The following is a 72,089-nucleotide window of genomic DNA, read 5'->3' on the forward strand; positions in this document are numbered from 1 at the left end:
TTATTAATCGTCCTTTAACATGCATGAAATATTTGCCACTGGACATTAAGCAACCAACATTCATACACCAATGAGACAGTTATTCGATGAGTTTATACCCTATAAAAGGTTCATACACCAATGAAACAGTTATTCAGTAGGTATATATACCCTATAAAAACATTTACATACCAATGAGACAGTTATTCGATGAATATAAGCCTATAGATCGTTCATATATCAATGAGACAGTTAATTGTTGTCCTGAACATGCCTGAAATATTTGCCACAGGACATTATGCAACCAACCAGTTATGGGATGGGTAAAAACCCTATATACTAATTAAGGAATGAAACAGTACTGTAGTTGAAGAGTTGGCACTGTCAATTGTAGATTTGACGGTCGAAAATGCAGTTTTACTGGCAACACTTAGCGTAGACCGTCAAATCAAAATTGATGGTGGCAACTCTTCAACTACAGTCCTGTTATTCCGATTCTAATGCATTTCAAAAAGAAATAATACGATAAAACTTGGAATAATGTCTAGATTTGACAAATAAAAAAACATCCACGAGAAACTTAATGAATGATTTTGGCCCAAAGACGTCATACAAATGAAAACTTACAAATTGGAGGTTATTACATTACCTGTACGCTTCAAATTCTGATAAAATAACTTTAATATGACGAATTCGAGGTAGGTGTTGTTTATTTTGGATTATATAGTAGTAATCGAACAGTTGTTGATTCTATCATTTCCAAATGGTTGTCCCTCCTTAGTTACGCCTGGTCAACTGCGGAAAAAATTGCTACATACAAATTGTATTAGAATGAAACACAGGTATTCGAAGGGTATAAACCCTATAAAACTTTCATATAATAATGAGACAGTTATTCATCTTTCTGAAGATGCATGAAATATTTGCCACTGGACATTAAGCAACCAACAATGACTGCAAACATCCATGTTTAAACTCAAAATTAAATGCACATATACCATGAATTTCTCTTGTAACAGTAGTTATACAAGTTCATATATTAGCCATAGTCCAATGTGTAGTTGACATTTTGCACCTGGTACAATGAAGTTTCATTTGATATAATTTTTTATAATTTTTTTAATGCCCCACTTACCTTTTTCAGTCTGTGCGTCCTTTCTTTTTTTTTTTGTACTGCTTCAAGTTAAAGTTTTTGGTCAAGGTAATTTTTGATCAAGGTAATTTTTGATCAAGTTGGAGTAATCTGCCTGTTTGTAATTTAAACAGCATATTCTTGATAAACTTTGTTTTGAATGAACAGATGAAAAAGATATCTGAAAATGATGTTGCCCTTTTTATAACTTTTTTTGTAAAGTTACCTTCTTTACATTTGCATCACAAAAAATAAACAAATAAATCTAAAATATATTTATTCATAATTATAATTAATTTTTTTATACATACTAACTGTAGAAATTTATTAAACAAACTCTGACACAGTAACTGCGCTACAGAAGCATCAATTATACATTATAATGATAGATGACAAAACAAGTAAAAACAAGTGAAACTGCGAGCTACTGCTCACTGATGATACCCCGCCGCAAGTGGATAATATTAATAGTGTAAAAATATGCAAGTGTTCGGTAAACAGGAAGTTGTCGAGTGATGAATCTGAGAACGCATCACACGGTATAGCTGACTTAGATAAACCCTGAAACCAAATTTCAGAAATCCTTGTATTGTAGTTCCTGAGAAAAATGTGACGAAAACTTTCAACTTGGCTATCATGTGTAAAACCATACAAGTGTTCGGTAAACAGGTAGTTGTCACGTGATCAATCTGAAAACGCATCACACGGTATAGCTGACTTAGATAAACCCTGAAACCAAATTTAAGAAATCCTTGTATTGTAGTTCCTGAGAAAAATGTGACGAAAGTTTCATGGGACGGACTGACTGACGGACGGACTGACAGGGGTAAAACAGTATACCCCCTTTTTTAAAGCAGGGGAATAAAAATTTCAGAAATCCTTGTATTGTAGTTCCTGAGAAAAATGTGACAAAAGTTTCATGGGACGGGCTGACTGACGGACGGACTGACGGACAGACAGAGGTAAAACAGTATACCCCCCCTTTTTTTAAGCGGGGGTATAATTATCTTATATATTGAACTATAAGTTTTCAAATTATTATATATTATAGACAAAATTTTTGAAATTTTCAATTGCTTTAACAATTTCATCCTCTGTTTTTTCAGAGTTAAGATTACAATTAACTAACAGTCCTGAACTTGAAATTCAATACAGAAATTACTCAAAAATATAATTAATTAGATATAATTGATCAGGTTTGACAGAAATAATTGGTTAAAACATTTCCAACAAATTTTCTTTTGTTATTGTAGTAGATGGATTCCTATAAAGAATATCTAAGGTTGTGATGTTTACCAATAGTAATAAAACATAGTCAAGAGTTTTTTTTAAACAATTATATTTTCAATTATAATGTAATGAAATATATCTATAATGAATAATAAAAATTAGTAACACATATGTAATCAATTATTGGGTTCCCAAAAAATTTGTGTGATAAATTTAAGTGACATTTACAGCTAAGGAATAATATTTTTGAATAAAAAAAGTTCATATAAGGGATTAAAAATCATAAAACAAATTCAAATATATGGATTGTCACTTTAAATATAGGTTCTGTCAATATGTTTTGCTACAAATATCTACAGAGAAAACATGAAATGATACAGTGGTCAACATGAAATGATATACAATGGTCAACATGAAATGATAAACAGTGGTCAACACAAAATGATATAGAGTGGTCAACATGAAATGATATACAAAGGTCAACATAAAATAAGTGATATACAGTGGTCAACATGAAATGATATACAGTGGTCAACATGAAATGATATACAGAAGTCAGCATGAAATGATATACAGTGGTCAACATGAAATGATATACAGTAGTCAGCATGAAATGATATACAGTGGTCAACATGAAATGATATACAGTAGTCAGCATGAAATGATATACAACAGTGGTCAACATGAAATGATATACAGTAGTCAGTATGATATATGTCTCAGAAGAACCAGTTTAGTCAGCCACAAGCCTGTTTACTTCTTCTTATTCTCAAAGAACTTATCAAAACCTAAAAAAACAACAAGCATAAAATGCTAAATGAAACATGTATAAAATTAAGCCAAAAGAAAATAATATCAACACAATCAATTGCAATTTTAACAGGGAGAGAACTCTAGATTGCATGATGTCAAACTATATTTGCTTAGTAATTTCCCAAACACAAGGCCAATGACTTAAAAAACTGACCAATCGACTCAATGAACTTCAATGTATTGTGTGGTTACTACAAGTTATAACACATGGAAATAGCGGAAAAACTGTCAACTAATATAGTGTCTATCATAAGAAGTCATCATGAAAATATTACTTGGAATTCTACAGTTAATATCTCATAATGGATAACCGATCTTTCTAAAAGATGCTTGAATACAAAAATAAGGCGATGTGGTATGATTGCCAGTGTCTACTTATTAATAAGTTCAAATGAAGTTGATGTAAGTAATGATAGGCAACTTTAATGCCTTCAACAATGAGCAGAACCCATACCTATAATCGGCTATAAATTTGATAATCATACCTTGTTGTTTCTTAAAGACTATAAAAAAATACTACTTTTCCTCGATCAAAATTACTTTTTAATCATAGAAAAAGGTACAATATTATAAAAATAATATTTTTAAACTGTGAAGTTTTAGTGACCCAAACAGGCTCTGCAAGGACATAAGTATTCTTACTCATGCATATCCATATAAGGTAGTGTTTTTACATTTTACATCTCTAAACTAGAGAATTTTTGTGGGATTGTAAGAAAATTTACTTATACAAGTTAAATTTTTTGAAATTAAGGGGAGATTATTCAAACATTATAATTAATTTATATGTGTATATTTTTGTTTACTTCTTCAAGGAAATAAAAAATACTTGTACAAGTAGTACTCCTGACTGACATATAAACAAGCAAAAGAGATGAATATAATTAAGGCATACTTTTCTTATGTAAAACAAATGCTTATTACCTCAGGCATATATATATATATCCAGTATAAGATGGTGCTTTTCTACTCCAACTTATGTGATTAAACTAGTATTCATAATGTCAACATAAAGAAAATGTTATATACAACGATCAGATTTTGTATTTACCTTCCAATTTTTTCTTCTTCTCATATTTCAAAAACATTTAATTACAATCATTATAAAAATGATTTATTAAATCTTTCATTGCTGTCAGAGGTAAAGGCATTGTTAAACTAAAAGCTCTAAAGAGCCTGTGTCGCTCACCTTGGTCTATGTGAATATTAAACAAAGGACACATGACAAAATTGTGTTTTGGTGATGGTGATGTGTTTGTAGATCTTATTTTACTAAACATTCTTGCTGCTTACAATTATCTCTTTTTATAATGAACTTGGCCCAGTAGTTTCAGTGGGAAATCTTAGTGAAAATTTACAAATTTTATGAAAATTGTTAAAAATTGACTATATATCTCCTAAGGGGGTCAATTAACCATTTTAGTCATGTTGACTTATTTTAAGGTCTTACTTTGCTGTACATTATTACTGTTTACAGTATATCTCTATCTATAATAATATTCAAAATAATAACAAATAAACAGCAAAATTTCCTTAAAATTACCAATTCAGGGGCAGCAACCTAACAACCGGTTATTCGATTCATCTGAAAATTCTAGGGCAGATAAATCTTGACCTGAAAAAAAATTTCACCTCCTGTCAGATTTGCTTGAAATGCTTTGGTTTTTGAGTTATAAGCCAAAAACTGCATTTTACCCCTATGTTCTATTCATAGCCATGGTGGCCATCTTGGTTGGTTGGCTGGGTCACCAGACACACTTTTTAAACTAGATACCCCAATGATGATTGTGGCCAAGTTTGGTTAAATTTGGCCAGGGACATATATAGAGTAATAGGTAACTTCTTGACAATCCTTGTTGCGATAAAAAATATGTAGAGAATCATTGGAGAAACCACACTGTACACCTTAAAACTTTAAAAGTTGTTGGTGGATTTTAATGAAATAAAGATTTTCTTAAATTTAAATGATTCTACATTGATAGAGTTAATTTGGTTAATAATGTTCATGTCCTTCATGTAATTTGAATTATTTAAGAAAGGAGGGTAATTATTTTTGGGGCATTATTCTACATTTTGGGTGAAAAACACAATAAAACGTAGTTCAACTGTTCAGCTAAAAACTTAAAAAGTTCTTGATTGATTTTGATGAAATTTATTTTGTCTGAAGTCTTAATGTTTTTTACATGTACAGAAGAATTTTCATGGTTATCAATAAGGTATAAGATTAAATATAAGCAATTTAAAAATGTATAGAAGATATGTTCAAATCCACATTCTCTACATATTTTCTAAAAAATTATGAGATTCGAATCCTTCTATATAAGTTCTTGATTTGGCCCAGTAGTTTCAGAGGAAAAGATTTTTGTAAAAGTTAACGACGCTGGACGCAAAGTGATGGGAAAAGCTCACATTGCCCTTCGGGCCAGGTGAGCTAAAAATGGCATGGTTATGAAGATAAAACGAACTTCAACTTTTTCATACAATTTGATACATATTGCAATAACATGTTATTATCAAAACTTACAAACTCTTTTGTAAAAGAACCAAAACCACCACTTCTAAGAGCCCATTTGCATTTCCAATTAGCTTCCCATGAAAACGCCTCTTTTCTCAGGCTATGCTTTTGTTCCACTTTGTCGACTATCATCTAAAAGAATCAATTTAAAAACTTCATTCAAAATCAGTACCCTGTAGACCTTACAAATGGTCTTCTAAGGTGGTACATCACACAATAGGGAGATAACTCTGTTAAATCGGATGAATGTTTAAATAATTTTTTATTGTTAGTCATATAAACCGAGTGACTGATGAAAAATAATGTTTATCCAATTCTTGAACCAACCAGTCTTCTGTGCATGATTTTATCATTTTTTAAGCAAACATATCGATAATCATCTTTTTTTTCTCTAATTATTTTTCATTTTTTGAAGCCGTAGTTTACCAATTGTCGTCTTATAGTAATCAATCAAGAAAAAAGCAAAAATATTGATAATATGTATAACATGTACAATCAGATAATAGTACATTTCATTTACAGATCCATGGGTTTAGCAATCAGGCCAAAATAAATAAATAGTGTGGTTCCGATTTCCTGACCTCCTCAAAATCATTGATAGCAATGACCAATATGGACTAGTAAAGCATTTCAAGAACCAAGATTTCAAATAAACAACCTTGGCTTTTCGACAACTGTGCAGCGTATAAGCTGTCAAATATGTGAAATGTGATGACATGGTTGTAAAATATAATGACATTAATTCTGGAAAATTAGGATATGATAATCTTTTTGAGGAACACCATGATGGACCTATAGACAAAAAAAATACGAAGTTGACGCAAGAGTATTACCCCTCAAAAAATCATAATAAATTGCTGCTTAGCATCAATTTGCAGTGTTTTTACTATTAAAAAAAAAAGGGTAGGAATTGGTTCCCACATGTATACATTATGTGTCATTTACATTGTTAGGTCCAACAAAGCCAATCATAATAATACCATGCTAGATTTTTCACTGCCAATTTTTGCTTTAAGATAATTAATCGGCAAGAACATATTCCTATTACGACCCACAAAATGAATAACATTTGCATTAAAGTCTATTTTCATATTTTTTACACAGAACTAAAGCAGAAAATTAAAACAGCTGTAGATTTAAGTACTATTCTTAATATTAAAAAACAAAAGATTTCTGCTGTCATGGAGAGAAAAAAAGGAAAAAAGTTTTCACAAAATAAAATGTTTTACCTTCCTACCCTAACTATTTATTTTCAGGGTGAAATAGGATACACACTATTTATTTATTTTGGCCTCACCAGAAGGGTCAGTCACCCTAACATCACTTGCATACAAATTTGGAAGCAAGCAATTACAAAAAAATAAACCTCTTCTAAATATGGACAAATCAGCGAATTTTTTCCCAAAAAAAATTTATAATGAAAACTATCCATTAATTTATAAAAAAACATATATATGCATAATTTTTTTTAAATTTGAGGTTTTATATCACTTTATGGAAATATTAAGCTTTTGAATATAAAGCTGTATACCTGTAGAACCGTAGCACAAAAAGAATGACATACTGTTCGACTAAAAAATCATATTTTTGAAGCTGGAACCACATGATTGATAGTTGCAGAACTGTCTGAAGAAAATAATTGGAAATAAAATTATACAAGTATAACTAAGTTCAAAAGTAAAAAACAATTATGCATCTAGGTGTCTATAAATATATTACATTTTTCTTCAAAATGATTTGTGATGTAGTATACTTCAATGTAATTAGGTTGAAGTCAGATAAATTTTTAAAACTTCTTCAGATTATTTGCTGAACTCCTTATAATATAAAATATTTTAAGGCACTCTTAAGGAACACAAAAATCACTCTTTACAGCATCTTAAATGAAGTTATAAGCCTTAGTTTTAACCTTAGCAATATATTGCCATTACATACACTATACATGTATGTGTAAACGATGTGAATGATGCTTGTAAAAAACTTTACAAATGTAATACACAAAATTGTTAAGATGATATATTTTGAGTGAATATCTTTGAAATAAGCATGATAAATACCATGTATGTACATTTATACAACAGATAAATAACAAAGATATAGATAATATACATAGGTAGCAAAATTAAAAACAGAATACTTGGTCTACTATTACATACATTGATTTGGTGCTTGTCCCAAGTCAGGAGCCTCTGGCCTTTGTTAGTCTTGTATGATGTTAAATTTTATTTTCTTGTGTATTATTTGGAGTTTAGTATGACGTTCATTATCACTGTACTATTATGCATATTTTTAGGGGCCAGCTGAAGGACACCTACAGGTGCGGGAATTCTCGCTACATTGAAGACCCATTGGTTGCCTCGGCTATTGTCTGCTCTGTGGTTGGGTGGTTGTCGCTTTGACATATTCACCATTTCCTTTCTCAATTTTATCAGACCAGTAATGATATACAGAACAGTACTTTAAATATCTGTGCTAAATGAATATGTGCATTTTTCAGTCATTAATAAGAAACATGAATCAGGCTGTTAGTTTTTTTGTTTGAATGGTTTCAGATTCGTCATTTTGAAGAGCTTTTTATAGTCGATTATTTGACCTGTAATTGTTAATTTCTGTGTAATTTGGTCTCTTGTGGAGAGTTGTCTCATTGGAATTCATACATCATTTCCTCATTTTTATATCAATATATACACACTAAATGATAAAAATTATTTTGAAAAACATTATACTTACTTCCGTCCCTCTATGACTAGTCGAGACCAGCTCTTTACGGCATCCATACACTCTTCTTCCTCTGCTGTTCTACATTCACTTTCTGCAGGGTAGATTTAACCCACAGGTAAGTTTTATCTTTCAATTCTTCTTCAATCTGAGAAATTTTTTACAATAATATCATTAGAATAACTATTACTTTCCTTCAGGCAATTCTGTCAGTGCTTAAATAAAAAAAAAAAAGAATTAACATTGCCAAGCATAGATAACCCCTTTAATAATGGTAACCTGTGATTTACATAATTTCTTAAATTATGTCCATTTCTTCTACATTTGTATACTTATGTGCTACTCTTTTATCATACTGCATTATAGTGATATTGATTGAAACACCAGATTGTGATCATATAAATGGTTTGAGAATTCCAAATAAAAATCTTTTCAAATAAACAGGTGTTATAGTTGAAATTTATACTTGATTTATAATATAGAACAGTTTAGCAAACAAGCATTTCCATTAGGGAACCTCATTAGGTTGGATTTATTTAGGAGCAAAAAACAATTCTATATTCTTTCCGTAATAGAATGGTATAAAATGATGATAAAACACATAAATGAATTTATTATATACTTAGTGGTAAATACAGATAAATTGTATGTGTAATACTATCAATGCCAAACGTGCTGTATCAGCCACCCGTGATGATATCGAAATCAGCACGGTTGCAAAAGCTTTATCACACCTCTAATCTGTATGATGTCACGTCATCGATTGCAGTCACTGTTGCAAAGGCTTTATCAAAACCCTAATCTGTATGACGTCATGTTACATAAAAAACATCTACTTGAGGTATATGTATATAATAAAGTGTATATGATATGGGTTGTTCACTATCACACACCGTATCAACCCTCAGAGCTCTTGGGATTATATTGGTGTCTCGGGTTGATACGGATGCGATATTGAAAACGCCATATGATATTCTCAATATATTGTATTCTTACATATTTCGACAAAGGTACTATATCATCCACCATTTTCAACACTGAAACCACAGCCATATTTACATTTATATAGAGGTTAATGGACACTGCATGATAAATGCAATTTCTACTGGTAAGCTGTTCATTCCCATATGGAAAGTGGTATAAAGTCTTTATACCTGAAAAAAGGACACCTATAATATTACCCGATTTCCAAAGGATACTTACTATGAACAAAGCAAGATAAACAAGGATGTACTTCTAAACTTGATGTATGATTTAATTTTGGCATTAAAAATTATTTTAAAACCTGCATTTACATGTATGTTATCAACTCAAATTATATGCATACTAAGGTTACTTTTTAAAGTATGTTAAAAGAAATATGTAAATAACAAAAAAATAAGCAAATGCATTACATAGGAAAAGAAATGGGTCATTATGCTGAGGTTTTTTAAGCAAAAGGCTTTCAATATCAAAATACACAAATAATCACTGAACATTAATAACAAAAAAAATCAGTGTTCTCCCCATGCCGTTTTAGCGTCACGGTACAGTGACGCTATAATTATTTCCGCGACGCTATAATTATTTTCAGGATGTTATTTTTCTCGTTTCTTTTGGCAAAGCCATGTCCTAAACTTTGAACTTTCATGTTATTGCCGCTAGTAATCATAAAAAAAAATGTTTCACCTTTAATTGAAATCCCTTCAAGTCAGACAATAGGTGAAATTTAGAGTGATTAAATCTGAGTCTGCTATCGACAAGGAGAAAATGTAATAAGAAAATCATAAAAAAAATCTAAAAAGATGTTTTCAAAATGAAAATTCAAAGAAACCAACATTTTTTCTCTTTTGAAAAGAGGTTGAGTCATATCTCTTTATGACTTTCAAATTATTAGTATTGCTTTCTTTCTATTCATATTACCTGGGAACAGTATATCTATATTTTAATATATATGTTCTTGGTATAACTTTTTGTAAATTGAGAATAATTTTTTTTTATTTTGAGCTAAATAAGTTTTGTACTTTGTTTAGAAAGTGATCATAGTTGGCATTAGTTTATGTGTCAGTTACTCTGACAACCCCTTTTTGAAGAGAGGGGATGCTTCCACATTATCTAAATATATCAATAATGTTATGATATAAATGTGGTGAACCTAAACTATGATTCATGCTTTTTTATACAAAATGTAAGCGGTATTATAAATACTTGCACTAAAACGGCTAAAAAACATAGATTTATTAATCTTCTCTGTTCTTCTTGGTGTGATTCCATTCTGGTGTTGATCTGCTTTATAGATTTTTTGCCTAAAAATCATAGAATGTACTGTAGCCAAGTGCAAAAAATAAAATATTTTTTTTCATTTACTCAGTTCTGATTTGTTGATTTGGATATTTCATCTGTTATTTATTTTTATTCATCTTGAATAACATACGTATATATAGGATTTCAATGAGTACTTGATTACAGAAGCGATAGAAAATGTTCAATGTATACGAAAAGTGATATCGGAGACGAATACCACTTTATTTTTGTTTGCTCCGCTTTACAAGATGAAAGAAGAAGATTTATCCCAAATGAACTAGTACCAAGACATAACATTATTGCCTTCAACAAACTGTTTAATTAAAAAAAAACCAAAGAGACTTAGAAACCTCTGCAAGTTTATAAGATGTATTAAAAGTAAGCTCACTCCTTCTTAACAACCATAATTTATTTACCATACATGTACTTATAGGAAGTATTTCTTTATACAACTTTAACATTTCAATTGACTATAAAAGTCTATATTTATATTCTTTAATATGTTATCTCATCCGAAATTTTTGAAGTTTATGCATTTTTAATGCATATTTTGTTTTTTATGTATATTATTTTTCAACTTCTCTGTAACTTTTGTACTTGCATGATTTTATGTGAATAAACTATCTATTATATATTACTAAAGTATCCCTCGGTAGTACTGAGTATTGAATACCAAAATGATACTCCACTAATTGGTTTCCTGTTAAATGTTGTTACTTTCTTCAGTTTAAACAAACATATTTTTATTTAAAGATCACATCCCGGAAAATTGTATATTCATCAAAATAATTAAAAAAATTAAAATATGATTTCAATGTTTGCATTTAACTGTCATTTAAATTTTCTTTGAACAGAGGTACATGTAGGATATATGATCAAGAGCATTTTTCCATGACTTACATTTTTAGCTAATCTTAGTCACTCCCCAACTTCTGTCCTGTCATAGCTCATATTTTCATCAGCAAGTCTGTTAGTTACCTAAGTAGTTGTCTCATGATCATTTTGATGAATATGGACTTCATTTGTACTGAACCTGAATAAAATACAAGAACATATATAAATATATTTACATTTGCTGTTAAAATCTAAGTTATTACTTGAAAAGCAAAGAAACTTTTTAATATTAAACATCTAAAATTTAAAAAAGAAAGTTGAATTTATAATTAGAACAGGCTTTCTGAAAATATCATAAATGTGATATTTTCAGAAGGCCTCGATATTTATATGTCTATTTCATCTATTATATTTTAACTTTAAAATAAATAAGCAATTATCTTTCTAACTAGTGGATGTTTGTCCGTCTTTAATAAAGATGTTGCAAATAATCAATAATCTATAAATATTTTTCAGGCTTAATTACTTTTACATGACTATGGTTAATAAATCCATTTAATATAATAATACATACATGTAATAATATTTGTTTAAGTCATGGCATGATAAGAGTTTATCAAAGAAAACCAGATGCTCCGCAAGTTGCAGCTTTATACGACCTCAGATTCAATTCTGAACAGTTGGGGCAAGTAGGGACAAAACATTTAAGCTTGATACAGCTCTGAATTTGGATTGTGATTAAATAGTTGACACAACATAGGTTTGCGACACAGAATGAATGTGGTTTAAGAACTTAAACTTAAAAAATTTAAAAGTTGCACATTTACCTATTATGGTCCAATATCCAAAATCTAAATACATGGTTAGATTCAGCATATCAAAGAACACCAAGAATTCAATTTTTGATAAAATCAAATAATGTTCAATTCAAGACCCGTTAGACCTCAATGTGGACCAATTTGATAACCGGGCCCAAATATTAAAAATCTAAATACATCATTGTACATGGTTATATTCAGCATATATCAAAGAACCCCAATAAATCATTATTTGATGAAATCAAACAAAGTTTAATTTTGGACCCTTTTGGCCCCTATTCCCTAAACTATCGGGACCAAAACTCTCAAAATCAATCCCAAACTTCCTGTTGTGGTCATAAACCTTGTGTTAAAATTTCATAGAAATCTTTTTACTTATACATGTTATACTAAAGTTATTGTGCAAAAAAAAAAGAAAAATGCTTATTTGTGACCTTTTTTTGGACCAAAACTCCAAAAATCAATCCCAACCTATCCCAACCTTCCTTTCATGGTCATAAACCTTATGTTAAAATCTCATAAATTTCTATTTACTTATACTAAAGTTATAGTGGGAAAACCAAATGTCTTCAGACGACGACAACAACGCCAACGTCATACCAATATATGACCAAAAAATTTCTCAATTAAAAAAGTCTCAAATATATGATTACAGATACATACCAGCGGATACATTGACATTATGAACAACAGCCATACAAATAGTAGCAGATCCTGGATGTTTATCAATGAAATTCTCCACCTAAAAGTATAATACTTATAAGTGTGATACCAAGGAAAAATATATATATAATATTCGAAAAAAATATCATAACACTTTTTACATTTATAAAAAAATATGTCAGATACTTAAAGTATAGGTGTTTTATATCAGTAACTGGAAGCAAAACTTGTATCCTGCAGTCGACCTTTTCATTATAGTGAAAGAGTTCACGATTCGTTGAAAACAGATACATAGGTCTATAGTTATGATATCCACATGTATAATCTGTATAACATATACCACTTCTTGTTACGGTTATTGTTATTGGTCCATGGTCTTCTATTTCATTGTGGAATATGTATAAAAGAGACCATGGTATGTTTCTGACAGTCTAATTGATGTCCATAGTTTCCTATTTCATTGTGGTATAAGAGTCCATGATGTGTAAATACATTGTGTTATTTATAGAGTCTATGAAGTGTTACTTACAGATTATCCATGGTCTCATGTGTAATATGTATTAATGAGACCATTGCTTTTTATTCAGTCTATTTGGCTCATGAATGGTTTAATGTTTCTTTGTGGTTTAAAAATCCATGATATGCTTAGGTCCATGGTCTCATGTGTAATAAGTATAAATGAGACAATGGCATGTCGTTTAGTCTTTTTAGTCCATAATCTTATGTTTCTTTGTGGTTTAAAAGTCAATGATGTGCTTCTGACAGATATATAGGTCCATGGTATCATGTGTAACAGGTATAAAAGAGACCATGGCATGTTTAAAAGTCTAATTGGTCCATGGTCTTATGTTTTCATTGTGGTATACAGTTCCACGATGTTAATAACAAATGTTAAGGTCTATGGTCTCATGTGTAACAGGTATAAAAGAGACCATGGCATGTTTCTGACAGGGTAATTAAGGAATAACAGTACTGTAGTTGAAGAGTTGCCACCGTCAATTGTAGATTTGACGGTCGCAAATGCAGTTTTACTGGCGACGCGTAGCGGAGACAGTAAAACGGAGATTTGAGACCGTCAAATCAAAATTGATGGTGGCAACTCTTCAACTACAGTACTGTTATTCCGATTCTAATGCATTACAAAAATAAAAATTACGATAAAACTTGAACAAATGTCTAAATTTGTCAAATAAAAAAAAATCCGCGAAACTTCATGAATGATTTTGGCACAAAGACGTCATGGCTAAATGTGACGTCATACAATGAAAACTCACAAACCAGATGTTATTACGTTACCTGTACGCTTCAAATTCGGTTAAAAGTACATTAAAACGGCGAATTCGAGGTAGGTGTTGTTTTATTATCGATTATATAGTAGTAATCGAACATTTGTTGATTCTTTAATTCAAAATGGCGAGTCCCTCCTTAGTTACGCCTGGTCAACTGTGGATTTGACGGCAACTTTTAGCCAATGAAAAAAATTGTTACATTCAAATTGCATTAGAATTGGCTATTGTCTTCAGTTTCATTGTGGTAAAAGAGTTCACGATGCTTTAAAAACAGATACATACAGTCATGATAGTCACATGTATAATGTGTATAAAATAGACCACGTCTTGGTAACTCTTGTTACGGTTATTTTTATTAGTCCATGGTCCTCTCTTCGATTTCATTATAGTGAAAGAGTTCACGGTGCGTTGAAAACAGATACATACATGTAGGTCTATAGTCATGATATTCACATGTATAATCTGTATAAAATATACCACTTCTTGTTATGGTTATTGTTATTGGTCCATGGTCTTCTGTTTCATTGTGGAATATGTATAAAAGAGACCATGGTATGTTTCTATAAGTCTAATTGATGTCCATAGTTTTCTATTTCATTGTGGTATAAGGGTCCATGCTGTGTTAATACATGGAGCATATGTATATAGGTCAATGGTCTCATGTGTAATATTTATAAAAGAGATCATAGTATGCTACTGTAAGTCTTAATTGGTCCCTCGCTTCGGTTAAATACAGGTATAAAAGTACATGATGTAATGTCAGAGATACATAGGTCCATGGTGCAATGTGTAATTTCATAAAATAAACAATGGCAGTCTTATTGGTCCATTGTCTTCTGTTTCATTGTGTTATAAAATTCCATAATGTGTTACTAACAGATCTATAAGTTCATGGTATCACTTGAGATATGTAAAAAAGAGACCATGACATCTTCTTTTTTTTATGATCCATGTTTCTGGGTGATTTAAAAGTCCATAATGTGTTATAAAAAAAGATATATAATATATACCTATGGTCTGATGTTTAATTAATATGCATAAAAGAGACCATGGCATGCTACTACAATGTAGCTGTCTCATTGGCATTCATACCACATCTTGTCTATATAAGAGTCTAATTTGTGGTAAAAATAGTCCTCTATGTGTTTCTAACAGAGATAAAGATCCATGGTCTCATGTGTGTAATTCGCATAAAAAAGACCATGGCATGTTAATGACAGTCCAATAGGTCCATGGCACCCATGGTGTTGCTTATGTTAACTTCGAAACACTCAATTATGTATGATTTCCCAACTAAAAGACATTTCAGAATATTCACCCAACTAAGAACTGGCTATACAGAACTCAACTACTACAAGAACCGAGTAGGCCAAACCAACGCCATAGAGTCATGCAACTGTGAAGCTTCTAAAACGCCTCATCATTTCCTCTGGTGTGTCCCTGCTATGAGAACAAACATGAATATATGTTACACCAAATATTCAAAGAGGTCAGGGTAAGAAACCTCAATCTTCTATTTCTAACGAGACTGAACAGCGAGAACACAGAAAGGACAAAAGCCAAACTAAAAAAAGTGGCACATTACATTCACAGAACAGGCAGATTTAATTCTGCTGTTATACTGCTGTTCCTCAATCAGGACAATCTTAACCAGCGCATACTAATTTAAACCACAGAGAACATGGAGAGAAAAAATGTTGAGAAAAACTGCACATTGAGACATTTCATGCTAACAGGCCTTAAGATTGAGGAACTGAAATAAAGGTTTTATCAGATCTGTCTGAACTCGAGACTCAAGTAAATTTTGAGGTGAAAAATACGGCAATTTCAGACAAAGGGTCCACAGTACATGAACCTTAATTTATTGAAAATTAACCTTTATCGGGGGGGGGGGGGGGAATCGCCGCGATATAGCCTTTTTGTGCTAATGCGGCGTAAAGCAAATAACAATCAATCAATCAATGGGGGAAAAAACTAATATATTTTTTCAAACTCAAATGAACATTTGTGTGCTGTAGAGGTGATCAAATAGCAAGAGATTCATCTTATTTTGAAAAAAAAATCTTGGGGGAGCATGCCCCAAACCCCCCAATCGGGCCGATACTGGTAGAGATGGCCTACCAGGAATACCCCCATTTTTTTCTCTCGTTAGTCTTGTGGACTAAATATTCTCTAAAGTAAGGATCTAACAACTGCATGTAAGCTTTGCCTTTGCCACAAAATACCTAGTATCTGATGCAGGACAGTCGCCATCTTGCTTACAGCTTCACCATTATGCATAAGTATCTGCATATCTGATTGGCTCCCTAAAAGTGACGTATTAGATATCCTTATTTGGCATTTGCAGAATATTTCCCAACTACCTAGTGCTTAAGTGTTTAAAAAGTGGTCAAAATCTTTCGTCAGATGAAACTGAAATTTGAGGCCAAAATGAGTCCTTACCGGACCTACTCCTTTTGAATTAAAAGGAGAAAACATTTATAGATTATAAAGTCAAAAGTACTATGTTGTTTGAATACATTTGTTACTTTATCCCTTCTTGTGCAGGAATTTGTAAAGTTAAGATTTTATAAAGCTTTAATTATTCATCGACCCTGTGAGATCATAGGAAAAAGTAATATCACAAAAATACTGAACTCAGAGGAAAATCAATTTGGAAAGTCCATAATCACATGGCAAAATCAAAAAACAAAACGCACCAAAAACGAATGGACAAGAACTGTCATATTCCTGACTTGGTACAGGCATTTTCAAATGTAGAAAATGGTGGATTAGAAATTTACTAATTATTAAACTTGAATTTTCATTTTATTGCATAAAGGCAGATATTTGATTTATTCTTGTACTTTTTTTTAGACTGACACAACTAAGCAACCTGTTGAATCCTAACAAGTAAAGCAATCAAAGAAAACAGCTGTGACCAAGAAAGACAAAAAAGTAATCTTGTTACATAGTTTCTATTCTGTAATCTGTTCAAATATTTAGTTTTTACACCAAAGAAATTTTCACAGAATGAAAAAAAGTGAACAAGTTGGTAGTAAACTAGCTTATGATATATAAACCACAAAATGTAATTACTTATTCGTATTGTATTAGATAAGATTTTTCAAACATTTCTTTTCTATTACATGTTCTATTCAAACTTTAAGTTTCAACATGCACACATTTCTAATTCATTTTCTGTTTGATTATGACCTATGCTAACAGTCGTGAAGTGTTATAGAAAAACTTTCAACCAGTTTAAACGTCTGTTTGATTCATTGTTGGATGCGTAATGTCCAGTGGCAAATATTTCATGTGAACTCAGAACGAAACTTTTGTTTGATGATGTGGAATGGATTTTTCCATGAAAATACCTTTATCGATCACACAACATTTGAATTACAAGAATTTGATAAAACTTTCTGACCGCTACAAAAAGTTATCAAATTTGTGGCGAGAGTTGTGACAATGGACCAGAGCAACCTATACAAGCTTGATAACGGTATTTTAAATTTTCAATAAATTGATTAGAAAAGGCAGATACAATAGTGTTTTAGTTGGTTTTTGTGTTTATCAACAAGAGAAAGGTTTTATTAATTCATGTTTACCTACAGACATTGCAATTTTCGAATCTTATCAGATAGATAGCTGTATTTTATATATCAAAGGTTGTTCATTTAAAGTTCAATATTCAATATCTTTTCAGAGCACATATAATTGTCCTGTTTGTCTAGTAACATGCTACAGAGAAGATTTTCTGATAGACCATGTTATTTGCTGTCATGATAAAAAGGTTAGGTATATCAAATTCTTAGAATTTAGATATTGTGATTTTCGGAATTGATATTTTGGTATATAGAAGAAGGAAATAGGAAACCTGATTTACAATAGGCATTTTAATATTAGGTTAATATTAGGATAAATATAGGATTGAATGAGACTTCTCTGTTTTAATTTAACATAATTAGAACAACAATTATAATATATTGATAAAGTTCATTTTGATGATCCAAAAGAATAAGCAATTTGTCAAAAGCACTTTCCAAGTTATTATTAAAAATTTAGATTCCCTGTACTTATTTTTTTTTTAAATGATTGATATTTACAGTAAAATAGGATTGCTGAATGCAAATAGATATGTATATATGTTAAAACTTGTCTTTTTTATTCCAGGTTAAAACTCACTTAGTCAAAGAAATTTCTCTTAAGGTTTGTAATGTTTTGAATTTATTCTGTCTAGTGATAATCATTTGAAAATGTGGTGAATCAGTTTTTTTAATTATTTTGTGCTGACTATAAAAAATGTTTAAATTATAGGTAGTTTATATATACAGAAGGGAAAAAAAGAAATACATGTACCAATCTGACAATTTTTTACAAATTTATATATGTTTTTGATAAACTTACTCTTTTAACTTGATAGGTACCAAAAACAGAAGAACCTGTGGAGGTGAGGAGTTAAAACCCAGACTCAATTAAAATGAAAAAAGATAGGAACCTAAGAAGTACGTGCTGGATAATTGTTTTTCTAAAACATAAATGTTGTGCAAACCTTTAAAATACTATTATCACATATCTTATACTGATATGTACGTTTTTGCATGGCAAATAATAGCCGGAAGTCAAGGTTGGTTATCAGCCCTCGGGGCCGATATCGATATCAGCCCTCGAAATCCATACCAAGCCCCCGAGTTTAACTTCCGGTAACCTGTCAATCAAAATTTATTTCTCTTGCTTGAAATATGTGATAAATAGATTATTACATGTCATTTTGCATATGGTCCGTGGCATCAGCCCACGACCCATATCAAGCCCTCGGGCTAAAGCCCTCTGGCTTGATATGGGAGTCTAGGGCTGATACCAGGGCCATATGGAAAATGCCATGTAATAATCTATAATTATTGCACATAAAACAAGAGGCTCTCAAGAGCCTGAATCGCTCACCTTAATTTTTTTGGTTAAATCTCTCAATGATTATTTTGGCTTTTCAATTTATTTAAATGTTCTTTGAATCGTCCTATTTTCTGAAAAAGCAAAAACAAATCATTTTCTCCTATATTCTATTTTAGCCATAGGAGCTATGTTTCTTGACCTACAAGGAAATAAAATATAAAATTTATACTAGAAACTCTGAAACTCATTTAGCCTAAGTTTGGCTGAAATTGATACAGCAGTTTCAAAGGAGAAGATTTTTTAAAGTCAACATGATGAACAAATTGTGAGAAAAAGTCTTTAAGGGCAATGTCCTTAAGGGGTCAATTGACAATTTTGGTCAAAATTGACTTATTTGTAGATCTTACTTTGCTTAAAATTTTTGCTATTAACAGTTTATTTGTATCTATAATAATATTCAAGATAATAACCAAAAACTGCAAAATTTCTTTAAAATCATCAATTCAGGGGCATTATACCTGAAAAACCAGTTACCCAATTCGGCTGAAAATTTCAGGACAGGTAGACCTTGACCTAATTAACACTTTAACTTCTTGTCTAATTTGCTCTAAATGCTGGAGTTTTTGAGATATAAGCCAAAAACTGCATTTACCCTTTGTTCTATTTTTAGCCATGACGGCCATGTTTTTTGACGAAATAGAAAATAAAACACAAACTTTAATTTATACATTCAGTTGAAGTTTGGTTGAATTTGGTTGGTTTGCAATGTGATTATGGACTTTCCAAATTGAATTTCCTCTGAGTTCAGTATTTTTGTGATTTTACTTTTTAGTACGCCAGACGCGCGTTTCGTCTACATAAGACTCTTCAGTGACGCTCAAATCAAAAATATTTATAAACCCAAATAAGTACAAAGTTGAAGAGCATTGAGGATCCAAAATTCAAAACGTTGTGCCAAATACGGCTAAGGTTATCTATGCCTGGGATAAGAAAATCCTTAGTTTTTCAAAAGGTTCAACGTTTTGTACTATTTTTGTTATTTTTAACACCTTTGTTGTTGTTATCAATTCAATATTTGAAGTTGTATACTAGTGAAAAAGGTGTGTTATAATGTAGCATATTCTGAAATGTTGGTGCATTAGTTTGTTTGTTGAAGTAGGCCGTTATCATGGAGTAAATAGTGTAGTACCTCAGGGTCATTGGTGGTGCTCCACATTGGAGGCAGATCCGGAAGACGAGAGAGCCTCGTTTCGGATCTGCCGGCAGTCGATAACTAGAGCCAGAATAACCTACAAGTGCTGATCTAGCCGACCCAGAGAATATCAGAGATAACCGTCGTAGTTGTACTTGCAAGTAACCACGGTAAGTTTAGAGAAACTTACATTGGCGCTGCGAGCATTCGTTTTCGAACAAATTCACTCGGGGAGTCGAATTCTACAGCGAAATTGAGAATTTCAAGGGGCCAAAACAGCACCTCCATTTTATTTTTAGGGATCCCTGACAGGTCACCTATTATTAGTTTTCGCTAACCATAGCTTTGCTAGGTTAGTTTTATTGGGAGGGAAAAGTTAAAGCACCGGGAAGGGAACCTTGTGTGGTTAAGTTTCAGTCACCGTTTGTTATTTTTGAGGGATTTTTTCATACTTGGCCGTTTGCGGAGCCCTTGTAGGAACAAGTGTGAACCCCTTACTCGTTCTGCAAAACCCTTGTAGGGAATTTTGTAAACCCCAATCCATTTCCGCCGCGTATTGCACTCAGTTGACCTACGCAGTTCAACTTCCATTTGCAACCCAAATTTGCAAATCTTCCAGTTGTCAAAACAGAAAGAAGAAATTGTAAGTGTCAATTTAAACAACCCACACACATACACTTGCCCTTTACATACATACCTCTGGGGTCAACTTATAAGCTTGATCCCCAGTTAAAAAGTTGTTGTTGTAAAACCATACAAAACAGTTTGATAGTATAAACACCCCTTTTCAGTAGATACCCTTGCCTAAGCCCTAATTTAATCCTAAATTGTTTATTGTTTATTTATTGTGTTTCCATTAAAGTGTAACCATGGCTAGAGTCCACATAAACTCTGCCACTTTTGAGGAATTGTTATCAATTCCAGGGGTAGGGGCAAAAATTGCGGCAAAAATTTGGGAATTGAGGGAGGATAAAGGAATTCTGGAGTTGGAGGACCTACGGGAGGTTCCTTATATGAGAATAACTGAGGCAGCTCTGGAATCTATGGATTTTAGTACCTCTCAGCCACCCAACAGGGGGTCTAATAAATTTTGCAAAGAGGAGATGGGGCATCAGGAGAAGGTGCAAAGGATCGATAGCCTCATACAGGCAAGGGGTAGGGGGCAAACTGAGTATCCCAGTCAATCAGGAGAAACACCCAGAGCCAGGGAGTCAGTGTCCACATCTCCATCCCAGCATCTCAACTTCCAAGATGGTGGGGAACTTAACCGGGGGTTCAGGGAAGACATGGGAACCCACCAGGACCAATGGGACAGGCCCATGGGTGCTTATGGGGGTCCAAGAGGGAAACACCTCGGTCTAGATATAACAATGCCGGGGATACAGGAAGGGGAAGAGGGGGTTTTCAAAACCAGTATATTGATAATGAGGGTCCAAGGCTCAGAGATGCCCAGCCGGAGAGTGAGGCTCCGGCATCAAGGCACACCAGTAGCATGGGGTACCCCACAGGGTCAGGGGAACCGAGACGGGGATATGGGGACCAGAGAAGCTCTCGTCGGGATGCATATGACCACCAGGGGAACATTGGAGGGTCAGATAACCAAAGACAGAGGGGGTCTATGGGGGTTAGACCTCCCATCCTACAAAAGAGCTTAAAGTATGATGGGAAAACTAATTGGCAGGCTTTCTATGCCAAATTTTCCCGATTATGCCAGGTTAGTGGGTGGTCTTCAGGGGAGTGCAAGGATCAATTGTGCTGGTCCCTTGATGGGAAACCCAGTGAGTTTTATGCCTTGCTCGTGGAAAGAAGGCATGACTTGTCTTATGAAGACTTGGTGAGTAAGTTGGCCAAACGATTTGGGTTCAATGAGTTGCCAGAAACAGCCCAAGTCCAATTTAACATTGCCAGGCAGGGTGGGGATGAAACCTTAGAGGACTGGGCCGACAGGGTCCAATCACTCGCCACAAAAGCCTTCCGTCACCTTCCTGAAGATCACATGTACCAGCAAGCCATCATGAGATTGTGTCAGGGGGGCCTCAGATAAGGAGGGGGGAATGTTGGCCTCCAATGCCAAACCAAAGAGTATTGAGGAGGCAGTGGATAAAATTCGTTGGCACCAACATAACCACCAAGCCATATATGGCCGTAGTGCCCGAAAAGAAGTAAAAAGTGTAAGTCCTGAGATCAGAGGCAGGGGTGGGGATCACTATACTGTATGTTCCACATCAGGACCAGTCTCCAATAATGCCCCTTCCAAAATTATCCCCAAAGAACATTCTCCTAAAGATGTCCAGGATTTGAAGGACCAATTTCATGCCTTCAAGGGGGAGGTAAGTGGGACTCTGGGCAATATCATGTCTGAAATACAAAAGCTATCTTTTGCTGTCCGCAATAATGCTAGGCCCCCATCCAGAAGCCCCTCTCCTCGTGCCGGTAATGGTGGTTGTTTCCATTGTGGGGAGGCAGGCCACTTTAAAAGGGAATGCCCAAAGTTTCAAAGGTCTAATTCTCCTCGACCTGGGGGAAAAAGGTAACCTTCCAGGACAACAAGGGTCCGTTAAACTCCAACGGGTCGACTCAAGAGGTCTGAGTCTGGCCCCTAAACCACGGAGTATAAAGGACCTCGTGATAAGCCATAACCCACCTTACTTAACTAAGGAGGGTACTATCAGTCAAATAGAAATGATACCGGAGGAAATAATTTCCCCACTTGTGCAGGAATGCCTAGAGGAACCGTCCCATCCCGAGGAACTAGGGGTCATTAAATCACTACCTCCCGTCCCACCAGACCCCACGTCCACCAAGGAGAAAGACATAGCTCAAACAGCAAAACCAATAGAGGGGCCTAAGAGGGAACCCATCAGTCTCATAGTCCCGGACATGTCTGAATCGGGGTCACAAGACGAAGAGTCGGGGGAGGAAGGGGAACAAACACTGTGTGATAGCTCAACCAGTGATGGGGAGGGGGACTTGGTGACAGAGGGGGAAAGAGAAACGATAACCATAAGTCAGTTAACGGGGGGTACTATGTATCGGGTGCCTGTGGTAGTCCAGGGTCACAGGGTCGCTGCTGTTGTAGACACAGCAGCTCAGGTTACCCTAATATCCGAGGAAATGTACAAAGGTTTAAAGGAGCCACCTCCTATTCTTAAGGAAGTGGTAATGAACACTGCAGGAAAGGGCCTACAAATGAATGGGTTTGTTGCTGGGCCTTTTTATATTAAGTTGGGGAACCAAGAGTTCACATGGGACATATATGTAGCACCAATTGGAGATCAGATGCTTTTGGGAATAGACTTCTTAAGGAAGCAGGGCATATCGCTTGACTTGCATAGGAATCAATTGTCCATTCACGGGGAGGTCATCCAAATGTCATGGGGTCAGGCCAGTTCATTGGCCAAAACAACTGAGGTACGGGCGGGAAAGAATCATACAGTCCCAGCCAATTCAGTTCAAAGAGTCATGGGAGTGTTGGCCAAACCCATGGGTCGAGAATACATCATTGAGGCAAAGGCTGAGGGCTGTTTGCTCATACCCAGAACCTTACATGATGTAGGTCAAGATCCGGTGTTGTGTCTGATAAACCTCACCGATAGTCCCCTGGTGATCGCAAAAGGGGATCTACTAGCCCAAGCTCAGGAAGTCGACATGGGGGAACCCCCGGGCCCTAAAGTGTGCAAGATGGGGGTTGCTGGAGATGTTAAGGAAAAATTGTTGCCCCAACACTTACAAGAGATGTTCACTAGGTCCTGTGAGGATTTGTCTAAGGGGGAGGAGGAGACCTTGTGTTCCCTGTTACAGGAATTTCAGGATGTCTTTGCTAGCAGTGACTTAGACCTGGGCCATTTCACGGCCTTGGAACATGGCATTGACACCGGGAATCACCCCCCATTAAACAGCGAATGCGGCGCACACCCTTAGGTTTTGCCCAAGAAGAGGAGGCTCATTTGGAAAAAATGTTACAATCTGGGGTAATTCAGCCATCCGTATCGGAGTGGGCTTCTGCCCCAGTCCTCATAAGGAAAAGGGATGGTAGCGTTAGGTGGTGCGTGGACTATAGGAGGGTCAATGGGGCCTGTTCCCGCCAAATCTTTGCACTCCCCTTAGTAGAAGAGTGCCTAGACACCCTAGCAGGAAATGTGTGGTACTCCAAGTTGGATGCTAATTCGGCGTATTGGCAAGTCAAAATAAAAGAGGAGGACCGGCCAAAAACGGCTTTTATCACCAAATATGGGCTGTTTGAGTTTGCACGCATGGCTTTCGGGCTATGCAATGCCCCAGCCACATACGTCCGGGTCATAAGCCTTGTACTCCGGGGGTTAACATGGCGGGTAGTGTTAGCTTTTTTGGATGACATATTAGTCTTGGGAAGGGATTTTGGGGACCACTTGGCAAACCTGAGGGTGGTATTTGAAAGGTTTAGGACGTACGGGCTCAAACTAAAACCCAGGAAGTGCGATTTATTTAGGAAAAAGGTAGAATTTTTAGGGAGGGTGGTAGGTCCCGAAGGGATGGAAACTGGGCCGGGATATGTAAAAGATGTAAAAAACTGGCCAAAACCCCGGAACTCAAAGGAAGTTGAACGGTTTTTGGGATTCGCAAACTATCACAGGGCCTTTATAAAAGACTATACTAATATAGCCTTACCCCTTCAAGCCTTAACCGGAAAACGCCCCTATTTCTGGGGAAACGAGCAACAACAGTCTTTCGATAGACTCAGGGAAGCCATGGTGTCAGCCCCTGTTCTGTCATTACCCAATGCCACTGATCCTTTTATCTTAGACACGGATGCTTCCGACAAGGCTATTGGGGCAGAATTATTGCAGGTCCAGGGGGGACAGGAACGGGCCACGTCCTATGCTAGCTTTACCCTAACCCCAGAACAGCAGAAATATTGTACGACCCGAAAGGAGCTGTTAGCCATTGTCAGGTTCACCAGGCTATTCAGACATTACTTGCTGGGGCGGAGGTTTACGGTTCGACCAGATCATAGTAGCCTCACTTGGTTAACGAATTTCAAGGAACCCCAGGGACAATTAGCCCGGTGGCTGGAAGAAATCAGTCAGTTTGATATGGAAATCAAACACCGGCCAGGGGCTAAACATCCTAATGCAGACGCTTTGTCTCGATTGCCTCAATACGGACCGTGTCCTGAGTTTCAAGTAGACAAGGTTGTAGCAAATTTGCCCTGTGGGGGATGTACCTACTGTGCCCGAGCTCAACAAAATTGGGGACAGTTCACAAAAAATGTTGATGATACCATACCCTTGGCAAAGAGACCCTATGGTAGTACACAACCCAAAGACACACGAGAACCAGTGGTGCAAATATCCCGGGTGTCTGTGTCAAAGAGGGGGGACGAATTAGCCATATGGTCAGAGGGGGAGGGTGACATCTGGGTGCAGGAAGTAGGAGGGGACCTAGGGGTTAACTTGGGATACAGTCAGGAAGAGTTAAAAGAAAACCAAAGTAAGGACCCAGACTTAAAATGGGTGGTTCAATGGAGGAAAACAAAAGGGGAACCCTCTGAGGAGGAAATCTTCCTTAGCGGTCCCGCCCCCAAGTACTACTGGTTAAATCGGGAATTATTTGTCCTCAGTGGGGATAATATACTGTACAGGAAGGGGGTGAAAGGAGAGGCAGATAGGGTGGTCATTCCCCAAGTATCAAGGAAGGAACTCATGGAGTTGTGTCACGATATTCCTGCAGCAGGCCACCAAGGGGGGGACCGAACCTACCAAAGGATCAAGCCAAGGTATTATTGGAGAGGGATGAAGAAAGAGATTGAACAGTATGTAGCAAGTTGTGCTTTGTGTAGCCAAAACAAAAAGGCTACTCGCCCAAACCGTCACCCTATGGTGAAACATCACGCCGGGGCACCAATGGAAAGGGTTCATCTAGATTTTGTGGGGCCCCTCCCAAAAACAGAACGAGGAAATGAACATATCCTCATGATGATCGATCAGTTTACCAAATGGGTAGAATGTGTCCCTCTCCCCGCCCAGGGCGCAGAACTAACCGCCCGTACGGCAGTGAATGAGTTCTTCTCCCGTTTCGGGAGTCCCTTTCAGGTATTCACTGATCAGGGGAGGAACTTTGAATCCCATCTGTTTAAAGCCATGTGTGACCTGCTTCAAATACACAAAAGTAGAACCACCCCATACCGCCCCTCCTCCAATGGTCAAGTAGAGCGTTGCAATCGAACGCTGATGGCCTCAGTGCGGTGCTTTGTGGGAAAAAATCAAAAGTCCTGGGATCTATTCCTTCCGCAATTAGCTGGTGCGTTCCGTGCTTCAGTCAGTAGAAGCACCGGGTTTACTCCTAATCATCTCATGTTGGGCAGAGAAGTCAATCAACCTGCTGAGTTGATGTTCAGGGGGCCACAGGGGGAGGAAATTCAGGATAGAGAAAAATATGTTTCAGACTTAGAGGAGGCCATCCAAGGGGCACACGAGCTGGCCAGGGCCAATCTAAAAACGGCACAAGAACGCCTCAAAAGGGATTACGATCTCAAGGTGGTAGTCAAAAGGTTTAAGGTGGGGGATCTAGTGTATCAATTGGACACGGCCACCATCAAGGGAAAATGTCGGAAACTGACACCATCTTGGAAGGGCCCTGGGGTGGTGGTGGAAAGTCTCACTCCATATCTTTACAGGGTCAAAATGAAAACAGCAATGGTGGTGGCCCATCATGACCGGATTAAGTTGTGTAAAGATAGGGAGGTCCCAAATTGGTGTAAAAAACTACAAGCTAAAGTTTTAAGTAGAAATTGGAAGGAAATAGAGGAGTTGGAACCCAAGGGAAAAAGGGGTAAAAACATTTATTGCTCATGCCGGGGACCAGATGATGGGGGTCTCATGATTAGATGTGACGAGTGCAGGGAATGGTTCCATGGACGATGCGTGGACATCACTCCTGAGGAGGCGGACAGAATGGACGCCTATCAGTGTCCTGGATGTTCGGTCTCCACAGAGGTGCACGTGTCCAGGATCTCCCTGCACTCTAAGGTAAATCTATTTCAGATGAATAACCAGAACAGTATTGACAAAACAGGGGATGGAAGCCAGCCACCTTCTCCAGAGCAGGCCTCCGTCACAGAGGTGACGGAGGAACTGGTAGTGTGTGTGTCGGAGGAGGAGCTGAGGCAGCTGGACCCTGAGGTCCAGGGGAGCCCAGGGGCTGCCTTAGAGGTATGTGGGGGGTCCGAAGGGGGGTCTGAAGGGGTTGAGGGGAAGGGGAGGTGAAGAAGACCAAGAAGAAGAGGAAGTCGAGGAGCAACAAGAAGAGCAGAGCTGCCAAGAAGAAGGCCACGGCAGCAACCTCACCTCTCCTGACAACCTCACCTCAGGGGGTGGCTCAGGGTCAGGAGGTGTGTCGGGGCCAGTCTGGCTCCCCAGCTTCCGGTGAGGTGGCAACACCTCACTATGGAGTTCAGGGTGAAGCAGTTGGTACTGGACTGTCTTGTCCAGTTTCTGGCTGTGAAACCCGGGGACCAGGCCTTGAAGGGCACATTCTCGCGGAGCACGTGGCCGAGGTGTTCCGTGACCTGGTAGTCTCCGACCCAGGGTTAGCCCGGGTGCGCCTCACATCGCTGAGCACACTCTTCAGGGCCCTGGGGGGGGGGGGGGGGCTGCTGTTGGGGACCCCATCCATTGGGTGATAAGCCAGCTGGAGACTGTGGGGCTGACTCCAGAGGACTTGACCGCTGAGTGGGGAGCCATGGCAGCAGTGTGCCAATTGGCGCAGTGGGAGGTTCCGCGAACCTTCACACTGTCGCCAATAAACTCACCTGCAGTCCTTATGCATTGGAGGGCGCAGGTGGAGTTGATGGCTCTACTACAGGGAAATCAGCGTCGGGCCTTTCTGGGGAAGGTTAACCTAAGCTCCAGTGAGTCGTCCCCGGCGAGCTCCTCTAGTGAGCAGGGGAGTCCACCAGCCAAGGCAGGAGTTTTTAGCAGGCTGGGGGCTCCGGTTTGCACACAGGGGACTTCCAGGCCCATGGGGCAGGTTGGGGCGTTCATTTCCACGGGGCCCTCTCCCAGGTCCATTCCCTCCCTCATGTCCCTCCCCACCCGGCCTGTACCCTCCCTCATGTCTCTCCCACGTCCTGGTCCCAGCAGGTCACTTCCGAGTCTAGGGTCAAGAGGCTCATCCTCATCTGTGGGGGCACAGGGATCAAAGTACCCTGGGAGTCCCTCAGGGAGTAGGGGAGTGGAGTCCCAATTGTGCAGGGATCTTCCGGAGGCATTTGACAGTCATATGCATCTGGATAGGTCCCTGACCAAGATGGGGCTGCCTTCTCGGACATCTCTGGGTGATTTCCTAAGGGTGCGGTTGGACCCTGTCCCTGTGGATCCAGTCAAGCTGGCTGGAGGGGTTGCAGTTTTCAGTGTGCCTTTGAGGCTGGAGCCAGGGTGGGTTGGAGCAGTGGGAATCCACCCAAAGAGTGCTGGGCAGTTTGAGGACGCCACTCAGCACCGGTTCCACCAACTGGTGTCTCACTCCAGTGTGTCCGCCCTTGGAGAGGTGGGAGTGGATTTTACTGTGGAGGAAAAACTACACGCCCGGCAGATATCGACCTTGCGATGGGCACTCCAGTCCTGCCGCTTTGACCAGCCTGTGGTCTTGCACATTCGGGGTGGCAGACTGGATAGGGTTCACGCCCGAGCCCATCGCGAGGTCTTAGAGGTTCTGAAGAGCGTGGTAGTTAATCCGCTACAGCTGATTCATCTCCACTGTTTCCAGGGGGGGATTGCTCAGGTGCGGGAGTGGCAGGACTCATACCGCAATGCTTACTTCGGGTTTGGGATGGGTGTCAGGTCCTTTAACTCTGAGCAGAAGGAGGCCTTGAGGTCGGTGCCCCCATACAGGATTCTCTTGGAGAGTGATGCCCCTTACTTCCCCCCACCGAATGCACGGCATGGCCACCCTCATTACCTTTATGAGGTGGCAAAGGTGGTGGGGACAGTGAGGGCAGACTCACCGAGGGAAATTGTACGGGTGGCCCACCTCAATGGTAGCCGTCTGTACGGAGTTAACCCGTAGGTGGGCAACTCCCAATATATGTACATAGCAACAGAAAGGCCCGTTGGCCAGTTACAATTGTTAGATAAATTAGTTATAGCCAGTTGGCTTCCAGTAAATGAATTTACAGCCCGTTGGCTCCTAAATTAACCATAGTTATAGCCAGTTGGCTCTTAGTAATGAATTTGAGGGCCCGTTGGCCAAAAGGGAAGGATGTGTATATGCGTAATCCTGGGGTGTGTGTCATGGGGATCCCGAGGGTGAGGGGAATGGGGGGTGACCAACTGTAGTTCAGTCTCCATAGGGCATGGGTGGGGGCGGGTCTACTGTGTTTCTGATCCCGTTTTTAGTATATTCCCTACTGATTTCCTTAGCATGATCTTTTGTTTTTACCCGGGGGTTACTCCTTTTGTACAAAGTTGGGGGGAGTGTAGTACCTCAGGGTCATTGGTGGTGCTCCACATTGGAGGCAGATCCGGAAGACGAGAGAGCCTCGTTTCGGATCTGCCGGCAGTCGATAACTAGAGCCAGAATAACCTACAAGTGCTGATCTAGCCGACCCAGAGAATATCAGAGATAACCGTCGTAGTTGTACTTGCAAGTAACCACGGTAAGTTTAGAGAAACTTACAATAGGTTAGATAGAAAGTGTACTCTTTGTACTTTGAATATCAATGAAGATGAATTCCATTTTGTTTTACAATGTGAATGTTAGAGATTTAAGGAGACAGTTTATTAAACATTATTATTATAGACGTCCATCGTCGTTAAAATTAGTGCAACTTCTCAGCACTGAAAATGTAAAAGATTTGCGTAATTTGTGTAAATTCTTATTTAATGCATTTAATCATAGTACCAAACTGTTATTGGTCAATACTTGATATGTATTTGCTTCCCTTATGTATTATGTCATGTTTTGTTATAGAAATGTATTTGTATTTATTGCACTTATAAGCATAATGTGCTTAAAGTAATAAAGAATTGAAGTCAATACAGCTAAAACAAAATAATAACATTTCAGTTGACGAGTAAACTATATAAAAAAAAAAAAATTACTTATAAAAAGAAAATATGTATAAATATTTACAAACTGGTACTTTGATAACTATTTACACCACTGGGTCGATGCCACTGCTGGTGGACGTTTCGTCCCCGAGGGTATTACCAGCCCAGTATTCAACACTTCGGTGTTGACATGAATATCAATATTGTGGTCATTTTTATAAATTTCCCGTTTACAAAACTGAATTTTTCGAAAAACTAAGGATTTTCTTATCCCAGGAATAGATTACCTTAGCCGTATTTGGCACAACTTTTTGGAATTTTGGATCCTAAATGCTCTTCAACTTCGTACTTGTTTGGCTTTATAAATATTTTGATATGAGCGTCACTGATGAGTCTTATGTAGACGAAACGCGCGTCTGGCGTACAAAATTATAATCCTGGTACTTTGATAACTATTTACACCACTGGGTCGATGCCACTGCTGGTGGACGTTTCGTCCCCGAGGGTATTACCAGCCCAGTAGTCAACACTTCGGTGTTGACATGAATATCAATATTGTGGTCATTTTTATAAATTTCCCGTTTACAAAACTGAATTTTTCGAAAAACTAAGGATTTTCTTATCCCAGGAATAGATTACCTTAGCCGTATTTGGCACAACTTTTTGGAATTTTGGATCCTAAATGCTCTTCAACTTCGTACTTGTTTGGCTTTATAAATATTTTGATATGAGCGTCACTGATGAGTCTTATGTAGACGAAACGCGCGTCTGGCGTACAAAATTATAATCCTGGTACTTTGATAACTATTGGGTATGTAACAGTACACCGATACTAATTATAATTTTTTTATTTTTTATTTTAGAGAGTTAGCCAAAGCAACTGGTGGTAGTGTAAGACAATTGCAATGGAATAAAGCCAGAGAGGCAGTGAAACCACCTAAACAACCCAGGGCATCCGTCAACAAAAGAAATATTTCTATCATGAGTTCTTTAACAACATCATCCGTATCTTATCCTGCAGCGTCTCCGATATCTACTCCTGCACATACTCCAGAAACTTCACCCACTCAATCTCCGATGATGTATCCTCCTTTTTCAGTCACTTCTCCTACACCAGTATTGACAGAACAGCATCCACAGACAAACAGTATAGGAGTTCATTTCAAAATTGGAGACAATGTCTGCATTGCAAGTGACGGCAAGACTTATGACTTTTTTACAGTGGAAAGGAAATTAAAATCAAAAATAGGCTAAGCTATCAACATGGAAGTTAGGTAGTGGTAAACCTTACAAAGACAGTATCCATAAGAACAGTGTCTTTCATTGCTTGGGCAATATATATCAAGTAGAGGGTCAGCTAATGCAGACAATAAAGAAAAAACGAAGTAGCCTTTTTTAGTATACAATTTGGTAAAAACATGTAAAGTTTGATATTTGCAGGATCTGCTTACCTTTCCGGAGCACCTGAGATCACCCCTAGTTTGTGTTGTTTATTCTTTAGTTTTCTTTGTTGTGTCATGTGTACTATTGTTTTTCTGTTCCTCTTTTTCATTTTTAGCCATGGCGTTGTCAGTTTTGTTTTAGATTTATTTATCATCATCATCAGACAATGCACCAAATACAACTACTTCTGATGCAAGGGCTAATTTGAACACAAACACAATTGCCAACTCTAATCAAGCTCCTCTAGTCCAGAGAGATTTAAATTTGGACAGCGAAACTAATTCGGCTAGAAGTAGCGCTGTGACAGAACCGCGGAGGAATTTTCAAAGTGGAATGATCAGAACTACATCATCAAAAATGTCAACAATGAAGAAATCACAGGGATGTTGATTTAATGGTCCATGCAAGGAACGATGCTTGGTTTACAGCAGACAGTTATCAAATTGATTGATGTCAATGACAGACCAGTAATCGTTGGCGTTGATGATATCAACATTAGCACTGCATACGCAGCCATGTGAAACAACGATTTTGGTCCAAGGCCAAGCACCAGTTCAGAAGCTGAATCTACATGTGTACAGCAGAGAAATAAAGCAGAGGTTGTCTACTACCTCTGTCGCGGGAAGGGACACTTCCAAATATTGTGTCCGCAACGAAATCGTCAGGGAAACTAAAGCGCTCTCTTCATAATGAAGCCAATGAAGGGGGAATTAGTAAAAATAAACGTTTAAACATAAAAGTAAACCCTATGGTAATAAAACAAAAATATTTATGTTAAATAAAGCATAAAGCTTTTGAAATAAATTAAAAAAATTCACCAATTCGTGTTTAATTAAAATTGAAAAAAAATAGAGCTCCAATTGATTCTGGGCCAAGTTGCTCTTGTAAGGCTTCACAATATGTTGATATTGATTGCACGTGATTATAAATTGTATATAAATAGTATTAGGATATTTTGTTTTGTATATATTAAACGTTACAACGATCAATTGTCGACTTTTGATCTTTTTGTGCTTTAAAAAACAGTGCTGTTTATAGTCAACATAACGTGATCTTTGATAAAATAGGGAAAATTACAACGACGCGTTCAAAATGGCTCGTCACTTTAGTTATCGATCTGGAAATATATCAGACATTTTTAAGGGATCTTTCGTTTGATATTAAATCGGCAAATTGTACGTGTAAATGCACCTACACGTTGGGTCAAGTTTTTTACCAACTTCAAACAAGAGTTGGTTAAGTTAAATGTTACCGACATGCTTCAAGAATGCCGATCGTTAATGAGAAAGTCGAAACGATCAATCATTCCGGTAGTAGGAAAAAATTTAGGTTTTCTCTTCGGAACCGTATCCGAACAAGATTTGGATTCTACACGCCGTTATGTGAGTAGAGGGATATGTGTGTGTATATAACACATTTCATCAGCTCTTTACATAAGATATGCCCTTAATTCAGAACAAACATTTATGATTATAACACTTAATTTACGCTCCTATTTAGGATTTAGATTTATAGATTATCGTTGATAATCTCAACGAGATTGATTTTCTCGCTTGAGCTGGGACAACGAAAGTGAGAAAAGCAATCGAGTTGAGATGACCAATGATAATCTGTTTATAAGCTATTTTACCTATGACGTCGTTGTCAATTTCAAAAGTCAATTTCGTTAGCAACGCCACGTGGCCTCCTTAGTTTCTAGCGATAATTTTTCCATATCAAGCGAGAAGCATGATATGAAAATTATCACAAAAAAAGATCAAAGGAAAAATGCACAAAATAGCGATAAACATACGTTACAGCACATGTCTAAGTTGTCTGGTCTCTTATAACATACCCTCAATTCAGAACAAACGTTATCACCACATGTCGAAGATGTCTGGTCTCATATAACATACCCTCAATTCAGAACAAACCACATGTCTAAGTTGTCTTGTCTCTTATATCATACCCTCAATTCAGAACAAACGTTATCATCACATGTCTAGTTTGTTTGGTTTTCAAACCATTTTATTATTTGACAAAGCGGTTTAAATTTATAAGAAGATATAATATTATTTCGTTTTCATTAATCATATATTTAATAACATTATTTCGTTTTCATTAATCATATATTTACAAAACGTGTCTACGCTGTGATCATATGCGTTATAAGTATAACATTATAGATTTGAATTTAAGACGATTAAAAATAGATCCATAGGAGCGAAAATATATTGGTCCGAATTGATGTATTTTTCAATTGCAGATGCTAAATTAATGAGCGGTATCCGTAAAATACTTTCACTTTCGAATGTCATTTTGATTGAATAAATATAAATAATTACATTAGATGTATGTTTCATTAGAATACGTTATTCTGATTGGCTAACTTCACATCACATGTTATTCCGTAAGCAATTGCATCAGACAATAACATTTATCATTCATGATGTCACGAGGTCCCAAAATAAAGTACACAGGTGAATTTGATAAAACTTAATTAAAATCGTGTTTTCATGAATCGATGATGATCCTAGCTAAAAAAAGTAATTATAAGTATTGAATGCTTCTTTTGTTTATTTTATAGGGTTGTAAAAGCGTTGACCGTGCGTATATTTTTAGAATGTACTTCGGTCAACGCTTTTACACCCCAATAAATTTACAAAAAGAAGCATTCAATTCTTGAATATAAAAATATTAATTCAATTCAGGAACAAAATGAAAAAAATATAATTGATTGATTGATGGTTGCTTAACGTCCAGTGGCAAATATTTCATGCATATTCAGGACGAGAACAAGTTCACAATAAATACAATAGGTAGGTTGATACAATAGAGGCCATTCAGGAATTATGGTCGGAGAAATTTGGACTGTCACCGGAAAAGGAGGGTATATGGATAGGGACAGAAATTTTGCCTTGCAAATAATAAAAAAATATAAGAATATATTCCAAATACATAAGTGTGGTTTAATAATTCGTTTTCTTAATGGATTTTTTGCTATCAAAAATTCCAAATTTAAATAATAATTAACTGTGATTCGAAATAGGCGTTGACATAGTTCATATATCTGTCATTGGCAGATAAAACTAACCACACCCTTGCATTACAAGTATAAGTTGTCTTGCAGAGGCAGATGGAAAATATCTTTGACGTTGCTAGTTCTTTAATAATTTAAGTTTCATTATTTAAATATTTATGAAATTATTAATGGAGTTGAAAATAGGTAAAACTACGTATATATTTTTACATATCATAATCCTCCCATTTTACAATGCACTGAGAATTGATTTTGTCATACAATTGTAAATTAAATGTTGATACTAGCAGCAAGAAATTCATTTCGTATATAAGTTTGATATGTATGATGAGGTCCAATAAGGGGTATCTTCATCATAAGTTATGGATTTATCAATCAAAACTGAACTGATATATATGAGTTTCGAAGCATCTGAAAAATCCCCAAAAGTGTGATGACTTGCCATTATGTATTGATCAATGCACATAATTATTACCGTAACCTGACAAATGTGTGGACGTGAACGTAGATGAATAATTCAAAGTTTTATTAATACATTTCTGGACGAAAAATTAGAACACATGCTCCTTAATATCATAAATGCATCTTTCAAACACTGTTTATAACAAACTCTTTGACGACTGGTACTCTGTCACCAATATTTAAAAACAAAGGTGGTATTGTGAATTCAAAAAATTACAGAGGAATAACTATTACACCAACTATTTCAAAACTGGTAGAAACCATCATTAAACTTATTCCAGATATCATCTTTAATCAAAATCCTATGCAACGAGGCTTTACAGAAAATACTGCTCCTTTAATAGCATCCCTCATTATGGAGAAATATAAAAGAGAAAACAAAGATCTAAAAAAGCCTACACTATTTGGAATGCTAGATGGAAAATCAGCCTTTGATGTGGTTCGACACACAAACTTAATAAGAAAATTATACCATATGGGAATTTCAGAACAATGCATACTATTAATTGACAACCTCTATAAGGAAGCCACAACAAAAATAAAATGGAACGATTTGTACAAGGACTATGTCAACCAACTCTTAGATAACTTAAATGAGTCAAATATTGGCGGGAAAATAGGACAGATTAGCTGCTGTGCCCCCACCTGTGCAGACGATATTGCTCTATTAGGAAACAACCCTCTTGATCTACAAATCTTGACAACATATCTTTCGACCACAGCCAACGTGAAGGTTACCTACTACAGCCAGAAAAAAGTGTTGTACTACCAGTTATAACAAGTAAGAAAGTTTCATATGAGGAAGAAAAATGGTTTATGAAGGACAAACTTATGCCTGTAGTAAATAAAACAGCTCACATTGGAATTCAAAGAGATAGTAGAGATACAACTGCAAGTACCATCGAAGAGAACCTGAAAAAAGCAAGGAGGACACTATACAGCCTAATGCATCAAGGACTGCATGGAGAAAATGGACTGGATCCTATTACCTCTGTTAGCCAACCGGCCAGGATAACGGCAGAAATGGCTACCCAAACCCAGGGAAGTTTTTTAAAGGATCAGCTGACTGTTGAGCTTGTGGGAAGGATCAAAGTTATCAAAGGAGGCCCTGGGTTGGCTACTACATTAAAAACTGTAATTTCTGGGTACATGCTAGAAGACCAAGTGACCATAATTCTATTCCCCATTCGCCATTTGGGGATTACGAAATATATGAGAAAGAAACCTAACAACCCTAAACACGTCTTAATTACTCATTCAACAGTCCAACACATAAACAAATATTAAATGTTTATTATCGGTGTTTAATTAGTTGTTAAAATAAGAAAATACATTTTTGTTGTTGTAGATATAGGTAATGGTTTTGAAGTGGCACCAAACATGGTTGGGCTTCATTAAGGTCATTTCACAATACGAAAAATTATGGCATCTATACTTGTACAAGGTGGCGCTTTTCAATCATCGCTATTGCATTGCATGATAATGTAGGGTATAAATGGAATGGATGCAGCTACATTTGAGATTGTAGATGGTACACACCGCAAATTAATTGAGAAGGGAGATAACTAAGAAATACTTCCAAATATTTTATTATTAATGCAAATAATGTGACTGCTTAGGCATGACAGTTATAAGAACTTCCATTTTTTCCCCATTTGTCAAAAATCGCAATAATAAATGCACTTAATAACTTCTGTATTTAAAGTACATAAGGTGGACAGTTCACGCAATAAAAGAATTTTATTTTAAATTTATAGTCTATAGTGTAATTATAAAGTTTATTTTCTGATTAAATAACTATTTCAACATACAAAAAAATATATCTCATAACAATCCAGTGATGTGTCTATTACATTTAGAAAGAGATTGATTGATTGTTGGTTGCTTTACGCCGCATTAGCACAAAAAGGCTATATCGCGGCGAGAGCTAATTCGAATAGTTTTACAATTTAAAGCATATTTTTAAAATAAGACAAAAAGTCCTTCAATATACTAAAATTCTTGACTAAAGCAAATTGAGTATATACAAATAAAAATCAACAGTAAAATAACGTGATAAAAATTAAATTCGATTTAAATATAATAACATTTTTATATTCTATAATAAATTCTAATTTCTTTTAAAAAAGCAACAATATTTGTAAATGGAACATTATCAAATAAATCATACATATTATTGACATTGAAATGCTTCTTACGAATATCAGCAAAGTCTGTTAATGTTTGGTTATCGTGTATTGTTGATTGATACGCATCCCAGAAAGGTTGCCAGTTTAACAAATTGCCATTAAAATATGGTAGATTCAATTTTGGTAGCTGAATAGCTTGTGGTAGATGCTTGAATTTGTTGCGCTCATTGACGATCTGTATTGCATATCATTATTCTGCATGGGATGTGGAGTATTACATGTAGATGTGGAATTGATAAATACAAAATCTGCTGCATTTGGATTTAAGTTCTGATTAGGAGCTAGTTTCAATTGATTTATTTTTTCTGTTTTGAATTCGATGAATTGCGTACTTTTGTCAAAATTCGTTCTATATCTAAAACATACCGATCTGAGTCTTCTATCTCTGCTTCCATGTTTTCCTCTGCAATCTACTCAAATATTTCATTAGCAAGTTCCGAAAGAATATCCCTCTTCTTCTTCAATGTTTCACATAGGCTTTCTATTTCGTCGCGTTGTGTTGTTTCTTTCTCTAATTACTCTTCAATCTTTGAAATTAATCTCCTTGCGGCTCCTCGATGGTCAACTCTAATGGCTTTCTTTTTCGTCATTTTATCCTCTGGTCACGGCACCAATGTGACGGATGGGTTAACTAAAAGTCTAGATAGGCAGTAAAACAACGTCTGGTTCGTTTGATCGTATAATCTCAACTCAATGTAGTAACATGATACATAACAATAGCACAACGTTAACAGAAGATAATGATGACGTTAACAATGTGAATGGAAACGGCGTTAAAAAAAGTGTTAACGTTTGACGCGTAAGTTAAACTGTCTCTAAATCACCGACAATACGATATAGGCCATCTGGGATGATGGTCGGAGAAATTTGGACTGCCACTGGATTGATTGATTGTTGGTTGCTTAACGTCCAGTGGCAAATATTTCATGCATATTCAGGACGAGAACAAGTTAACAATAAATACAATCTGTGGGTTGTTGTAATAGAGGCCATCTAGGATGATGGTCGGGGAAATTTGGACTGCCACTGGAAAATAAGGGTACATATTGGATAGGGACAGAAATTTTGCCTTGCAACAGGCCACCTACGGACCCCTCCAAAGAGTTGTTGCACGGGTTCTTAACGTGCAAAGAGCGTGGTACTCTCTTTACACGAGGCATCGGATTTAACGTCCCCCTTCTGACCGGACGTGACTGCGAACTTGATACATCCCGCACAGCCAAACGGACGCCCCACTGCGGTAAGCGTTTTACTGCCGGTCGGGATAAGACCAAGTGACCATATTTCGATACCTCGGTCACCCTTGGGGGGGGGGGGGGGGAGTAAAAGAGAAACATGATTGTTGTGAAATATGTTAACTTAAATGTACATGTGATAGTTGATTTGCTCAGCTTGAAGAGAATAAAGAGGAACATTCAGTATCTGAAACCAAAAAAAGTAACAATTAAAACGAAAACTGTCACAGAAATAAATTAGTTACTTTATGAATATTTTGAAGGTGAAAACACTTCAGTGGAAATGCCGTCAGCTAGTTTATATACAGGACTTGATTCGTTGTTAGCTGCCAAATTATCAAAGAATTACAACATTTATTTACTGCTCACAAGGAAGCTATTAAATCAAGAGTTCCAAATGGTGAAGTTGAAATCATCCCTTCGTAAATTTTACGGACGCCATCACGAGTTGGTTGACCGTTATGGAATAACCATTTCACAAATGATATCGGATATGTTCCTCACGTCGTAACTACAATCCCCTTCCCTTTCATGAATTTGACCTACCGAATTAGACTATTTACCGGATTTGTAATCACATAAGCAACACGACGGGTGCCGCATGTGGAGCAGGATCTGCTTACCCTTCCGGAGCACCTGAGATCACCCCTAGTTTTTGGTGGGGTTCGTGTTGTTTATTTCTTTAGTTTTCTATGTTGTGTCATGTGTACTATTGTTTTTCTGTTTGTCTTTTTCATTTTTAGCCATGGCGTTGTCAGTTTGTTTTAGATTTATGAGTTTGACTGTCCCTTTGGTATCTTTCGTCCCTCTTTTATGACAACAATGATGCCATTAAATCAAATTTTCCTTTTATTGCTGAAGAAGTTTCACTTAACATTTCTCTTATGATAAAAGCTATTGTGGAAAATAAAAAGAAATAGCTATATGTTGTTGTAGTGTATATTTAACTCTAAGAACTACAGTATTCAGTGATATTGTTGGCTTTTGTCTACCTCTACCCGTTTTTATGATAGATAATGAATTAATGCCTTCCCAAATCACATACATACTAACTTAGGAATTCCGTTTTTAAGGTCTTTCCTCTCGGTGAGGAAAGACCTCATTGTTTTTCTAGTAATTTGTTTTTGTTTTTCTTTCTTCCAACATTTTTTTGACGTGGCCTCTTCCCCTTTCTGTTGAAGTTATCAAAACCAAATATGGACCATCGATAGACCTCATTATGAACTTTTGTAGGATTTCATCATCCCCTTTAGAAGTTACCTTATTTTTATTGATTTTTTTCAACATGGCCCCCCTTTAATGTTTTAAGAGATATCATGACCTTATATGGACAATAGGTAGATATCATCATGATGTATTACCATATGAGGCTGCATAGGATTTCATCATCCCCTTTGAGAGTTATATCTCCTTGTAGCAATTTTTTTTATTTGCGTTTTTCTTCAAAAGTATTAGGGATAGAATATAATTGAACATAACAGCATGTACAAGAACAGATGGCAATGTTTATAAACATAAACAATTAATTTGTTACTTATCCTTATAAGGAGTACGTTTTCAGTCTTTTGATGTTGAATCTGTAATAACTCCCTCTTATTATCTAGGGTTTTCTTGCAGCGTGTCATAAAGAAACGTTTTTCTTTTTATATAAGATTGAAGCGGACATTCATGCCACTTGCACAGATGAAAAACAACAAGCAGCAAGAAGAGGGTGACCCCTCTAGTATGTCAAGTGGTAGGTGCCAACTATAGATTGTTTAAGACTTTTTCTGTAAGACGTAACACAGGGGTATGATTGCCAACTAAACTTCTAGTCACAAGAAATGACAAGTCAGTCAGAATTGGTTTAAAAAGAACATACTTCAACTTCAGTTCTAATGAGGAGATGCGATATATTGTGTCTACCATCCTTCACGGCAGTGTACTTTTTCAGTCTTTTGATGTTGAATCTGTAATAACTCCCTCCTATTATTTAGGGTTTTCTTGCATCGTGTCATAAAGAAACTTTTTTTCTTTTTTTTATTAGATTGAAGCGGACATTCATGCCCCTTGCCAAGACGTGACCGATGTGGAAAGAAAAGGAACCAAGAAGAGGGTGACCCCTACAGCCTGTCAAGTGGTAGGTGCCAACTATAGATTGTTTAAGACTTTTTCTGTAAGACGTAACAAAGGGGTATGATTGCCAACTAGACTTCTAGGCACAAGAAATGACAAGTCAGTCAGAATTGGTTTAAAAAGAACATACTTCAACTTCAGTTATAATGAAGAGATGCGATATATTTTGTCTACGATCTGTCACGGCAGTGTACTTTTTCAGTCTTTTGATGTTGAATTTGTAATAACTCCCTCCTTTTATCTTGGGTTTTCTAAACATGTAAACGAAGCAAAATTTCAAAGTCAATAACCCTAATCACAAAAATAATACATTGTTGACGAAAACTGCACCGACGCAGAAAACAGTATAACTATATCTTGCTTTTTGACTATGAAGGCGGGACAAAAGTTTACACATGTAATTAACGTTAAATATCAAAGAACCAATTTCTTTGCAGATATAGCAGGCTTTATAAGCAATGAATGACTTTAGAGAAATTAAGATTGGCAATGGAGAAAATAATGATAGAGATCCAGAAAATCAGAGACGAAAATATGAAAGAAATCAATCACCATCACGAACAGCTTATCGCAAGCACTTCTTCCAACAGATCTTGATTCTGTAATGGCTAACTGTTTTGCTCTCAAAACTACTGGTAATGGGAACTTTCTATACAATTCTTTTATCAAAACTTTTCACAGGAAATTTAAAATGGAGTTTGTCAGGCAACTAGTAATGATTAGTAATGGTAATGCCATATAATATGTGTAAGACCGGATGTGTTGTATTAAAGAATGCACCTTTAATGGTGTTACTTGTTTGACGATGCCTTTGGATAACTCCTGTATAATCGTCCGATAGAGACATTACAGATTAAATTATATAATTCTTTTTTTTTTTGGACGTAAAATCAGTGTAATTGCACCACTCGATACCATAAACGACAAATATGTTTTTTTACCTGTGTGACGTACAAAATATAATTGTCAATCCAGGTATAACCACACGCTTATCACAAGTATGTCAGGGATTGCCACGTCCGCTTTGAACCAACTAGTTACTAATTGGAATTGCCGATTTTTTCAATTCAATTCAATTCAATATTTTATTGGAAAGAGCACAATAGAGGCGTGATCCAAATACAGACAATTATAATATTAAAACAACATATAAATGAAATAAAGATTCATGTAACAAGTCATGAGCCAATTCTATGTATACAAATACATTATAGACTGATATTGATACCATAGACTTATATTTCAGTATTATTATAGATTTTCGTATATTTACTTAAAACACACAATACAAGATATGTATATATATATATGTATATGCACAAACTACTGTAAAAGATTATTATCTGATGAAACGGTATGGTGGTCTCTCAAATCAAGAGCTTCTTCAATATACATACAAATAGATTTTAATTCCTTTTCAGACATAGGATTTAACATTTTGGTAAAATTTTTATCCAAATTATTTGAATTAATATCATTTATTTTATATTGAGATCTAATGTTTTTATATTGCGGACATTTAATCTCATTTTCAATTTTTTCTGTGCAAAATTTACAAAAACTCTCTTTTTGGTCTTGCATACCTCCCAGTTTCTATTGCTAATGAGTGTGCACTTATTCTTAATTTAGTGAGTTTGTTTCTAAGGTATTTAGGAATATTAAAATTTAAATATTCTTGTTGTTTAAATTTAGTATAAATTTTACTAAAAAATAAAAGTTTACCACAGTTTCCATCTTTTATCTTAGAAAGTTCAAAAATAATTTTATTTTTGTAGATTTAAATTATTTTTGTAGAAATCTTCTAGTTTCTGTTTGAAATTAATATTACAATGCTTGTTAAAGGATATTCCAATATATTTCATTAATTCAGATAGTTTATAAGACCATGAATTTTCTTTATTTGTGAGAGTTTTGTCCACTTCAAAAGCAGCTTTGAGAATTTCATGCGGACCACCAGACTGTTCACCAATATCACTGAGACGCTCATAATATTTAAACATAAGTTGATAACATTTAATGCAAATGGGTAAAGTGCCCAATTCACACCGCACTGCTAGATTGGAAGACTTTCCATGAACCCCAAGTATGTTTTTAAATATGGAGTTTTGTGTTTTTTCTAATTTACTTTTGTCTAATGCTTCAAAATTTGGTTTGAATTCTGATATCCATACTTCTGATCCATAAGTTAAAATAGGAGTTATCATTGAATTAAAAAGCTGGAGCCAAGTCTTAACAGACAAATTTTCACTATATGGTAGTTTTGACTTCAATGCAAAATATGTTTTTTTTAGCTTTATCTGAGAGGCTTGACACTGCCTGTATAAATTTTCCAGAGCTATGAAAATCAACTCCTAAGTATTTATAACAATCAACAATTTCAATTGCATTAGAGCTGTAATAAAAGTAAAAGTTTTCTTTATTTACTTTAATTTTAGAGAAAATTATAATTTTTGTTTTCTTAAGGTTCACGTCCAGTTTCCATTCAGTACTATATTTTTGTAAAGAATCAAGAGAGTTCTGGAGACCATCTGCAGATTCTGATATCAACAATAAATCATCGGCATACAATAAATGGTTCACTTTTTTACCATTTAAATTAACTGCACTAGTTAAGTTTGTATCTAAGTATTTTCCTATGTCATCAACAAATATATTAAATAAAGTTGGACTTAAACTGTCACCTTGTTTGACACCCTGATTAGCAAGAAAAGGCTTGGTAAACATATTTTGATATTTACATGAATATAAGGTATTAGAGTACATGTCATGCAGTATATTATAAAATTTGCCTTGTATTCCTTTATTTTGTAATTTTAAGAACAGAGCTGATCTCCAGACACTGTCAAAAGCCTTTTTAAAATCTACAAAAAACACATATAGTTTCTTTTTACATTTAAACAAATATTTGTTTATTATTGTTTTTAAGATAAAGACATGATCTACAGTTCTGTAATTTTTTCTAAAACCACCTTGATTTGAAGATAATAAATTATGTGTTTCAAGAAAATCACTAAGTCGTTTTTGTAAAATGGATGATAAGACTTTACCAAGACAGCTTGTAATGCTTATACCTCTATAGTTCCCACAATCAGATGGGTCACCAGATTTATAAATTGATGTCAATAGAGAAATGTTCCAAATTTTTGGGAATTTTTCTGAGTTAAGTATCTTATTAAAAAGTTTTGTTAAAAGTAAAACTAGAGTGTTTGACCCCACCTTTAGAAATTCATTAATGATTAAATCAGGACCTCCAGATTTTCCCTTTTTTAGCTTCTTAATGCAGTTTTTGATTTCTTTACATGTAATAGGGACATTAAGGGATGTATTAGAAAAGTTTAGATTTTTGTTCTCTATATTTTGATTTGTATCAGTCTTATCATTATTATAATGAATCTCCCATTCTTTGGCAGAAATAGCAGGCTCACAGTTATTATTCTTTTTTTTGTAATTATTAATGCTTCCCCAAAATTCTTTGGTGTTCTTTGGGTTTATCTCATTTATTTGTTTTATCAAGGAATGAAAAAAATCCTTTTTTAATTTATTTTTCAATTTATTGTACTCTCTTTTACAGTTGCAATAAGTTAATCTTAATGCATTATTATTAGGGGCTTTAGCTAATCTATTTCCAAGGGAACGCACTTCTTTTCTAAGGAGTAAGCAATCATTTGACATCCATACTTTTTTAGGTTTTGCTTTTTTTGTGTGTCTTTGCATTATGGATTTTTTAAAATTTGCTTTAAAAGAAACTGATTTTTTTTGCAGCTTCTAAATAGATTTCATTAGTTTTGTTCACTAAAAAGTCAATATCATTAAAATTATTATCATCAATTAGTTTGTTTAAAGATAGAATGTCTTCTACACTCTTTTCTTCTAATGAAGCATCAATATAAATGTCCTTACTTTGATCCGCCCATTTAAATTTACCAGGAAGGGACCATAGTTCTTCCTTATCTATTTCTTTAGAATTTTTAAAATTAAAAATATTCAATGCTATTAAACAATGATCTGATAGATCAGTAGGTGGTTTTACCATAAAGTTATTGATGGTATAAAATAAATTCTGTGATGTCAACATATAATCTACTGTGCTCTTACCATTACTATTATAAAATGTGAAGTAGCCAAGTGAGTCACCAAGGAATCTTCCATTCACAATTCTCATTTGAGAGGACCTACAGATATTTACAAGTAAATTCCCATGTAAATTGTTTTTTTGATCTAATTGATTTCTTTCTAAGGGTAAATCAGGTGTTTAATCTTCAGGTACTGGACAGTCTGTAAAATTGTCATTAACACCATCATTTTGAATAAAATCATTTAACCCTCCTGTGCGTGCGTTAAAATCACCACTTAAAATCATCTCACCTTTTGATAGGAAAAAAAATATCATTTTCCAATTTTGTGAATGTCAGTTCAGAAATATCCTTTTTAATATATGGTTTGATGTAGGTAAAACAAAGAAAAATATTTTTCTTCAAATTGAGAAAAGTTCCATCTATTTTCAACCATATTGAGAAGTTGTTCTGTTTTATTTCAGAAATAACATTTTTAAATTTGGCTTTTATAAATATAAGCATGCCACCTGATGGTCTCCCCCTTTTTTTTGCCTTAGTAGGCTTAACTATATAGGGAGATGTAAAACCTGGAAGATTTCCTGGAGACTCTCTCAACATTGTTTCTGCAAAACATACTATGTCATATTTACAAACATTTTCAATAAACAAATCATCCTGAAATTTATCTTCATTTAAACCATGAATATTCCAATAGGCAATATTCATATAGCAAGTCAAAAATCTATCTATTTACAAAGGACATGGGGAAAGGGAAATAACTCAATTATTATTACTTTGAAGATCTTTTGGTTAATAAAACATATATATGCAGGGACATATCTTTTTGTAAAATCATTGATATTTTGTAATGTATATTTTTCTTTTTCTTTCAGTTATCAAAATTATATATAAATTCATAAGTTTCTTTTACTTTTACTTGAAACACCAAAATGAGACTCAAACATGGAACAAGGGTAGACATTTTTGTTTCTTGAAATGTTTGCTAGTTTCATGTATAATACTAAGTAAACATTGTTAGCAATATGCGTGTAATAATACTGCCTATACTATATATAGTAACCATATACTTTTAAAAGTGTATAATACAATATAGATGTACATGTTATTAATGACATTTTCAAGCAACTTAAATAAAACAAAACATACTATTGTGATTTTTGTACAAAAATAAAATAATAACAACTAGAATAAATGCTTATAATTCCAATTGGCCATAATTTAAGTATAACTAAATGTACTGTACTCTATGGCTTATTTCTCTTTAATGATTTATTAATGAATTATCGTGCAAGTTCAATAAGTCTACTGAGAAGCTGGTTCATCTCACTTTGGTTGGATCTCCCATTGTTAGCGTTATGATATTGTTGACTATAATAGTCATAGGGGTTTTGATTCTCATTATACATGTAGTTTTGCCGGTAAGACTGATTGTCGTTGTTTTGTCGACCGTAGGAGTGGTTCTGTCTGTAGTTTCTGTTTGGTGTTTTGTTTGTTGAATTAGAAGTCTTATATTCATTATAAGGTTTGAGTCCAAATACTGGGTTTAAATGCGTTTTCAATATCCTGACAAGGTATTTTTTGCCTAATTGGTTAAAGAGAATTCCATCATCTTGAAAAATAGATGTATTAGTACCAATTATGTCATTGTTTAAAATGAATTCAACATCTGATTGATTTAGAAAGTAACATAATATGAATTTAAATCTTTTGTCGACAAATGTATTAATAAAATCAACGGTACCAATTGTGTTGCACCAGATGCGCATTTCGACAATACATGTCTCTTCAGTGATGCCAAAATATTTGAAATCCAAAGATTATATAAAAGATGAAGAGCTATTATTCAAAAGGTCCAAAAAGTATAGCCAAATTCGTAAAAGGAATCAGATGTAATTGTAAAATCTCTTTAACATGATTAATAATTATGACCCCTATTGTAGTAGTGTATTGCGAAATGTTCATTTTATAATCGTATTAAAACAGTTAGTTTAAACATATTTATTCATAGTTGATTGGGAAACAAGTTTTGCAACTTGTAATAATCCCTTTCCACTTTGCGTAAAGGTGTCGACGTAAATACAGATCCAGCGGTTGATCATTCAACAATATTGGCCTAATAACAAATTGTCATCATCAAGACATACAAGTATCAAATACAGGAATTTGCCAGTTGTTGACCTGAATGTTATGGGGTATCGGCTAACATGCAATGAAGAGTGACAGAATTTGGATTAAAACATTCAAAGTATGTCAAGATCCATAAGTGAAAGTAATATTAAGAAATGAAATAATTTTGTCGTTCAAAGTATGATTTGAGTCGCAATTTCAGGGACAATAAGCGGATGTCGATGAGAACGGACGTGAAATTTTTGCTAAGAGAATGCATCAACATCATCCAAATTAGTCTTTTTAAATTGTTTTCTTGGATGCATCAACATCATCCAAATTAGTCTTTTTAAATTGTTTTCTTGGATGCATTTTATCATCCATAGATTATATACTTTCATTTTCGGTCATTATTATCTTGTTGAGGCAAACCTCTGCAGATGTTTTCAGGTTTGTTCGAGACATGTGCTCTCCCCATCTGGGATCCATTAGTAGTTTCCTTTGGAAACTATCAAACCTATCATTTGAAGTCTGAGAGTTCTTGCTGTTCTCCTAATGAATCGGTAGTTTCTTTCCGAGATCCTTTTCAGTAGGATTTTCGGCTTTCCTCTACCATTGATACAGCAGGGCATTTGACAGTGTCGGTTTTGATATGTATTTTGTCCTAACCGATTCCTCGTTATTACGTTAGCGTATTCTACCACGGCATTTGTGGGGCATCTGGGGTTACCTTGTTCCATTTCATGTATATATAGTTTTGTACTTTTTTATACTTTGAGGACTGAGCGAATCAGGTGAGTGTGTGAGTTTATAGTATGTTTTATTTTATTGCATTTTATTATATTTGGGGAAGGTTAACTTTCTGGTAATAAGACCCGTCACGACCTGGCTGGGGAATTGGGTAGGCAAATGCTCACATTAATCTGTTCCGATACAGGCTCCAAATGTCCTCATCCCCAAGGGTGACTGGGGTATAGAAATATGGTCACTTGGTCTTCTCCCGACCGACAGTAAAACGCTTGCCGAAGTAGGGCGTCCGTTTGGCTGTGCGGGATGTATCAAGTTTGCAGTCACGTCCGGTCAGAAGGGGGCGTTAAATCCGATGCCTCGTGTAAAGAGAGTGCCACGCTCTTTGCACGTTAAGAACCCTTGCAACAACTCTTTGAGGGGTCCGTAGGTGGCCTGTTGCAAGGCAAAATTTATGTCCCTATCCAACATACCCTCCTTTTCCGGTGGCAGTCTAAATTTCTCCGACCATCATCCCAGGTGGCTTCTATTGTATCAACCTACCTATTGTATTAATTGTGAACTTGTTCTCGTCCTGAATATGCATGAAATATTTGCCACTGGACGTTTATCAACCAGCAATGAATCAATCCAAATGTCCTCCTTTAAAGGCCATAACTCATGGTGGTGCTCCTATTTAAAGGAGGCTCATACGGAGACAAGACAAGATGTATTACATACCCACAGAGTCACGTCAAATGAATGTCTCAAAAAACTGACTTAACAGTAAAAGTTATATTAATAAAGACAAATAAAAGAATACTATAACACGTTATTAAGATTATAACCGACGTCAGTACGCAAAATCTATACTTCAAGACAATCTTATATTGTTTGTGAAGTTGATACGGAATTTTTAGGAACAAGTTCTTGGTATCTTCCGATGAACTTTTTTTTAGAAAAGGGATGAGACGTTCTTTGACATACCCCAGCTGGTTCATCAACTTTCTACTCGGACACTGGTGTCGTTTTACAAAGTCTGAATAGGAGCTGCAAGCTCTTGAATACCGAATAAGTTGGGAAATATATATTCCATATGCCGGTGAAGTTGGTATATTACTACTAAGGTGGGTGAAAATGATAATTTCAAAATTAAAATCGTCACGTTTGTCATAGATTCTGGTACTGGGATGATTGTGTATGTCAAATTCGAGGTATAAGTCTAAAAATGAGGCGGAGGAAGCCGTGTCTGTAGTCTCTTTAATTTGTAGTTCTGGTGGGTATATTAATGGAATCCAATCAGAAAAGTTCGGATTGTTAATGGAAAAAACACCAGCAATTTATCTGAAACTTTTAGATTGAAAGTGAAATTAAATAACCTGGCTTCTTTGATCTTCTTGTTTTTAACAAGTGTCTGAAGGAACTCCGATTCATATGAAAATAAGAAGAGGTCGACAAGGAGAGGCAGACTGTTCGTCCCCATAGGAATGACGACAATTTGTCTACCTCCAAATTCAACAAATATGTTGTCAATAAGAAACTCCAGCATACTGATCACTTGTTCTTCTGTGTAGTATGTTTTACCCTTTTGTTCCTTATTTACAAAATATGCCTTTTGGTATCCGAAAGTGATAATTTATAGTGTATGCTACAATTTTTAGGATGAAAAGCATTGTGGATTATTTCTTATAGACATGTGGAATGGTTGTATACAAGTTAAAAATTCAAAAGTTGTAATAGAACTTATTTCAGAAAAAGACCCGAGATTTAAAATTATCTAGAAGTTCTTTAGAGTTTTTAAGAATCCACATATGGTTAATACCACTACGCGGGTTAACACTTTCACAGTATATCTGAAGACCCTCTTTAACTGCGGACAGAATTTTAGTCAATCTAATGGACAATTCTTTAGTAGAACATGCAGATGAGCCGGCAATGTACCGTTGTTTGTACGCAAGTTTGTGAAGTTTAGGTATCCAATACAAACAAGGTAAGTCCTCTGATTTGTTGCTCAATGCCATGTTCATAGAAGCCACGAAGGACTTGTGGTTCGCCAAAATCTCATCCTTGTCAAATGAAATGTTTCAGTATGTGGGATTACCTGAGTGCTCATTTATTCCTAATGCTTTTATAAGACACTCGTAGAAATACGATTTACATACAAAGACAATATTATTTGAAGCTTTGTCCGCAGGAACAACAACATACTTATCTTGAAGAGATGATATTTCACAGCCTCTTTGCCACTGAAAATGGACTAAGGTCGATCATTCACACAGTTTTTCAACTTATGAATGCGACGTTTTATCAGAGACCTGATTGTTTTGACCCATTCTGACAGAGTGTCCAGTTGAACTTCTTCTCGTTTAGCCCATGCTCTGGCGTAGTCCTCAATGGAATCCATAATTATTTTGAAGTTATGGTTCCAATTGATGTGTTTGGGGTTCTCTAAACGTAGGACCACGAGAAATCAACTTTCGGAGATTTTCATGTTGAATTATGTTTAAATCCCCAGTAATAACATGGCCAGAGGGGCTGTAATTGTAAGGCGAGTGGGAACAGTCACATGTCAGAGGTTTTTTAGGTATTGTTCTAAAGCAAGGTCCGGTAATGCTTGTTTATAGTTAAATATGTTGGGTGCAATAGTATTTGTAAAACTGTAGGATACAATAGGAACAGACTCATTTTGAAAATAAAAGGGAATTTTAGATGTTACCTCCTTGTGAAGTAGAACGTTGCTGATGTTGATTGCATCAATTCCTCTACTGGTAAAGTAAACAGGAAGGAATTTCCTCTTTGCCTCATGTAAAGGTTCCGATCGTATTGCTTTTAAAGAGACGGAAAAGAGCTACATCACAATTTATACTGACAAGTCTGTATATTGGAGAAAATGTTTTGGTGCCTCCTTTTGTCTAGTGCATAATCTCTCAAACGTTTTAGAAAATTAAGTGGCAGTGAAAAAAGAAGTTCTAATGTAATGTAATCCTAACTTTGTACGGCAACCCAATTAAAATGGTTGATGAAACCAAATTTCTTGGTTTACTTTTCGATAAAAAGTTAACCTTTCTACCCCATATCAAACTGTTAAAAGCGAGATGTTTAAAAGCTTTAGATATTTTAAAAGTTGTCGGCAGCACTGACTGGGGTGCTGATCGCAACATTTTACTCAATTTATATAGATCTCTTGTTAGATCTAAACTAGATTATGGCTCTATAGTGTATGGCTCTGCAAGGAAGTCCTACATACAGATTCTCGATGCTGTGCATCACCAAGGTTTGCGTCTCTGTCTTGGCGCATTTAAAACCTCACCAGTTGAGAGTCTGTATGTAGAGGCTGATGAGCACTCACTCACTGACAGACGTTTGAAGCTTGGACTTCAATATGCTGTCAAACTAAAAGCCCATTCAGATAATCCTGCCTACAGCTGTGTTTTTAATCCGATTTATGAAGATATTTTTGCAAAACATGAAAATAAAATTCCTCCGTTAGGTTTACGTTTAAAACCACATTTAGCTTCTTTTGATTTAAAATCTGTTGCTCAAGTTCAAACTTGCAAATGTCCTCCATGGGAACTTCCCAAACCAAAAATGATATTTGATCTCCGTGAACACAATAAAAATAAAACAAATCCTCTTTTAATTCAGCAACACTATGCTGAAATTAAAGCCGATTATCTCGATTTTTCAACTGTCTATACTGATGGATCAAAAGATGGTGATAGAGTTGCATCTGCTGCTGTCTTCAGGGACAGAGCTGCAACCCTCCGTTTGCCATCTGATGCATCCAACTTTACTGCTGAAGCAGAAGCAATAATTTTGGCTTTGAAATTTATTGCTTCTTCAGATAAATCCAAATTTATTATATGTTCGGATTCACTTTCATGCTTACAAGCTATACGAAATACTAAAATTAAAAACCCAACAATCCTGAAAATTTTATATGTAATGAGGAATTTAAAAATTCTTCTGAAAGAAATAATATTTCTATGGGTTCCGAGTCATGTTGGAATCCTTGGAAACACAGCTGTAGACCTTGAGGCAAAAAATGCCCTGGGTGACCCTCTATCTAACTGTGATATACCATATACTGATTTTAAATCTAATATTAGAGAATATGTTTTTAATATATTGAAAAATAAATGGAGTAAAAAAGACGATAATAAATTGCATGAAATTAAACCTAATTTAGGCAAACCTTTTGATAATATTATGTGCAGAAAAGATCAGTGTGTTATTACTAGATGTCGTATTGGTCATACTAGAATAACACACGAGTATCTTTTAAAAAATGAAGATGAACCACAATGTGTTCCTTGCAACTGCAAGTATACTATTAAACATGTTTTAATTAATTGTATTGACTTTGCTGATATTCGTAAGAAGCATTTCAATGTCAATAATATGTATGATTTATTTAATAATGTTCCATTTACAAATATTGTTGCTTTTTTAAAAGAAATTGGAATTTATTATAAAATATAAAAATGTTATTATATTTAAATCGATTTTAATTTTTATCACGTTATTTTACTGTTGATTTTTATTTGTATATAATCAATTTGCTTTAGTCAAGAATTTTAGTGTATTGAAGGACCTTTTGTCTTATTTTAAAAATATGCTTTAAATTGTAAAAATATTCGAATTAGCTCTCGCCGCGATATAGCCTTTTTGTGCTAATGCGGCGTAAAGCAACCAACAATCAATCAATCAATGAAGATATTTTTGCAAAACAAGAAAATAAAATTCCTCCGTTAGGTATACGTTTAAAACCACATTTAGCTTCGTTTGATTTAAAATCTGTTGCTCAAGTTAAAACTTGCAAATGTCCTCCATGGGAACTTCCCAAACCAAAAATGATATTTGATCTCCGTGAACACAATAAAAATAAAACAAATGCTCTTTTAATTCAGCAACACTATGCTTAAATTAAAGCCGATTATCTAGATTTTTCAACTGTCTATACTGATGGATCAAAAGATGGTGATATAGTTGCATCTGCTGCTGTCTTCAGGGACAGAGCTGCAACCCTCCGTTTGCCATCTGATGCATCCATCTTTACTGCTGAAGCAGAAGCAATAATTTTGGCTTTGAAATTTATTGCTTCTTCAGATAAATCCAAATTTATTATATGTTCGGATTCACTTTCATGCTTACAAGCTATACGAAATACTAAAATTAAAAACCCAACAATCCTGAAAATTTTATATGTAATGAGGAATTTAAAAATTCTTCTGAAAGAAATAATATTTCTATGGGTTCCGAGTCATGTTGGAATCCTTGGAAACACAGCTGTAGACCTTGAGGCAAAGAATGCCCTGGTGATCCTCTATCTAACTGTGATATACCATATACTGATTTTAAATCTAATATTAGAGAATATGTTTTTAATTTATTGAAAAATAAATGGAGTAAAAAAGATGATAATAAATTGCATGAAATTAAACCGTATTTAGGCAAACCTTTTAATAATATTATGTGCAGAAAAGATCAGTGTGTTATAACTAGATGTCGTATTGGTCATACTAGAATAACACACGAGTATCTTTTGAAGAATGAAGATGAACCACAATGTGTTCCTTGCAACTGCAAGTATACTATTAAACATGTTTTAATTAATTGTATTGACTTTGCTGATATTCGTAAGAAGCATTTCAATGTCAATAATATGTATGATTTATTTAATAATGTTCCATTTACAAATATTGTTGCTTTTTTAAAAGAAATTGGAATTTATTATAGAATATAAAAATGTTATTATATTTAAATCGATTTTAATTTTGATCACGTTATTTTACTGTTGATTTTATTTGTATATACTCAATTTGCTTTAGTCAAGAATTTTAGAATATTGAAGGACTTTTTGTCTTATTTTAAAAATATGCTTTAAATTGTAAAAATATTCGAATTAGCTCTCGCCGCGATATAGCCTTTTTGTGCTAATGCGGCGTAAAGCAACCAACAATCAATCAATCAATCTTTCGCAGTTTTGGTTTGCATAACAACTGGGGTGGTTTCCGCTGGCATACAATGTGCGAGAGTCATGTCAACATTTGTTAAAGCACGGACAAATTGATCACGTGCCAATGCATCCCGTATTCCCACCTTAATGGTAGGACAGACCTTTCTCGCCAGTGCCCTTTTTTTTTGGTTACCGAGGTCAAGAAGTGTGTCGACTTGCAGTTGTTTTGTTGCCTTACAATTGGTTTGATAGAACTGGTGTTCTTTAACCGTTCTTAAGAAAGGTTGCGCACAAATTGATGCAGTCTGTCACTGCTGCTTCAGTGTCTTGATATACTTTATATTCAGTGTCATTAAGTCTCACTAACATTTCCATCCATTAAACTCTGTGCACGCTTTTAAAATTATCTAACTAGTCTTTCCAATCTTCCTTTATTTCACCTGTAAATAAATCTTGCATAATCACCTGCTTCTTAATCCCAACGGCGTTTGCGTCAGCCGAGGCTAACTGTTCTAAATATTGCATAAAAGTTAAAAAAAAAAAAAAAAAAACGTACTGTGTTACCGTAATTTTAGTCGTTTTCAAATTATATCGTCGAATTCAATAGAGTTTGGAGGTAGCACACAAGTTGGTAATGCCAACGTCACTCAGGGGTTAAAAAATCCACTAGCCCGACGCCCGGGACTAAAGTATTTAGGCATCGGGCAAGCAAACTTGTAACCCAATATGCCCGACGGACTAGTGACAAAAAATTCTTGGCGTTTCTAAAATAGAAAGGGGAAACTCCCCTCATCACTTTTCTATCTTAGCCAATTAGAATTGACTACGTCATCGGAGATTCCCAGAATTTGAACTGATTTTGTACAAGTTTTTAAATAGAACAAATAACTCTGGATGGATCCCGTACTTTCAATATAAATGTATCAGTACAGGGAGTATTGTACATTGCTTATGCAACCTGATTGTACCGTACCTCCTTCTGAATGATTTTTTGCAATATAAATGTGAATCCTTTTTGACAAGAACCTGACTTTTGTTAGATATAACATTTGAAACACGTGCACATGTTATGGACGCCATTTTGTTTTTGTTTACATACTGTGAAAAAGACTCCAGACCATGATCTAAACATTAACAGTCTTCAGAAAACTTAAACTTTATGCAATAATATTCATCAATCATGATAATTTTCATTGATATTCAAATGAATTCGAGTTTTAAAGAAATAAAATTTATAACAAATACAATATTAGTTTAGAGAGTGTGCTCAGGTTGTAATCTATTTATTTATAGCCAATAATTAGCTTACCTGTGATAAAAGTAAATATAGACATTACTGTACATCGTTTATAAAACAATTATAAAAGACCAAATTTATTGATGGTGATATTTATTCACATAAATATTTGAGGTCATTTAGTTTATTTTAATAAAAAGAATTTTAAAACTAAAAACAAATATGAGCATTGCATAATTAAGCAGCTGATAATTCTGTTACACAAACGTGATGATGTATCTGATAAAACCCCTCCAATTCTTAAAATACCCATGTATAGCAGTGGTCAAGAAATGTATCATCTTGGGATTTGGTCAACTCATTATTACAGAATATTCAGTGAATATTCAATTATCAATTAATTGAATATATCTGCTAATGTCAGTAATCCGATAGTTTTTGCTAACATATGTTTTGGGTATCCAATTTGCAAAAATCTACTGTACAATGGAAAAAACGTTAACTTTATAGAATTCATTGTTATTGCAGCAAACTCTGAATTTGTAAGTCATACTAGGGCTAGCAGGTCAGTTTTGCTGGGCAAGTAGTTTTTCCAACAGGGCTAGTAAAATCCTCCTACCAATTAGCCCTGGGCTAGTGAGCTACAACAGAATTTCTTAACCCCTGGTCACTTCAAACTGTATAGGGTGGAGAACGTCATGCAGATCGTCAAAATTATTGCTAACCAGATTTCTTCTGAAATTTAACTATTTCACGATATGGTTTAACACCCCTGTAACAGTCCACAGGGGTTAAGAAATTCTGTTGTAGCTCACTAGCCCAGGGCTAATTGGTAGGAGGATTTTACTAGCCCTGTTGGAAAAACTACTTGCCCAGCAAAACTGACCTGCTAGCCCTAGTATGACTTACAAATTCAGAGTTTGCTGCAATAACAATGAATTCTATAAAGTTAACGTTTTTTCCATTGTACAGTAGATTTTTGCAAATTGGATACCCAAAACATATGTTAGCAAAAACTATCGGATTACTGACATTAGCAGATATATTCAATTAATTGATAATTGAATATTCACTGAATATTCTGTAATAATGAGTTGACCAAATCCCAAGATGATACATTTCTTGACCACTGCTATACATGGGTATTTTAAGAATTGGAGGGGTTTTATCAGATACATCATCACGTTTGTGTAACAGAATTATCAGCTGCTTAATTATGCAATGCTCATATTTGTTTTTAGTTTTAAAATTCTTTTTATTAAAATAAACTAAATGACCTCAAATATTTATGTGAATAAATATCACCATCAATAAATTTGGTCTTTTATAATTGTTTTATAAACGATGTACAGTAATGTCTATATTTACTTTTATCACAGGTAAGCTAATTATTGGCTATAAATAAATAGATTACAACCTGAGCACACTCTCTAAACTAATATTGTATTTGTTATAAATTTTATTTCTTTAAAACTCGAATTCATTTGAATATCAATGAAAATTATCATGATTGATGAATATTATTGCATAAAGTTTAAGTTTTCTGAAGACTGTTAATGTTTAGATCATGGTCTGGAGTCTTTTTCACAGTATGTAAACAAAAACAAAATGGCGTCCATAACATGTGCACGTGTTTCAAATGTTATATCTAACAAAAGTCAGGTTCTTGTCAAAAAGGATTCACATTTATATTGCAAAAAATCATTCAGAAGGAGGTACGGTACAATCAGGTTGCATAAGCAATGTACAATACTCCCTGTACTGATACATTTATATTGAAAGTACGGGATCCATCCAGAGTTATTTGTTCTATTTAAAAACTTGTACAAAATCAGTTCAAATTCTGGGAATCTCCGATGACGTAGTCAATTCTAATTGGCTAAGATAGAAAAGTGATGAGGGGAGTTTCCCCTTTCTATTTTAGAAACACCAAGAATTTTTTGTCACTAGTCCGTCGGGCATATTGGGTTACAAGTTTGCTTGCCCGATGCCTAAATACTTTAGTCCCGGGCGTCGGGCTAGTGGATTTTTTAACCCCTGAGTCCAGAGTGTTTCCTTGAATTTTTTAAGTTTTATATCCGCATTAAGCAGTGCTAGGTTTTCATCTAGTTTGGCCTCACCCGCTTGTAATTCCTAATCTGATGCACTACGTATTTCACGTCCACTTCTTTTATTACTCTTTGAATTTAATAGAACTTCAATTCATTGACTGAGTGATGAAAATAATAACTGATTCAACGTTTGTCTTTGAATTTATTCTGGTCTGGGTTCTGTGTACTCTCCTTTTATTCTAAGTGGTGAATTTTAATCCCTCTGACGTTATGGATAAGGGAACTGTAGTTGTTATAGTTTCATATGTTGTGCTTTCTGGCCCACAAAAATTAATCTAAACAAGAAGAGGATTCAATATTAATTAATGTCAATTCTTGCCTCATCATACATGTAGTGCTTGGTGAAAATAATGTGTAAATTAATAGAACTACCAGTAGGGTATGAAATATGTTTTTCATACCTGATAAACATCAAACGGGGTGTCAATTTTGATGCACTTTGTATGCTTCAACAGTGTTTAAAACATTTGTTGTTTGATCCGCTAATCAAACGTCGAGTTGTACTTAACAACCCATCTTCGTATGACATGAAAAAATCTGGACATGTACGTTCATATAACTCTTTCCTTTTAGTTTTTATGAATGATATTGTGTTGGTGAATTTTTTTTTAGGACATACTAGCAAGCAACTTACATCACATGCTTTGTTTCCATTTTCCTGAAATTTCTCCCTTTCTCCCCTGAAAATTGGGACGAAATCCAATCCTGACAATGATCTGCAGTTCTTGCATGTACTGCAGGTTTGAGTGAACACTGCTATCAACTCGGTTGAAAATCAAGTGTGTGACATTATTTCCATACATCACATACATTCCACTTTTTAAACGATCGCATTTGACAACATCTGACATTACCCGCGAATTACACTCATGTTTCAGATTAAAAATTTGTTGGCAAGATGCAAGACTTGAGAAAACTGCAAAAACAAGAGAAAGGCACTTCATTCTGTTCATTCTTTTTTCGCCAACTACACAAGGCTCACTACACGTGAAATGCATAAAAAAACATTTATCGTTATTCTACACTTTTTTAACCAGACTTTTACGACGGAATCGAATACAAAATATAAAATATTCAATAGTTTTATGCTATAAAGGAAATTAAATGATTATCTTATAGAAAACTGCGGCAATTATCATTTACTTTTACATTGTGTATAATAAAGGGGCTCTAGAAACGATACATTATTGTATAATCAAGATGTTAGGGGAAATTGAACACTTTACAATTAGACCGGGCATTAAAAACTAGTAAGAAATTGATTATTAAAGAGATAATAGTAACTGCAATTACGATTATCCCAATATGGCGACGGTAGATATAGGTAAAATCTTTACACTCATTTTTCTTAAATGTAACATGCTTTTGTCAATAGTTACTCAGCTGCAAGGTTTATCTATACCATTACATCATATTTGAATCGTAAAGGTGCACTGGAATTGTCTAAGCGCTTTGAAAATTGCCGTCGAAAAATTCTGGATGATAATCGCAACTCGGAAAAAAAGATAATCGTAATAATGGTTTTTAAAAATGAAAAGATAATCGTAACTGAAAAGTCTTTTATTGATATTGACACTAAAAACATACATCTGATAGCATATAATGAAATTATGACGATGAATTATTTACGAAACGTTCCAACATCTTATGACTTTTTTTATGCATATCTTTTTAACAGTTCTTAGGAAAACAGCTACATACTAGTATATCATAAAATTGGAAAGGTGAACAAGCTTCAAGAAGTTTGAAATTAGGGAAAACACCAACTATGTTAATATACAGAAACTTCAAAGAACTAAGAATTTCACAAAATAAGTGAATGAGCGATGGAAATTATGATACATGACAATAATTGTCAGGCGACCCCCGCATGTGTCACCCTACATCAGATTTCTGATTAAGACAGTAAACAAAAACTAATTTGTCCTGAAGTAAATAGTAAATACAGTTATGAATATTGTTTAAATTCATTAATTGCAGGTGCAATACGTCTTTCAGTTGCTTGCGCCTAAATACTTGCCTTCATTTACTTTTTGTTTTGGTGTACTTGAACCTTTTGGACTCAGTAAGATTGACCCTTCAAGTGCTGATACATTTGATTGTCCTGGAAAACCTGTCGAAAATAAAAGAAATGAATGTGGTTACATCTCACTCTGATTAAAACTTTTAAAATTAAAACAAACAAGTCGTCATAATCTCTTAATGTTTAGAATTCAAAAGAAATATCGTGTGTTATTCTATTTAAAATAAGAACTTGAGAGAAAAAAGGGATTGATTGATTGATTGTTGGTTGCTTAACGTCCAGTGGCAAATATTTCATGCATATTCAGGACGAGAGAGAAAAAAGGGTAACACCTTTTTGAAAGACATTAATACTATTGAAAGCTGACAGCTGTCATACTTTAAAAAAATCAAATGTGAAATATCTAAATAAATGAACAAGTGAAATATTAAAAACCGATGTCTTTTTTGTGAAAAGTTCAACTTAAGTCTTTAAGTTGCATGCACCTATACTTGCCTTCGTTAACGTCTTTTGTTGGTGTACTTGAACATTTTGGACTATTAATCACCAAGATTGACCCTTCAAGTGCTGAGACATTTGATTGTCCTGGAAGACCTGTCGAAAATTAAATAAATAAGTATTTCACTCAATTCTTAAGGCACAATTTTAGACATGTGACACTGTTCATGCTGATTATGTATTTTTAATGTCGTCATGATCTCTTCATGTTAGAATTAAAAACAAATATCGTGTGTTCTTCTATTTAATTCAGGACTTTGATAGTGTTAAATGTTGTTTAGTCCACACATACATGTACTATACAATGCTTTTGTTCAATATTTTTTTTGATAAATAATGCAGTTAGTTTTCTCGGGTAAAGTGTTTTACGTTGTCATTTCGGAGCCTTTTATAGCTGACTATGCGGTATGGGCTTTGTTCATTATTGAAGGCCGTACGGTGACGTATTTTTGTTAATATCTGAGTCATGTTGGTCTCTTGTGGAAAGTTGTCTCGTTGTCAATCATACCATATCTTCTTTTTCATATAAGCTACTTTATGACTGTCACTGAAATTTCGATATCTCAGAAAAAAAACTATAAACAACACAAATTTAATTTTGAATTATAACAATATGACCTCCTTAAAACATTTAATGCTATTTAAGAATAGGGAAAGGTTGGGATTCTTTGTGTATTATGAAATTAAGTAACGTGGAGTTCACTGACAAACAAGGATTTGTGTTCTCTTATAGTTTGGCCAAAAGCCCGAAAATCAAGAAATAAAATTGATGTGGCTTTAAATTGTCTTACAAAATATACTTATTCGAAGAATGACTGCAAAGTGGAGAATAAAAAAACGCATATTCCGCAATATAAGAAACATACTAATTCAAAAATTCATACATACTCGGTATATGAAAAGTATGCTGTATACATATGCATGGAAGATATTGTAGAGAAAAATATTGAAGGTACTAAACAAGGAACATTTTTGTAGTTGCATACTTGCCATATAATAAGTACTTTTTTTTTTTAAATGAAAACAAAAATTAGCCTTACCTAATTGTCATGCATTTTATTGAAGCACAAAATATTTGTTGTAAAATCTATAAAAATCTTCGTAATTAAACAAGTTCCGACTGTGATGATTTACATGTTATGCCTTCTGATGTAATTTATCAGTATATATATTTGTGTGTTTTTTTTTCAGTCCGTCAAATGCTTCGTAAGACTATAGGTAAGGCTAATAAAAACAAAAAAACAAAAGTAACAATAAAAAAGTAACAATAAACAAAAGTTACAATAAACTGTAACTATTCTAGATCCTTTACCATCCCCACTGTTTAAAGAAACGTCCTTAAATACATGGGTATTTGATCAAAACATTTGAATTTAATTTTTAAAATCATGTATTACATGTATATCAGTATAAAATAGAAAAAAGTGAATCCAAGGGAAAAAAGATGGACGGCTATATTTATAGAATTATAAGGAAAAGGGAAATATGAACACTCATATCTACCGATAAAAGTATCAACTGTTAAATCCGATAATGCAGTTATAAAGTTATTGACGGAAACTTTTGTTCATTTCGCGCAGAATTTTAGTATAAACGTGATATTGGAAGCAAAACATATATATTACATGAAAATGTGGTATACGTGACTTTCATTTTGAGCAATGATAAAAGGATTGCACTTTTGGGATATGGGATATAGCTAATTTATCCCCCCCCCCCCCCCCCCAAAAAAAAAACAAAAACGAACTTAAACGCGCACACAACATTGAAACTTTGAACAAAATAAAAATATCTACTTACCACAATATCTGACTCGACAGCTGCTTCATTTTCCATATCTTTAACAGCTACATGTATATATCAATAGGTTATTCATATTGTTGTCGGTTGTAAAAAGATATATATATATAGGTAAATTTGTCCTAGATATTAACCTGTAAGTTTCTTCATTTATTTAAATATGCGTTTATGTCATCGTTAAACCTGACATTTGCATTTTAACACACAAAATACCATCGAAATGCTGAAAGACACATTTATTATGTTCCAGTTACTATCATCCGATAAAGAAAATTACGATTATCAAAGGAGAAAAATACCATAGAGTTACGATTATCATACCGAATTTTTCAACGGCAATTTTCAAAGCGGTCAGACGATTCCAGTGCACCGTTACGATTCAAATATGATGTAATGGTATAGATAAACCTTGCAGCTGAGTAACTATTGACAAAAGCATGCTACATGTAAGAAAAATGAGTGTAAAGATTTTACCTATATCTACCATCGCCATATTAGGATAATTGTAATTGCAGTTACTATTATCTAATACCAGTGAATGTGTTATTAAATAAAAGTCATAATTCAATCAAAGAGCTGAATAGCTCTGAGGGGAAAGACGGCCCTTGTTTCTATTTCATTTTTTTTTTGGGAGGGGGGTTATCTTTTGATAGTCTTCATATAAAGAATGAAAAAAGAACAGCTAGAACATGTAGAAAGGTTGACAATATTGAAATCAATTGTTGTTTGATATAATTTCGTTTCTTTAGTTTAGGATTCAATTTAGATCAATGGAAGAGATCTGCATCTGCTAAATCTAAACATTCAATTTAAGTTGATAGTAAATTATCAAAAAATCAACTAGTTGAATTATGTCATATCCAACTATAGCAGTCATCACGTGACTATTGTGACGTCACACATCACCCGTATCAAGCCCACGTAAAATGTATAGAAATGCATAGGAACTTTCTGGAATCGATGAAATACATTACTTTAAGTTCATGATACTAAACGTGTGGGTCTATATAGTAATTCCTCATATATTTAGAAATATAAATATTCCTTTTGGAATAGTTTAAATTTTGATCTTCTCCCTTCCAAATGCTTTAGAAAATTTGTCTTGTTGCCTCGATAGTTCACACTGTTAAATCATACAACTACGATAAATATTGGATTTTTTGTCGTCTTTATCCTTAAATTGCGATTTAAACAAAACAGATGGAATAATTGTGGGTCTTTGTGCTTATTATTATATTCAAAAATATTTGAAATATCGTATATAGAATAGATTAATTTTCTATTATGTCCCTTCCAAATTGATTTGAAAATAAGCTATTTTCAGAAAATCTGCTATTATTTATCAAGATGGCGACCAGATTGACAGTGTGAGGCGACATGGTTAAAATATAATTTGTACGATTTTTACAATGAAAATTACATAACTGTTGGATGTTCGCGTTTTCAGTCATTGTCTTACCTTAAAGCAGCATGTAATCGAACATTGGTTCCTTTTTATCAAGCTTAAACATGCTGTTGTTATTTTTATAAAATTTTGAAAAATGGCGAACAAATAATTTTCAAACGTAGAGGATGTTCGACACTTATTTTGTTAATGCACTTAATTCAATTTATTTTCACTGTTTATATTGCAATTAAATATAACACGTTATTGTAACTATAAGAATAGCCTTAGACATAGCTAGATTAAGGAGATATTAATTAAGTCATAACATCAATAGTAAACAACGTAATCAAAGAAACCAAACATGGCACCTAATCATGATGTAAGTTTTGACAATACCCATGTAGATGCATGTTTTGACAATACCCATGCAGGTTAATGTTGTCCGACTATCTATGAAATTCTTTGCAATGTTTTTTATATTCATAAAAGAAGACATCGAATGGATATAAACCGAGGTGAACTAAATATATTTTTCAATTTTCTTTAAATAATTCATCAACTACCAACCAGTAAAAAATCCTACTTGAACCAGTCACATGCAGAGTTATCGAACGTTATTATGACTGTAATAGTTGCATATGCATTTAACAACTACTACAATTTTTTTTGAAATTTTAATAGTGTTCGACTGAACTGCAGGCTAGGGCCATTTTTCATTTTTAGTGACGGTGCTCTTAAGATTTTTAATTTTTTTCTTAAGAAAGTTAGGACTGAAAAATCTATTCAGTTTATAAATTTAAATTGATAAAGTTCCCAGTTACAACTCTCATCACACAGAGATACAAGTACTAATAAAAAACCAAAATGATTGATGAAACCGTGTGAAGCTTGTTTCCAAATCCTCCATTTTGAAATATTTGAAAAATTTCATGAATAAATAGGTTTGTAATGGCTAACTGTTTTGCTCTCAAAACTACTGGTAATGGAAAATTTCTAAACAATTCTTTTTTCAAAACTTTTCATAGGAAATTTAAAATGCAGTAAAAAGCTTTGACAGGCAACTAGTAATGGTAATGTCACATAATATGTGTAAGACCGGATGTGTTGTATTAAGGTTTATGTACCCTTCTGTAGCCATTTTTGTACGAATTTTTCAAACCTCAATTGTATCAAAACTACAGATATAATGAATAATAGAGATAGGCCATTTAGTACATATTACAAGGGGAAACTTGATGCAAAGCATTATTTTTTACTGTTTCATTGCATTTGATAGAACAAGAGGACTTTGTGGCAAATAAATCAAGATTTTTATAGAAAATCCACAGCCTTTAATACAGAGATCTTTGTTATAAAATTTGAAACATAAATAACTCACTTGATTTTCTATGATGTGCTAGCGTTTATTTTTTACAAAAAATTCTAAGCAACCTGTAAAATCCACAACACCTCGTGCTGAGGAGATTCACTTATTGTCGAGTTGCGAGTTGCGAGTTAAGAAAATCGAGTTGCAAGTTAAGAAAGTCGAGTTGCGAGTTACGAAAGTCGAGTTGCGAGTTACAAAAGTCGAGTTGCGAGTTACGAAAGTCGAGTTGCGAGTTACAAAAGTCGAGTTGCGAGTTACGAAAGTCGAGTTGCGAGTTACAAAAGTCGAGTTGCGAGTTACAAAAGTCGAGTTGCGAGTTAGGAAAGTCGAGTTGCGAGTTAGGAAAGTCGAGTTGCTAGTTACAAAAGTCGAGTTGCGAGTTACAAAAGTCGAGTTGCGAGTTACGAAAGTCGAGTTGCGAGTAACGAAAGTCGAGTTGCGAGTTACAAAAGTCGAGTTGCGAGTTACAAAAGTCGAGTTGCGAGTTACAAAAGTCGAGTTGCGAGTTAAGAAAGTCGAGTTGCGAGTTACAAAAGTCGAGTTGCGAGTTGAGAAAGTCGAGTTGCGAGTTACAAAAGTCGAATTGCATAAAAATGAGGAAACTAAAATATTTTAATTTTTGTACATAGTGTTGTTGATTATTTTTGTGGTTTTGAATTTATCTGAGTCGCTTGTAAAAATAAAATGGACTAGATAATAACTACGTATAGTATTTTCTGTAGAAGCAGATAGCCTTTTGAAATACAGAAGATGGCTTGCAGTTTAATTATTTTTAAATTTCATACATAGCACCGTCGTATTAAACGTAAAGGGAGATAGCAACTAAACTATAGTTCATATATGTAAAACACCCCTTCTGCAGATTTCGTTTAAAGTGGGCTTTGGGGCAGCTGCAGAGCCGGGCAATATTCGTTAGGGACCGCAAAATTTAGTGACACTCAAAATTGAGGATGTTAAAATTATATATGTCTTATACATTGGCTAGAGATGAAGGGGATATGATGGGCGTGAATAAAACCAGTTTAAACCCGCCGCATTTTTGTGTCTGACCTATGTCAGGAACCTTTAGCCTTTGTTGCTCTTGTATATGTTTTAATTTTGGTTCATCTTTATATTTAGCAGCATAGAATGGCGTCTATATTCTTGATCTGTCTAGTATTGTGTTTCGCGGCTCACGGCTCCCTCTAGGTGAGTGATTTTTCGCTGTGTTGTAGACCCAATGACCTTTGGTTGAATTGTATATTTTGATTTGGTTGCTGTCTCTTTGACTCATTCCCCGTTTTTATTCTTTATTTTATAAATGTAGCTGTCAAAGATACTATTGTAAAAACTATATTTGCGCCATTTTACAGGTAAGATTTAATTGGAAAGTATAAAATGATTATTGCTACATCGTGATTTCATAAGTATTTTTTTTTAAAGTATTGGGTAACTTATTAAACTGAGTCACTTAGGTTTAAACTTGAGTTATTAGTGTTCACATGTTTGATATTGTCAATTATAAGTTATTTTTAACTTAATTAAAACCGGCAAAATAGCAAAACTCTATATAAATCGCTATTCTGCTGGAGCTGGTAAAATAGCCCCGAAGGGAGCCGACAAAACAGCCACTGCCATATTTTATACGTTGAAACGAAATATTATTCTAAATAAGTCACATACATTTAATTCAAGACAGGACCTGAACTATAAAATCATAACAAATATCATTGTTAAGTAACATATATTCATTTACATTTCGTTTAACATCTAGACTTGTAATATAATATACAAATGTAGTTCCCTAAATATTTATGTACAGACACATTCTCAAATATACATAACAAATCAAATTTTTGTCTCATTTGAGAAATATGAAAAATTAGCAAAAATACTGAAAAATATCTCCTTGAAAAACATCTCCCTAAAGATCATCTTTGTACATGCTGGACAACTTGTAATGAAATGTTCATCTTCAACTACATTTCTTACAAATCCTTTAAAATGGTCTCTTGCTATATACAAAGTTTTATATCTTGTCTCTTTCTATTTTGAGATCGTGGGCACTGATTCTGATTTTACATATGACGACACTTCATCAAAAAATTGTTTAAAGATTCATGTAGATACATTTCTTTAGAAAAACAAGTTTTTAATTTGAAATAAAAATCTAATTTACTACTCTTTGTATCTATTCTTTTTGTGTTCCAAAATTTTACCAAACTATAACAAAGTTTTTGCTTAACTGACTTGATAACAAAGTCACGCTTTACTTCCAAATTATGAATATTTCAGCTTTTTGAAAAAAATAATGTATGTGTATGGATGAATTAAAGCATTCAATATTATCAGTGAACATGTTTTTGTTACACATAAAGGTATCATATAATAAACCATCTTTCATATTGTTTTTTTTTTAATTCTAAACCGATTTTTCATAATTGATAATACAACTGAAAAATATAAAGGGAATATATCAAGCTCTCCTAGCACAGCTATAAAGTTAGAAGACTATTTGTTTTACCTAAAATATATTTCATATATTTTAAATTGGATTCATCTAAAAAAAATCGTTCATATGTAAAGGTGCTGTCAAAAATAGTCACTTTCTTTCTGGCATGCTGCAGAGATAGTTTTGAACATTCCTGTAATTTCACTGCCATTCATTAAAATAGGTTAGAGTAAAATTACTTGGATTGTAAGATGATGAAGTTCGCAATTTGAATATTGCTTATAGTGATTTTTTGTATAACTCTCCCTTTCCATGCTTAAAAAGTCAATATACATTTTAAACCTAGATACTTGTAATTGTAAACACATTCTGTTATATCTTTTTCGCAATACAAATATTCTTTTAAAAGTTTTCCAGGTTTGTTAAACATATTAACTTTTGGTTTTAGATAGATTCACCTCTAAACACCATTTTAAAGTACAGGATAAACTATCAATTCGTTTTTTGAAAGACTTGCCTTGGAACTAGACAAAAAATAACAAGATCCTCTGCATACATGAGGCTGTCAATTCTGCGGTCATTTATATCAACAGCATCTGGGGTTTCATTAAATGCATCCGGTAAAATTCATTTATAAAAATCTTAAAAAGGTTGGGATTCAAAATATCCCCTTAGTTTACACCAATTTGGGAATACAAATTAGAAGTAAGCACATTGTCTATTTTAGCACATAATTCCCTTTTATTGTACATATCTCTCACGATTGCATGGAAATTACTACCTATGTTTGGCGGCAAAAACACACGTTTTTCAAAACGATGGATGGAATAATGAAAACGGAAAAGATCGATCTTCAATCGGTCTAAAAAAGTCTACTTCCAGATATCGATGTAGTTTTAAAAAGATCAATCTTATTTGAATCGATCTTTTTTCAAGTGTAAATGCTTAGATCGATCGCTTTTTTCAGGTGAATGTTCGGCGTGTTTAAAAATGATGGATGGAATACGAAAAGTGAACATAGATTCGGCTATTTTTTTTATTATCTTCTAAATCAATAAGTTCTATTTGTTTGCTGCAAATCCTCATCTTCAAACGCATTGGCCGTTCGTTATTTAGCGATGGTCTACACACATATTTTCTCAATGATTTTGCAATGTGTTATAGTTCGCGCGAGGTGAAGAATTTCCTTTACTATTCTATTTTAAGAATTATTTGTTTACGAAAGGTAATTTATAAATTTAGGGTCAGATCGGTTCTTTTTATGTTCGGTAGTGTAAACGCATTGGATTAAATAAGATCGATCTCGTCCATTAACGATACATTATTTTTTTTAAATGCTTCCAAAACTAAACTTATATTAGACTCTTATAAATAAGTATCACATATAACTGTTTCAAATCCCACAATCACGGGAATAACTAAGTTCGGGTACATGCATGTTTTGTTTATCAAATGTGAATCAAACCTGAAAATTCGGGGTAAACAATATTTTTGTAACTCGCAACTCGACTTTCTCAACTCGCAACTCGACTTTTGTAACTCGCAACTCGACTTTCCTAACTCGCAACTCGACTTTTGTAACTCGCAACTCGACTTTTGTAACTCGCAACTCGACTTTTGTAACTCGCAACTCGACTTTCCTAACTCGCAACTCGACTTTTGTAACTCGCAACTCGACTTTCGTAACTCGCAACTCGACTTTCGTAACTCGCAACTCGACTTTCCTAACTCGCAACTCGACTTTTGTAACTCGCAACTCGACTTTTTTAACTCGCAACTCGACTTTCTTAACTCGCAACTCGACTTTCTTAACTCGCAACTTGCAACTCGACGATAAGAAACCCTCCGTGCTGAGTCACTAAAGTCGAGCGCACCCTAAAAGGTGTACTTGATTTTGGCCATATTAATATTTCTTTTAACCAATAACTACATTTATAAACTTGTTTTAAGGAAATCAATGCTAGCACTGCATGCAATAATCCTATATCTTTCAGTCATCAAATTGCCAAATATGAGAGTACAAGGATAAAGGCTGTGGATTTTCTCTAAAAATTTTAAATTATTTGCCACAAAGTCCTCTTTTTCTATTAAATGCAATAGAACAGTAAAAAATAATGCTTTGCATCAAGTTTCCCCTTAGAATATGTACAAAATGGCCTACTAGTATCTCTGTTATTCATTATATCTGTAGTTTTGATACAATTGAAGTTTGAAAAGTTCGTACACAAATGGCAACAGAAGGTACATAAACCTTAAAGAGTGCAACTTCAATGGTGTTACTTGTTTGACCACGCCTTTGGATAACTTCTGTATAATCGTCCGATAGAGACATTACAGATTAAATTATATAATTCTTTTTATTTGGACGTAAAATCAGTGTAATTGCACCACTCGATAATATGTTTTTTACCTGTGTGACGTACAAAATATAATTGTCTATCCAGGTATAACCACACGAGTATCGGAAGTATTGCCACGTCCGCTTTGTACCAACTAGTTACTAATTGGAATTGCCTATGGCATTTGGAATTTTTAACTACCGATTATGAAAGTAACATAATTTGAATGTAAATCCTTTGCCGAAAAATGTATTAAATGTGAGTGTAAAATTTCTTGAACATGATTAATGCTTATGACCCTTACTGTAGGATTGTGTATTACGAAATGTTCATTTTGTTACAGTATTCAAACAGTTGGGGTGTCGACGTAAATACAGATCCAGCGGTTTGATCATTCAACAATATTGGCTTAATAACATATTTTGCACATCAATAAATACTTGTATCAAATACAGGAATTTGCCAATAGTTGACCTGAATGTTATAGGTTATCAGCTAATATGCAATGAAGAGTGACAGAATTTTGATAAAAACATTGTCGGAAATTGCATTAATATGTATTTTTTAACATAAAAAGTCTTTGCTTTCACAATTAACCGACACTGTAGTACAACAGATATGGGTTCAGTACTTGTTTCAGTAGTCCTCACCATTGCCATTGGTATCACGAGTAACGCTATGTCTAAACAGGGAAAAGGAGGGTGTCTGGCTATCTGACCCTGTGCAAAATCCAGAACCGTCCACAAATAAATTTTCTGAAATCAATAAATAGATGAATATATTATGTGACGCCAAGATGAGTTTATGATTTTTTAATACGACCGCAAATTTTGAAAAAAATTTCGTCGTATATTGCTATCACGTTGGCGTCGTCGTCTGCGTCGTCGTCGTCGTCGTCCGAATACTTTTAGTTTTCGCACTCTAACTTTAGTAAAGGTGAATAGAAATCTTCAGTTTTGGTCCCAACATTTTAGGAATAAGGGGCCAAAAAGGGCCCAAATAAGCATTTTCTTGGTTTTCGCACTATAACTTTAGTTTAAGTTAATAGAAATCTATGAAATTTTGACACAAGGTTTATGACCACAAAAGAAAGGTTGGGATTAAATTTGGGAGTTTTGGTTTCAACAGTTTAGGAATTAGGGGCCAAAAAAGGGCCCAAATAAGCATTATTCTTGGTTTTTGCACAATAACTTTAGGTTAAGTAAATAGAAATCAATGAAATTTAAACACAATGTTTATGACCACAAAAGGAAGATTGGTATTGATTTTGGGAGTTAAGGTCCCAACAGTTTAGGAATTAGGGGCCAAAAAGGGACCCAAATAAGCATTTTTCTTGGTTTTCGCACCATAATGTTAGTATAAGTAAATAGAAATCTATGAAATTTAAACACAAGGTTTATGACCATTAAAGGAAGGTCCAAAATTAAACTTTGTTTGATTTCATCAAAATTGAATAATTGGGGTTATTTGATATGCCGAATCTAACTGTGTATGTAGATTCTTAACTTTTGGTCATGTTTTCAAATTGGTCTACATTAAGGTCCAAAGGGTCCAAAATTAAACTTAGTTTGATTTTGACAAAAAATGAATCGGTTGGGTTCTTTGATATGTTGAATCTAAAAATGTACTTAGATTCTTGATTATTGGCCCAGTTTTCAAGTTGGTCCAAATCTGGGTCCAAAATTAAACTTTATTTGATTTCATCAAAAAATGAATAAATGGGGTTCTTTGAAATGCCAAATCTAACTGTGTATGTAGATTCTTCATTTTTGGTCCCGTTTTCAAATTGGCCTACATTAAGGTCCAAAGGGTCCAAAATTAAACTAAGTTTGATTTTAACAAAAATTAAATTCTTGGGCCTCTTTGAAATGCTGAATCTAAACAAAAAAGTCATGTACTTTTTTTTTGATTTGATTTTTGATTATGGGCCCAGTTTTCAAGTTGGTCCAAATCAGGATCTAAAATTATTTTATTAAGTATTGTGCAATAGAAATTCTTTTCAATTGCACAGTATTGTGCAATGGCAAGAAATATCTAATTTCACAATATTGTGAAATAGCAATTTTTTTTAAAATTAGAGTTATCTTTCTTTGTCCAGAATAGGAAGCAAGAAATATCTTATTGCAAGAATTTTTTTTAATTAGAGTTATCTTTCCTTGTCCAGAATCAACTTAAATCTTTGTTATATACAATATACAATGTATATTCACTTTTTACTACCAACTGATAAATTTAAATAATCTTTACCATTCAGTGATAACAAGCAGTTTTTTTACATCTTAATATTTTATGATGTATTTAAATGAGTAGTTATTGTTGCAAACTCCATTAGAATATTTTAATTGAGATTAGTTTTGGAATAAGGGAAAGGGGGATGTGATTAAAAATTGGGTTCAATTTTTCTCATTTGAAATTTCATAAATAAAAAGAAGATTTCTTCAAACATTTTTTTGAGAGGATTAATATTGAACATCATAGTGAATTGCTCTAAGAGAAAACAAAAGTTTAAGTTCATTAGAACACATTCATTCTGTGTCAGAAACCTATGCTGTGTCAACTATTAAATCACAATCCAAATTTAGAGCTGAATCCAGCTTGAATGTTGTGTCCATACTTGCCCCAACCGTTCAGGGTTCAACCTCTGCGGTCGTATAAAGCTACGCCCTGCGGAGCATCTGGTTTTAATTTAAAGTGCTAGCACTTTTCTTAATTTTCCTGACCATTTCTAGACACCTGGAATTACCAGAGTTATTTTTCAGTTTATTGCGTGCTCCTTGGTCTTTACATTTGACAAGTTCAAGTTCATCGCTGGTTAATAAAGTTTTAAAGGTACCTTGCTTACAATTTAATACATATAAGTAATAAGTTTATCGAACTGAGTCTACACTTAGGTTTCCTCCACGTTGTACAACAGAAATGGGTTCAGCACTTGTTTCAGTAGTTCTCACCATTGCCTTTGGTATCGCGAATAACGGTATGGCTAAACAGGGAAAAGGAGGGAGTATTAAATGTGATCCTGTGCCTACTTCAGAAACATCCACAAATGAATTTTCTGAACATGAAGTAGATGAATTCATGAATTTTTATTTAAAGTACTAGCACTAATCTTAATTTTCCTTACCATTTCTGGATACCTGGAATTATCAATCCCCCCCCCAGTTTTATACGTGCATGTTGGTCTTTTTATATTACATGATT

General features: G+C 34.6%; 2 protein-coding genes across 11 annotated transcripts; one reads left to right on the plus strand and one right to left on the minus strand.

Moving 5' to 3' along the window:
• Window positions 1–1,371: 1,371 nt before the first annotated feature.
• On the minus strand, window positions 1,372–16,616 carry LOC139495793 (uncharacterized). Of its 10 annotated transcripts, none has more exons than XR_011657470.1 (9): window positions 16,500–16,609; window positions 12,986–13,064; window positions 11,571–11,703; window positions 10,579–10,672; window positions 9,384–9,541; window positions 8,400–8,535; window positions 7,201–7,295; window positions 5,679–5,801; window positions 1,372–3,129 (listed from the first exon to the last, which is right to left on the minus strand). XR_011657470.1 is itself a non-coding variant. In XM_071284168.1 (7 exons), exons 5-7 carry the CDS (start codon window positions 9,438–9,440, stop codon window positions 3,079–3,081), a joined length of 231 nt encoding a protein of 76 aa, XP_071140269.1. In that variant the 5' UTR covers window positions 9,441–9,541; window positions 10,579–10,672; window positions 11,571–11,703; window positions 12,986–13,064; window positions 16,500–16,609; the 3' UTR covers window positions 1,372–3,078. The 10 variants fall into 10 exon arrangements, 3 of the variants coding, with proteins under 3 accessions (XP_071140269.1, XP_071140267.1, XP_071140268.1); XR_011657472.1 differs by having other exon boundaries at window positions 8,400–8,602; XR_011657469.1 differs by having other exon boundaries at window positions 10,575–10,672.
• Window positions 16,617–26,539: 9,923 nt separating this feature from the next.
• LOC139494364 (uncharacterized) lies at window positions 26,540–27,585 on the plus strand. The gene has a single exon (XM_071282529.1). The coding sequence runs from the start codon at window positions 26,551–26,553 to the stop codon at window positions 27,583–27,585; it is 1,035 nt and encodes a 344-aa protein (XP_071138630.1). The 5' UTR covers window positions 26,540–26,550.
• The last annotated feature ends 44,504 nt before the right edge of the window (window positions 27,586–72,089 follow it).

This window comes from Mytilus edulis, chromosome 11 (genome assembly GCF_963676685.1).
Source record: "Mytilus edulis chromosome 11, xbMytEdul2.2, whole genome shotgun sequence".
Taxonomy (NCBI): Eukaryota; Metazoa; Mollusca; class Bivalvia; order Mytilida; family Mytilidae; genus Mytilus; species Mytilus edulis.

Bases quoted from the DNA above. Each gene is read 5' to 3' on its own strand.
- LOC139495793 (XM_071284166.1), bottom strand. The intron at 9,542-10,574 runs GTATTTATAATA...TCCTTTTTTCAG, and splicing joins TTTTAGCCGTTTTAGTGCAA to GTATAAAGACTTTATACCAC. The intron at 3,130-5,678 runs GTAAGTTTTGAT...TTGTTTTTTTAG, and splicing joins GTTCTTTTACAAAAGAGTTT to GTTTTGATAAGTTCTTTGAG.
- LOC139494364 (XM_071282529.1), top strand. From the start codon at position 26,551: ATGGCCTCAGTGCGGTGCTTTGTGGGAAAAAATCAAAAGTCCTGGGAT.